Source organism: Xyrauchen texanus, chromosome 11, assembly GCF_025860055.1.
Source record: "Xyrauchen texanus isolate HMW12.3.18 chromosome 11, RBS_HiC_50CHRs, whole genome shotgun sequence".
Classification (NCBI taxonomy): domain Eukaryota; kingdom Metazoa; phylum Chordata; class Actinopteri; order Cypriniformes; family Catostomidae; genus Xyrauchen; species Xyrauchen texanus.
In genome coordinates this window covers 35669863-35741951 of record NC_068286.1, presented here as the reverse complement: position 1 = coordinate 35741951, position 72089 = coordinate 35669863, and the positions used below count along the sequence as shown (strand labels likewise).

Sequence of the window (72089 nt, the reverse complement as noted above, 5' to 3'; positions counted from 1 at the left end):
CTCCCAACAGACTCCACGCCGCACCTTTGCCCGCCCTCCGCGAGATGGCGGTCTAAGCTGGTGCTCCCGTCTAAGGCCTGCAGAACTACTTCCGCCTGTGTTGGCCGCGCCTATACCGCCGCCGGCCAAGCCGCATCTGCTCTGCATTCCATGGCCGTCTTACAGACAGAGGCTGTTTCAGATCTGACTAGCCGACTTGGGAGAAGCTGAACGCACTACGCGCCGCTCTCTCTGTCCGGTCTCTTCGGTTCCGCGGTGAGTGGCATTGTTGACCGTTTCTCGAAGCCCAAGCCATGAATCTCTTTCTGCCTTGTCGCGCTAGCTCCTCTGCAGGCCGCCCACGTGACCAGCCTCCTGCACGAGCCTCTTCACAGCGCCCAGCTCAACAAGCCAGACTTCTCAGCGTCGACAGGGCGGCCGCCCTCGATCGCGCTCAGACAGCCGCCGCAGACCGCCGCCCCCCTGCGGGCCTCGGCCTAAGATTGTACTGAAACCTGAGCAACCGAAGTCCTCCTAGCGTTGTTGAGAAAACGACGGCTCAGTCCCGCCACGGCCGGACCACCGTCAAAGCTTCGCCCCTGTCAGTCCCCTTCTCTCAGGCTACTGCAGTGGTGGATTCAGCAGCCAACAAGCCAGTGATACTACCCGTTTGCCTGCACTCAAACGCCGTTTTCACGGCGACCCAAAGAAATCTTGTAAAGAGTAAACATGCCTTATGTGTAGAAAATGTGCCCACAATCCAGTGCTCACCCCTACACACAAGCATTACACATCCCGTGTCCCTATCAGAGCACACTCACATAAGCGGTTACGACCCGCTCGAGTGTTAGAGTTAATAAACGCGCCCACGAGCCCGTGCGCGCGCCCCTCCTCTGCCCGCTCTGTCACACGGCCAGCTGTATGTAAGTCCCGTACGCCCCCTGTCAGTCCCCTTCTCTCAGGCTACTGCAGTGGTGGATTCAGCAGCCAACAAGCCGGTGATATTACCCGCTTGCCTGCACTCAAACGCCGTTTCCACGGCGACCCAAAATAAAGCCTTATGTGTAGAAAATGTGCCCACAATTCAGTGTTCACCCCTACACACAAGCATTACACGTCCCGTGTCCCTATCAGAGCACACTCACATAAAGCGGTTACGACCCGCTCGAGTGTTAGGGTTAATAAACGCACCCACGAATCCGTGCGCGCGCCCATTCTCTGACCGCTCTGTCACACGACCAGCCCTATGTGTAGAAAATGTGCCCACAATCTAGTGTTCACCTCTACACACAAGCATTACACGTTCCGTGTCCCCATCAGAGCACACTCAAAAGCGGTTACGAACCACTCGAGTGTTAGAGTCAATAAATGCGCTCACGAATACGTGCGCGCGCCCATTCTCTGCCCGCTCTGTCACACGGCCAGCAAACACTTCTCTGTATGTAAGTCCCGTGCCCGTGGCTATGCTTGCGCATCACTTAACAGACGTGACTCTTTCCCCATTCACCTCAATCGGGAAGTCACTCACAGAACAGCCTGTCCATGCTGTCTGCGAGCAGTCCAGCATAAGCACAGTAAGCGCGCTCACACATTCTGTTCAGCGCGCTGTGTGCGGCAATCAGAGCGATTTGGCCATTCACCCTCTAACATTACGCTTCAAAGCGTGGGAAGATATTCCAGGGATATCCGAATGGGTGTTAAGCACAATAAAACAGGGCTATTTGCTACAGTTCGATCGCCGTCCTCCTCGCTTCAGAGCGCGGCTCGAAACTACTTTGAACACGGAAGCAGCGTGCATGCTTCGTTCAGAAATGGCAAACCTTCTGTGCAAAAGGGCCATAGAGAGAGTGCCGCCTCCCCTGAGCGAGTCGGGGTTTTACAGCCGTTATTTTCTTGTCCCCAAGAAAGACGGTGGCCTCAGACCAATATTAGATCTCAGGGTTTTGAACAAAGCGCTTGCAAAAAGACCGTTCAAAATGCTTACAACCAGCAAACTCCTCGCGCATGTGCGCCAGGGAGACTGGTTTATTTCTCTCGATCTGAAAAACGCTGCGGAGTCAGGGTTTGCGAATTCTGAACTATTTGGACGATTGGCTGATTTTGGCACAATCACATACGGAGCTTCTGTCTCACAGGACAGTTCTCCTCAGTCATCTGAACAGTTTGGGCCTTGCAGTCAATTGGACCAAGAGCTCACTACAGCCCAGTCAGGCAATTTCCTTCCTTGGAATAGAACTAGACTCAGTGGCAATGACGGCTCGCTTATCTACACAGCGCGCGCGCCGTGTGCAGCGACTAGCCGCGTCATTTCAGATGAACAGCCTCACACCTCTGAAGAAATTTCAGAGAGTGCTAGGCTACATGGCCTCAGCCGCAGCAGTACTTCAGCTGGGTTTACTGCACATGCGCCCGCTTCAGCATTGGCTAAACACCCGCGCGTCTCGCCGGGCTTGGGCCACAGGCCGCCAGCCCATCAAGGTGACTCAGACCTGTATTTTAGCTCTGCAGCCCTGGACAGTGGCCGAATGGTATCAGCGGGGAGTGACAATGGGAGCTGTATCTCGCCGAAAAGTCATCTCGACAGACGCGTCCAACACGGGTTGGGGCGCGGTCTGCGAGGGCTCTCCGGTTTTCGGCCTATGGTCAGTTCAGGAAAAGCTCCTTCACATAAATTGTCTGGAAATGATAGCGGTCGAGTACGCGCTCGTGCGCTTTCTCCCGGTCATTCAGGGTCACCACGTCCTGGTCCGTTCGGACAACAGATCTGTGGTATCCTACCTAAACCGTCAGGGCGGTGTCAGATCCAGGAACCTCTTCCATCTGACGAAACGCATACTGAGTTGGTCCCAGTGCCACCTGCGCTCGCTGAGGGCGACGCACGTGCCAGGCCACCTGAACGACGGCCCGGACAGAGTGTCCAGAGACAATATTCCCCCAGGGGAATGGTCCCTGCACGCTCAAACAGTCCAGACGTTATGGCACCTATTCGGCAGAGCGGAGATAGACCTCTTTGCGTCCAAAGAGAACTCTCACTGCCCAATATTTTTCTCGAAAGCGAGGACGCGCTGGCCCAGGACTGGCCCAGACGCCCGCTTTACGCCTTCCCTCCCGTCTCGCTATTGCCACAGGTAATGCAGAGGATCAGGGAAACGCGTCACTCGGTGCTCCTCATAGCCCCGCGTTGGGAGAATCAGACATGGTTCCCGGAGCTTATGCAGCTGTCACTGACAGCGCCGTGGCCCATCCCAGTGAGAGCAGATTTCCTCTCTCAAGCTCGCGGCACAATCTGGCATCCCCACCCAGAGCGCTGGGCGCTGCATGCGTGGGTGATCAACGACTACCCGTCGCTCTGCCAGAAGGAGTAATAAACACCATCATACACGCTAGAGCCCCTTCCACGAGAAGACTCTATGCATCAAAATGGTCTGTGTTCTCAAAATGGTGCACCGACCGAGACCTGGACCCGCGGACATGTGGGGTGTCGTCGCTGCTCGTATTTCTACAAGAGCTGCTGGATAAGGGCAGATCCCCATCCACGCTCAAAGTGTATGTGGCGGCCGTTGCGGCGTTCGCTGAACCCCTGCACGGCCAGTCATGGGGTAAAAACGAGCTGGTCATCCGCTTCCTCAGGGGAGCTAGAAGGATGAACCCCCCGCGCCCCCATCGGTTCCTATCTGGGATCTTTCTATAGTTCTCGAAACTATGAAAGCCCCCTTTCGAACCACTTCAATCCGTGGATTTGAAATACCTTTCACTCAAAACCGTTTTTCTGACTGCCCTGTCATCAGTCAAACGTGTGGGAGACCTTCACGCGCTGTCTGTCAGCGCTGCGTGTCTTGAGTTTGGACCAAGTGACTCCAAGGTCATTTTAAAGCCTAGACACGGCTATGTTCCCAAGGTGATCGGTACTCCTTTCAGAGCACAGGTCATTTCCCTATCGGCGCTGCCAGCACCCGATAGCGAACGTGACGCCAATCTCCTTTGCCCGATCAGAGCACTGAGATTGTATACTGCACGCTCCGCCGCTTTCAGACGCTCTGAGCAGCTTTTCGTTTCGTTCGGAGGGCACACCAAAGGTCTCGCCGCCTCGAAACAGACACTATCTAGATGGATAGTGGACGCTATTGCTGCTGCATATGCGTCAAAAGACCTGCCATGCCCGTTGGGCATTAGGGCTCACTCCACTAGAGGCATGGCATCCTCGTGGGCATGGTCCAGCGGGATTTCCATTCACGACATATGTGTGGCAGCGGGATGGACTTCCCCCTCCACCTTTGTCAGATTTTACAATATGGAAGTGCCCGCTCTGCAGGCAAAACTACTAGCGGTTTAATACGCTACAGCTCCCCTGGTGAGCTGCACTGATGGGACACATTCCACACAGACCGGCACCGCCGCTCTGTCATTCCCTTCCCACTATGTGCTTATGTATTACACAATCAATGACCCGCATTCTTGCCGGCCAAATATTATTTCCCCACTCATAAGGGCTCCCCCGGGTCCCCCCCTTAATTCCCTGGGGCTCATACAGTGGATGCTTGGCGCACATGGCGTTGACAATGGGTTCCCGTAGCGTAAGCTAGCTTACGCAATACGAGAGAACCTCTCGTAAGAGAACGTATCGGTTACCTAACGTCGGTGCATGTTGATATTGCATGCTGATGCTGTTTAGATTCCTCATCGACTTGCTCTCAGCTGGACCTCACAGTGATGGCAGCTCCTCCCACCAGCCCTTAATTAAAGCAGAATACATTACTCCTAATGTGTCAGAGCACCAGTGTGTTTATATTCTGTAGGACAGCCTATGATAGGCATCTGAGCCAGTGCAAGAGTGTAGATTCAAAGTTTGCATGAGTGTTTGACTGTCTAAAAGGATGATGTCACAAAGTACAATCATGACAGTGTAACTATTTCCATAGTTGGAAATGCTACAGCAGAGGTAGAATTGTGTTTGTGCACAGGAGAGTTTTGAATGTTTTGGCATCGTGTGTACATTATATTTACTGAAGGATATGAATGCTTACTGTAATTCGGCTTTTGTGTAAACCTCAACTGTTATTACAAGCTAATGGTTTTTGTTACTGCATTTGCTGTCGGTTTTTGTCAGTTTTGCAATTAGTTTTTTTTCGTGCTGATTTTGGAAATCTGTGGAATTCAGTGGGATGGATTTAAACATGTTAAAAATGTGTTACACTACTCTGCACTCTGATTGGTAGTGGAAAGTGGAAAAATTTGTATTTAATAATGATGTAGAATTAATAATGTGTAGAATTGTGTAGAATTCTTGGTAAAATGTGTTCAATTCTAATAATATACAGTCTGATTACACAGGAAACTCAGCGACATGAGTTTTAATGTTTTGTCTGCTGAAATTTGTTTATGCTTTGCAAATTTATGAACTTCCCACCTTTGCACCTTTTTCTTTCACTAACTTTAAAGCTGCGTGACTACAAAGAGCTGAACCTAGTGTGAGTGAACTGATTTACTCAAATGCATCACATATGTGAGATTAATCAGTTATATCCTTGATGTGAACATACTATTACTACTTACATCTGCACAGACAATGAAGCGAATGCACAGCGGAACTTGAACTAAGTTACATGCTATACAGAATGTGTAACTTGCACTTTGAATGCACTGTTTCTATAAAAATGCATTACACATAATGCAATATCTTTAACTATGTAAAACATGGAAAATTAAAGCATTAAACTAAAATAATTTACAAAACAGCAACTTCTAAAACATAACTAATACATATGAGTAGCATTATAATAATACTTACAGTATATGTTATTCTTTCAGGAGTTTTCACATGTTCACATTTTCATATCTTTCATATGTGTGATATATGTTTAAATAAAATGAATATTGAATATTTAAAATAATAAAAGGTTAAAAAGAATTAAGTTTCAATATTTGGTTAAAGTCAAAAGGCTTAAACTATGACTAAAATGAAAAACTGTATAAAAATGAACACTTAATAGATATGACCTGAAAGGCTTAGCATGGGCAATATTCGGGGCTTGAACATTTGCTGCATAGTGGTGCTTGTCAGGAATTTAGCATATCCAACAAAATCACACAGGAAGTCGGCATGTTGTTTCCGATAGTTCCAGTATGCTAGAATTGCCAACATTATGCTGACTCAGTGACAAGCTCATTTTGTACCAGGCATTTTTGCATCGGCTCCAGCAAGTTTACCTTCTATTGTGGTGTGTCCGGAAGCACGTTGCATAAGCAGGGTGAGAGATCTGGGTTGAGATCCTGTGTTGAAACCAGGAAGTATTCGCATTATATAATCGGAAGGTTGAATTTTTTTCCACTAACATTACATTTTGAATCCACTGATGGTTAGGTTTTGGTTTGGGGTTTGGGTTGGGTGGTACAGTTTAAAAAATGTGCATTCCTCTTTACTGTACTGCCTGTACAGCTAAAAACAACTTGCGTCACAACTCATTTTTGGTGCACCTCCATGGACATTGCACCCTGAAAATGGAACTCACACATGTCCATACGCACAACAACGCTTAACACTTTGGCCACTGGGGGCAGTTTTTCGAATTTTGGTAAGCACAGACCGAATTTAGCTTAAGAAAAGTCAACCTACTGTTTCTGATTTCATTGTGAGATCAGTCTGGCACATCGAGTCAGAATAAGGGTCAAAAAAATTCTAAACCAACACAGATTTCCTGTGTGATCATGTTAGAATATATCACACCTCACATCTATTCTTTAAATATATGTATTTACGTATTTTTACACCACTTCCCTGAAGTTACTGATTTCATCCTCTCTAAAATTAAAAGTATGTATATGGGTTACTGTTGCTTATACTGAGGGTTAAGGATTATTACGGATATTAACCTTAAGTTTTAAACTTTGGTGCGTAGCTTGTCCTGCACCACTTGTGATACAGAGATAATTATGTCAAAATATTTGCCTTATTGAGGGAAGATGTGCTATTACTTTTCTTTAGCAATCAGACTAATGATTTTGAAATGGAGGACAATAAAATGGATGAAACAATTCTGTAGACTTACAATGAAGGAAGGACCTGATCCATATCTAGGTACCAGAATATACTGAGACTTGGAGGTGGGCTTTTAGGACTTTTTAGGACCAGTAACCAACCACTAAGAACAACCTAGAATTTGGACCTGCATCATCTTGACAAGTGTTGCATGGGAAATTAAAACACATATTCTTCAGAAAATGTAATACTCTACTTCTTATTTTAACTACAAGATATATTATCAACAAGCATTTCCATAAAGATGGAAGGACGTCCAAGTTATTTTCGCAGGAATGGCCCATTATTCTCAGCTGCCTAGTTAGTCCATTCATAAGTATTGTGTGCACTATGCTTTATGAAACCACTGTGAAATATTGCTATTAGGAACAAGGACCAAACATGGATAAAAAGGATACAACTTCAAGGTTTAAGAACTACTCTAACACCCTCTTTTCAATTACACACTTCCATCCTCTTTTTTTTACTCAAATGCATACATCTAAAGCACATGAGAGGACAGAATTGTTCTTAATATAGATACATTTTGCCATTAAACCTGCAAACTAAAATATTTAATTTATGAACCCTGTGCAAGGAATGTAAATACCAGCTCAAGACACAGACCCCCCAACACCCCCCTCCCCTCCTTCTCTGGGGCCTACAGTACTCTTAACACCTGGTCCTCATCCCACTCCATTTAGCTGTTCAGCATCAGCAGCCAGATGAAAATGTGGATTAGAGATAAAGATGGTAACTGAGAAGATGAAAGGATGTGCAGAGGGGAATTAGAGAACAGATGAGTTTTTTTTTTTTTATTATCAATAATTCAGGGTGCCCTTACACTCTTAGTGCTCTTCATTTTGTTTCTCTCCCGTGCTACAATTTTACAGGTTAAAAGGTTTTTTCAATATTTTTTTTGATCCAGAATTTCAGTTGAGATAAATTATTATTATTATTATTATTATTATTTTTTAAATGAAGAGTTCACAAAATAAATAATTACCACGATTCACAAGGGCCTAATATATATATTTTTATAAAATAATAATTAATAAATAATATAATTATTAAAATAAATTATTATGTATTTAATTTCATTAGATAACAAAAGATATAAGCAAGTTGCATTTGTTTTGAAGAAAGATTGTACAAGCACACTTCACAAAAATATGTTTGTTAGGTTTTAAATGATACATAAAATTTTATAAGAAATATAATGTTCAAATTCTATATTTTATAATTGTATTATGTGTAATTTACATAAGTTTTTTTTTATAAATGTAATAATTTATATTTAAATAATAAATATATATGATCATTTACATAAATGTTACTGATTAAATTGAGTTTAAAGTATTTGGACACTTTCTGGTTGTTGTTGTTGTGGTGTGTAGACTTATGGGTAGTGGCAAATTCTCAGGGCCAGAAAAGCCTTCTGTGTTGGCCTAAAATGCCAAATAAATAAATATTTTTCATCCTTTCATTCTCAATCACATTTTTGATGTGTTTTTAATCGATTTCCTCTTTTAATTTTTCTACAAACAAACAGAGAAAAACTAAAAGTTTATCAAGTCAGAATGTATTCCTTGATACTTACAAGTGCAGTTTGACAACTGTTTCACAAATTGCATGCCCGTTTGCGGCGTGTGAGTCTGAGCTCCACCCCCTCAGGCCTTCAGAATTTCCACAGAATCCCTCAACAGTGCAAATTAATGTGTATCTAATGTCAGATTGTCCAATTCATCAGCTAATCAGATTGATTTATTTGTTATTGGTGGGTGTGATCTTTAGGGTATGTCCCTGTCAAGGCCTTCTAGCTGGCCTTGAGTGACACAATCACAAGCAACATTTAAATTGCGAATATTATTAGATTTATTTTTCCAGGTATTATAGACCTCCTTGGTAGATTCAAATGAAAAAATTATGATTTTTTAATGTCTGTTCAGGAGATGTTCACAAAACAGTCATGCTGGAGTTAGAATTAGGCTTGCTTGAGCATTAAGTCTCGTTTCAAGTTCTGGCTTTCGTGCGTGGACGTGTTTTTCAAATGCCAGTTGGTATCATTAGTTAGCTGTGACATAATGAATGATCCCCAAAGGAATAGGGTGTCATTTTCATTGTGAAACTGTGTTTTCTTAATGGCATGAATCACACTGAAGGCCTAGATTTAAATACACGGCCCGCCACTGCTTATGGGAAATAATTTGTTTGCATATGCCTCTTGGCTTGATATTTTGTTGTCTAATGCAATGACATTCATACAAGTGTGACTTGCAGTAAGTATCCAAATACGTTTTTGGGGCCATTGAATATTACATCAAAATACCATGGCATTAACATCTGATACCATTATTGTACTGCCACAGTACTTTTTAATTGCGATAAAATTTTCCCTGTGCACTTTATTTATTATTAACTCATTTAACTTTGTTCTTCTTAACACTCGCTTGAACTTGCTGTGACAGCTTGACAGCCTGAGAAGAGTAAATGCCTTTTTTTAAGCCATTGGGAGGAGATAATTACAGCAAATTCAACAGAAAAGGCATTAGTTTAATAAATCAGTAGAGGATACATTCCACTAAGCAGTGCTCAAGTCCTCCATACAGCAGCACAATATGAGAGTAGCATTCATCACCTGTTTTTCTGTTGGGAAAGCTACTGAAGCTGGGAACAAGCTAGCTTTAATCTGCTTCCTATGCAGGTACTCTACTCTTTGACCATGCCTCCAGGTCTTACACCTCAGATCTTTCTCACTACCAATCAACAAGCACGTCTGAATATTTAAAAAATATTTGCAACAACAACAACAACTCACGTCTCTAAGGAATTGCATATGTTGAGTGTGTGGCAAATACTAACCCAGTCGGCTAAGAATTAAAGTCAAGTTCTGAGGCTAGACCTCAAGTGCAGAGAAGAATGCTACAGCATAAATACATAAACACTGAAAGAGTTGCACACACAGAGCCAAATCCATTAGAGTTTAAGAAACAAGGATGGATGGATAGACTATAAGGCTGGAACTATAGTGCTGATAACATGAGAGCTAGTGAAGAAAGAAGGGTGTTAGTTATGTAAGTAGCAATGGTCAGAGATGAGGCTGATTATCCCAGTGGATGTGAAATGTAGTGGTGGTGTGGCATGGTGGCTAAAATGCAGGTCCAAAAAGAGGAAGGTTGCTGGTTTGGACACCACAAGAAATAATCCATGAGCTGGCACCATTGTGGTGTGCCTTTGAGAAAGGCACCTAACCCATTGGGTGGCCTGGGATTTGTTGATGGATGTTCATCACCTGTATTGTGGGCCAGACAAAGTGTCTTGAATTTGATTCTAGCAGCACTAATTGTTAGAGTAGATAATCATATTCAATAATTTGATGCAGCATCAATTAAATGACAGAGCGCAGCCAATGGTCTGGACAAAGTTATTTCCATTACATATAACTATCTATCAGGCATTGAAGGTATTGATGTCTTTGAGCATATTTACATCCGATGATGCTTAAAAGCCCACGTTAAAGTCATGTGAACTTAGGGTGACCCGTTTTTTGGGGACAGTCCTGGATTTTGATGGTCTGGTCTGACTGGATCTGTCCCTGGAATGTCCACGTTTTTACTGCACGTTCAAAACAGTCCACAAAGTGCAAATACATGGCAAAAAAGCCACGTTACTAGCTATGTTATAACGAAGTTATATTGGTATATATTATATAAAATTAATGCATTTAAATTAAGAATACGACATTAATACCATGTATAATAGAGTATCTGTAAAGAACAACAATAAATATAAGTCAGCACACTACAGCATAGATTAAATTGTGCTTTGCTGGGAAAGAAGTGACTGAAAAGAAGCATACTGTAAGTGATAGAAACAGTATATAATAATTATAATAATAATTATTATTATTATTATACAATAATTAATATCTTTGTGTCATGACATAAAAGTGGAATAAAAATCTAATATAAGGGCATCTAAGAGGAGCCCTTCAGAAATGTATTTCAGGCCCTGATATAATAGTGTAAGTGTTTCATGTTATTTCAGTTGTAATACTGAGAGAAATGGTAGTCAAGTAAGCTCATTTCTTTTGAAATTCCTCTGCCAGTTTGCCAGCAAGCAAGTTGGTAGCCCACCATCTTACTTTTAGGAAAGTGCCAGGTAAAGGTGAAGGGCAAGATGAGAAGAGAAGGAACATTAGAAGAGAGTAAGAAGAGTGATGCAAAGAGTAAGACCAAGGGCAGGACCCCTGTGCAGTGGTGTCAGCTGCAACAGTTCCTATATTCAATCATTGTTTATATATGCTTATTTAGTTCACTTTTATGCCACAATGGCATCTACTGTATACAGTGTAGAAAAGAATGAATGTATCAGAATTTCATTGAGACATATTCAACAGAGTTTGATAGTTCACGACATTACTACATTCACTACTGTCAAAATACACAACGTGCAAATTGTCCCCCTTTTTAATTAATTGATAAGCAACATGTGAAATTCATGACATATTTACCACTGAACTACAAATGTCCCTGGTTTTCATTTCAGAAATCTGGTCACCTTATGTAAATGCCTTAAACAGATGTCGTTTATCAGGGTATGTCATAAATTATTTATTGATTGGTACCCTTTGATTTCTGCCAATTACCCAGATTTTGTGTTACATATAAACACCTTTACCATCACTCTTATGATACTTAACATTTCTATTGGCGTGTAAAAATAATAATTATTATTATTTAATTTTTTTAATAAGCTGATTTTTGATAGTTATCACTCTGTGGCTAATTTGTGAATTATGAGGTCCTGGAACAAGGAGTGTTGACAGATTAGTGGGGTTGGGGCACATATGCCACATCAAGATACCTTGGGCATCAATGGAACCAAAAGCCATTGATTCAGGCATGTCTCATAACCAAACATGACTAACTAAATTTTAATGTGTTATAATGTGAATGAAATGTAAGAGACTTTCAATGACTAAGGACTTTTGGCCTGTAAAAAGAATTTTGGTCTGTTTCTCACAAAAAAGTTATTGTAGGGCTTCATTGGGACATTATATATAACAAACAAGTTGTATGGACTACTTATATGATGCACTTTTTTATTTTTTGAGCTTGGCAGTCACTGGTTTCTAAATGGATTTCATTATATAGTAAAGAGCACTGTGAACATTATAAAAAATATCTTCTTTAGTGTTCCACGGAATTACATGGGTTTGGACATTTTTTTAATGAATCCCTTTAAGCCCTGCATTCGATGAAGTGGATGTATTTTTTCCCTGGATTTGGATGAGTTTTTTGGGACAGAGCTTAAGGAAACTGTAAAACCTCATCTATCACAAACCTCAACTATCACAAACTGCAATTATTTATTTTGCACAGTTGCATAATGTCTAGTAACCCTAAGTAACCAGCAGCCATTGTACAAGACCTATTGTATCCCATGGTGCTAACACTGTTCCCCCATGACCTCAATGTTTAACAAGAGCTTTTGATGGAGTGGGTTTACTTTTGAAGGGAAATAACTGACAGCCACACTGTACACCCCTTGACGGAGGTGAATAAATCCTTGCTAGGTTTCTATTAGCTGTGTTAAGGAGGGATTATGTTGCCTTGGGGGATTCAAAGCTTTGTAAGCGAACAAATTCCAAACCTCTAAATCCTATCAGCTGCATATGGAGGTGTGGGAACACAGAGAGCCATGGCTTAAAGACTGGCAGACATAATTATATTATTTCATCTATTTGTCTCTATTTCAGCACAACACAAACACACCCAAACTCTTATAATCCAAATTAATAATATAAAGAGTAAGGCTCTGAGGTCTCTAGTAACCTGATATGTATTTGTTATGCTACCTGAGTTTTTCGCTTCCCAGCTACCTTATAAAAAAATACTATGGTATCACCATGTTGTTGTGTTTTTTGTTTTTGTTTGTTTGTTTTGGACAATACCATGGTGGTAATACAATGGTATTCTCTAAATAAACTTGGAATACTATGTCCATTTGCATTAGGGTTACTGGCATGAAATACTTCTAGAAATACTAAGTTGACATGTCCTGCGGTGTGATATACTCTGTCTAAAACTATTTTAAACAGGATTTTGCTAATTATTTAAAAAGTATTATGCATGGAGCATTTATATTAATTGGTAACACTTTATAATAAGGTTCCACTGATAAACATTAGTTATTGCATTCTGTATCATGAACAATTAATGAACAATATATGTTTTACAGAATTTCTGTATTAATGTTTGTTAATAAAAAAATGTATTGTTCATTGTTAGTTCATGTTAGATCAGATTGCATTAACATAAGTTAACAAATAAAACTTTTGATTTTAAAAACGTATAAGTATATGGTAACATTCACATTAACTGGGGGCCTAAGTAACTCAGCATATATTGGGCATGCTGAGTGACTCCAGCCAGGTCTCCTAAGCAACCAAATTGGCCAGGTTGAGGGTTGAGTCACATGGGGTAAACTCATTGTGGTCGTTATTATGTATGGTTCTCGCTCTCGGTGGGGCATGTGGTGAGTTGTGCATGGATGCCTCGGAGAATAGCGTGGGCCTCCACGCGCGCTACGTCTCCACTGTAACGCACTCAACAAGCTGGAATAGATAATTGTAATCTATAATCTTCATTTAAAAAAAAAAAAGTCCAGGGGCACAACGTGTGTCAACTACCCATTAACATCTGAGAGCATCACTGTACCATGGTATTGCCATGTAAGGCATATCTGTATTACCCCAAATATTAATCATATTTCTCTGAATCATTCAATTCCATATTACCAGCAACCTTTTTAATCTTACCATTAATGTTCTTTCATAGATTTCCAGTTTATAATTATTTATAAGGATAAACATCCTTCATAATCAATACTGAATATAGGTTAGACAGTCTTGTAAACAACACACACACACACACCAAAAAAATTAAAAATAAGAAACATAAATATTTCTCTCTTGCTGTCCATTTTCTTACCCAGCCGCAAAATAGATCTGCTGCTCTGTCAGAAAAACAATAAATAAATAAATAAATTCAGACATGGCAGAAAGAGAAACAGGCTGGTTGGAGGAGAGAGGAATGGATAAAGATATGCATTAGAGGAGCGATAGTGCAGGAGAAAGCCCATGAATCTCAATCTAGCTTTTTTCAGCTGGGACCAGGAAAGAGCAAGCCAGCAAGGTCATTTGAGATGGAGTGAAGTAACAATTACACCAGCTTGCCAGGACGATTGTGATTGGTCATCTCGCTCTTTTATCAAATAACACCAGCTTGGCGGGGTGATTATGATTGGTCACCTTGCTCCTTGATCAATGTGTCAAATCTATGAAATTGTTTTGAGCATGTCAAATCTGATTACAGATATTTGCTTTACTTGAAAGGAGCAAGTATGACTTCCAATATAATCTACAATGTGCGTGTCAACACTCTTTTAGATTACAGTTTAGAGCTTGGTGATAACTTCACAAATTGTCAATAATTAAATAAATGGGTTTGATTAAAGACAACTTTAATCAGACAACTTTTAATCCCCATATATATATATATATATATATATATATATATATATATATATATATATATATAGCCTTGAAAAGGCTGCTCATATATATATAGCCTTTTCAAGGCTATATATATATATATATATATATATATATATATATATATATATATATATATATATATTTTTTTTTTTTTTTTACTTTATTCACTTAATTGAAACTCATTATTTAAATTTAAAATTAATTATTCATGAAATAATTAATAATATTACAGAACTAACTACATGTCTTTTATAGCACTATTGTTTCCACACTACTAAAAAACGAAATGCTTAATACCACTGTACCATGTTCCAAAAACCAGCTTGACCACCTTGTACTGGTATGACAAGCTGGTAGCTGGTCTAAGCTAGTCTCCCAACTTGGACCAGCTTAGACCCGCTCATGACCAGCTATCATGTTCCAGAACACAGCTCCTAGCTTGAGCTGGATTTTCCATTAGAGATATGCTACTGTAAACACACTATCCCCTCGCAAAATAAGAATGAAAAGTAAATATGGGAAACATTACATTTCTTTCAGTTTACACAGAGCCAAGGCTTTTTGACATACAATTTTTCATCACACAAGAAATGTAATGTCTTTTTGCCTACCCTTATCTTTTGATTTTCAAACTTTTTTTTATGTCTGGCTTGTCAGCAATAGTGCTGCGTTCCATTCAATTCGGATGTGGGATATTCCTACTTGAATTCTCTGATCTCCAGCCTTAAAGGAATCGGTGCCGACATGTTTGTGTGATGTCACACACCTACATCTCAGCAACAATAAATACGGACACATTGCAAATCCATTAAGATGTACAATGGACAAAGTGGTACCCAGAGGAAGAATTTTCCATGGTTCGAGATAATGGACAGTGTGCTGGGACATTGTCACACTGTTAAAGTCAATGAGTTGTCAATGGTTACTTATCTTGCTAGCTAGCTAATGTTTACATACATCATAAACGTATATTCTAGATAACTAGATAGCATGCGTATTTGGTTTGGCTTGTGAAATGGGTGGAGTGTGTGATGTTTGCACCAGGTGGCGTATTAAGGGAAGGCTGGGTTGTAGCAGGGAATCCTGGGCCATCTGACTATATATTGCTCTGGGCCCCTTTCCTATTAAAATAATACTGCTTTGAATTTGTTGTAGGCCCTCCTGGAACTTTGGGCCCGTAGAAATGCTTTTTTCACTTGTTTTGACAATAAAAACTCTGCCAGTACAGTAAGACCTAAATATATTTTTCAGTGTTTCTAAAACAAGATCAATCAAATTGATCAATCAAATTGATCTTGTTGTAAGGATTTTTTATATCTTTTACAGGAAATCAATACACAAATTATTATCAAGTAGATATAGAATATCAAAGGTCTTACTATAAAAAAAATATGATCTAACGTCAATTTTCTTGATGAAAAAATATGATCATGTTTATTTCTATTACTTCTGCTCCAGACTTACTTCAAACACATTTATCTGTCTGCTCATTCAGATGTAAAAATGTTTTTCATCTGAAAGGACTAAATATTAAATGAAACAAATGACAATAAAATGCAAAGTAATCTCTTCAGAAGTCAAAATACTTTTTGAATATAACTGTACTCTAATTACCAATTATTTAAATTGTAACTGTTGTGGAATACAGTTACTTATATTTCGTATTTTTAATACGTAATCCCGTTACATGTATTCTCGCATAACTGTATGCTATATATATATATATATATATATATATATATATATATATATATATATATATATATATATATATTAAAGCACAATCTACAATAAAATTGTTATCTTATAGCACAATGATGAATAAGACATTACAACTTTTTGTTTTAGCATAATTTCCCATTCAGCTGATTTGAAACAACGTTTGTTGTGAAAAGTGCTATACAAATAAAAATGTCTTGACTATATCAAACACGGTGTAGCGGAGGTTTCAGCTAAATTTACTTAAAAAGTATAAAGAATAAAAATTATTCTGGGGATGCTTTTAAATGTGTCAGAATTTTGAACAAATTTATGCGTAAACAAATTAAATTATTGGCAAGTTGTATTCAAGTGAATGAATATTTAGGTGGGGCTAAACATATTTTTTCAACAGTTTATAATCTGTTTTTGTACTATCCCTGAAACTTTTTACAACTCTTTGTACTGTTCGCTTGATTTCCTACAGCAGAATAGACTAATGCTAGGCAGCTTTTCAAATGTTATCTAAAACAATCTCCAGTGCTGTACAAATTAGTTGTAGAGGACAATATATTACAGCAAAGTGTTTGAAAAATCATGTGTTGCAGAATGTGCCAGAATGTGTCAGACCATTCTGTACTGAGTTAAAGAACGAAACATCATCCAGAGGTACAGAAGGATACTATGAGTACAGACATTTGGCCTTGACCTTGGAGTCAGCTGTCATTAAAGCGAAACTAAGAGAGATTACAGTTGACCCTTTTGCCTTGGCCCTCAATTGACCCTTCGCTGAGCTCTGCCCCCATTGGTTACTGTTGCTTGCACAGACATGCTTTAGAACATCCCATAATGAATTGGAGATTTTCAGGAAAAATTGCTCATTAAATGGTAAAATCATGCTTTCATGAGGTTTTTTTCTTGGTCAGTAACATTTTAAAGACAGCTTAGCAAAGTGTCAATTGCTCAACACTATCATGTCTTGTGTTTGTATTTAAAAGCATTTTTCTGTATGTTTTTAATTTTGCAGATAACAAAACCATTATCAACAAAATTTGTTTATGATGGAAGAATCTGTGTGTGTTTGTGTATATTCTTTTATGATGGAAGAAGAACAGATAGTAGATTATAAAAATATATTTTACTTTGCCCAGAATATTGCTCATCAGCAACAAATGAGATTGCAACAGAATAACAAGCATCTCTTTTGCACCCCTTTTCCATGTTCATTGTATTATTCCATTGGCCATCATTTATCAAACATGTCCACCATCCTTAGACCATTACTGGACTTGCATGTGTGTGAGTGCCTACCAGAGCAGCAGCTGCAGAGATCTGATTGGTGCTCCTGGGTCCTCAAGTGTCCAATTAGAGGTCCTTTCAGAAAATCTGTAAACACACAGATAAGAACTGAAATAAGTTTGAAAGCAATTCATAGTAATGTTCATTCTATGAGACTAAGTTGCAGCCTTACAATAAAGCCTTTATAGTATAGCATACAGTATGTCTTACAATATAACATTACATTTTTAATGGTACTTGCTAAGGGAAAAATAGAGGTCCCAACTTTGTTGCACTACTTGTCTTGCACTGTTTGTTAAATATGAAAGATAGCATAAAATGTGTGGCTTGTTGAGAATGTGCTATTATTTTTCTAAAAAAAAAAAAATAAATTACTTAAAAGGAATATACTGTTCAGATGCTCTAGTGGTCCAAGGCACTCACAGTATTGTTTACATTTTTAAAAATCCTTTATTAAGTCATGGCTATTGGATTAAACAATACCACAAACCGATGTATTGCGGCTTACAAAGGCTTTGGACAACTAGAGCATTTGAATAGAATATCCCTTATCCAAAGAGCACCAGTGGGAATTATTATACACCCAATTAGCACTCCTCCTTGCATGCTGTTTTTGACTGTTAACCCTTTCCTGCCTGAGCCCAAAATTCTGAAAATTCCATTATGTGCCAGAATATGACATTCATATCCAAATTCATATTATATACATATAACATCACACACCTGAACAGTATATACCATATACCAAAGAGTAGAACTAGGGCTTTCAAATGATATAAATATATGTATGATTATTTAAGGCTAATCATCCTTTATCAATAAGATTTCACAATGCAATTTTTACAAAATCTTCTCTGGCCACTATACTTCATCAGACAACTGCATTTTCAACCATTTTACTTACAAGCTAGAGGAAAATTTAGAGTGTATGAAATATACATAATTGTGTGGGCAATGTAGAATAGCAGACTTTAAAAGTTATGACCATTCTAGTGATTAGCGGAAAATGGAATAAAACAAACATTTAGAATGTTAAGATGCATTTCACATGACCACTCCTCAAATACTACTTTTGAGCATCTGTAATAATAAATTGAGATTGCATCAAAAATTGAAGGACACAAACACTGAAATGTGCATTTAATGTGTTCAATAAAACACACAATTTAATTTGTACATTAGATTTACACACAAATTACACAGCAAAAAATACAAAAACAAACTTTCGAACTATCAACAGTAAATGCATTTTTAATAAAGAGTGCAGGAACAGAATATTTATAAATTCATAAAATCTCAACAACTGCAATACCTGTGGAGAGAAGAGAGGGACAAAAGAAAGTAGGAGGAGAATAACACCAGTAAACACAGCCCAACCTAGGCCTCTTCACGAAACTGGTCACACTAAGCTGAGTGCCAATACTGAAAACAGTTCCTATCGTGAACCAAGCATTTCTTTTGCCATTACATTGCGTGCAACAAGCTACTTTAGTTATTTTCAGTTCTACATTTCCAATAGCATAGCCAACATCTCTTAGAGGACTCTTCAAATTTAGGGACAGGCTGTGTGCAGTGATGACAAAGGAGGGACTACAGGCTAGTGTATGCAAAGGGAAACTTGCGTGAATATTGATACCTCCCTGCTGACGAGTGAGGTTTTCTCTGAAATCTATATGGGTTAAGTTCAATGGTCTACGCTCATCGCCTGGTGCCGCATAAATGTGTTGCCATTCCTTAAACAATATGAAACTATTGATGACACAATGTCTATGAAGCAGAAAAAAAAGAGTCTTCCACCACTTCTGAGTTTTTTGTAAAGATTTTATAATTTGGTCTGACTTATCAACACCGCCCATGTTTTTGTTATAATTACTGATGACAGTGGGCTGGAGGGCTACTTCTTTTGTCCAGTCGCCATCTCAATAGTAATTTCTACAAGTAGGGTCTACAACATATAGAGCTGCTAAAAGAACCTTGTAGCTGTCCCGTGACATAAATCCCCTTGCCTACGAGCCCTGAAGTGACTTGGTTCCCCAATGACGATGGGAATCATGGAGAAATGAAAACCCAATGCAATGAGCAACCCAAGAAATTTGTCAAATTCATCGCAGGTCACCTCCATCCAAGCTCCATGGTAGCTGGAATATAATGGACAGTTTAGGACAAGCTCCCAACCCTGACGGTTTGTAAAGCTGCATATCTTAAAAGTAAGTAAAAAAACAGTAAAAAAACAGCATGAAAAGTTAATTTCTCACAACATTATATTGGAGTTTGACCACACAGCCTGACGCACGCTACCTAAGTCAATACCAAATGGACAGCTAGGCTTAAATGGGAGAGGTTTTGGTGCCTGTGAATCGATGTCAGAGTATGAGGGATAAGAAACAGAATCAGTGAAGCGTTTCCACTTTCTAGCTGACTAGAAACAAGGAAAATCAACAAGCTAGATAACTTATCTAACTAGCAGGCCAGTTTTCATGCAGGTCTGAATAGAATAAAAAAATAATAATAAATAAATAAAAAAAATTCTGAACAGCATAAAAGAAAAAAGTCTGCTCTCTGCCTTATTAGTTTAGGTGGATTTTAAGCAACACAATTGGCAAAAAAGTTATTGATATTTAGTTCAAAATGTACATAGTATTGCTAGCAAATGTTTATTTAGCAAGTTTCACAGCAAATGCCAAAAAAAAAACAAACGCTTATATAAAAAGCATAGGCTTCCAGGAAAAAACTAGTTAGCAGTGCTAGTACAAATAAATGCATCATAACTAAAAAGGTTTGACTCTCTTCCACAAACAACAAAATTGGCCAAAAGAATGATTGATATTTAGCTAATAATGTACACAGTATTATTAGCTAATGTTTATCAATGTGACAACACATGATAAATAACTTGTCTTACCTTGAAATATCACCTCAGTTTTCAATTTGAAGCAGAAAAGCAAACACTGGAGTAAATCTCCCAGGATATCCCCTCTGGCTCCGCCCATACAAATGAAGAATGACGTGGATGACGATACATTTATTATTCAAATCGAGGAATTGGATGGCGAAGATATTGAGACAGGAACCATGGGACTAATTTTTCCCAAATTTGAACGCTCCGGCTGGTAAGGGTTAAAGGAGTATTATTTTTGTGGTAATCAACTTAATGCAACAAATGCTGTCGATTAAGCTTAATTTGTATTGAATCTGGAATATTCCTTAAAGCCCCATTCACACCACCAGCGTGGACAATTTCTCATTCATTTTCAATGAGAGTAGAGCGACTTCCGGCATCACAAGCAACATAAACAGTTGTCGACAAGATGTGGTCGTGGCGAGGGACACGACAAAGTTGAGAAAAGTTTAACTTTATACAAATGAGCGACGTTCGGGAGTGACTACCAATGAGATTTCTGAGTGAATTTGATTAATGATTCAATGTTCATGAAATTATGCATTGCTGCAGATAAAATAAATCACTTTTTGGAGGCAAGAGAACTGATTTCTTATCAAATTAGAATAATATTTTAGTTTTACTGGCAGTATCAACTGTAAGTGGCATTTCAATTGCTACTATGAGCAGACATGCATTCTACCTGTGGGAGGACTGGCCATCGGGAACACCGGGCATTTTCCCGGTAGACCCCTGGGTAATTTGGGCCAGCATGCTGCTGTGTAATATTGCTCCGTCTTACAGGCGATTTATGAGGTCGTCCTAGGCTCTAATATGCCTCCGCAGACCTTATTACAGAGCGAATAATAAATAAACTCTGTAAAGCAAATACTATGGCTTTTATTTTGAAATTACTTACACATCAGAACACAGATCTGTATGTATCTACTGACTTACCTCATGTGGATCAGATTATTTGACACAGAAATCATAATAATGGTGACAACTGAAAACAACATATTAAATATAAGATGAGCTTTGAATAATCACAAAATGGCAAATAACTGCAAGTTACAACAAATATAATAACAGCAGTGTAAATATAATCAGCAAAGAGTAAAGCTATGAGCAGTACATAGTATTTTGAATAATGTCTTCATACCGCAAAGAATTACTGGGAGCAGAAGTGCAGCTTGCTGAATAATGCTCATGCCTGATAAAAAATACAGAAAATAAGTCATGAACAATATTACTTTGAGGCTTTTTGAGATTTTGAGGCTTACTTTGTTTAAAGAATAGCAGATACAGTGCTTGTCAAAGCATAGGGATTTTCACTTTCTCTCAAGAATAATCTGTGGAAGGAATTAAACCACTGCAGATATAAAGATGCAACAAACTCACACAGTGAAAATATGTGCAATTCATCTGCAAAATATCTGCAAAGATCTACACTTTAAGAGGTATGTTTGTGTGGAGCGGAGGGGGGCGGGGCCGGGTCGGAATATCGCGCGCCCGGTCCCCAATCGGCCTGATGAGGCGTGCGAGGGATAAAGGCGGCCAGTGACGATTGTTCGAGAGAGAGAGAATTACGGGCATGTCCGCATGTGTGTTTGTTTATGTTTTGTTTTAAGTTTCTTATTAAATTATTATTTATGTTGACAAGCCGGTTCTCGCCTCCTCCTTGCCCATCCTTCAACTGTTTTACATTGGTGCCTAAACCTGGGAAAGAGGAGGGATGCCCATCGCAGAGTCCTCGACATTGCCGTCCACCCAGGGGAGCGCCGCTGCCATCTGCCGGGTGACGGAGTAGCCCGACCACCCGGATGTGGGGTACGGCCGTCGTCCGCGGGGCAAGTGGGGACTGGATACCCCGACCGCCTGGAGCGAGGGAGACGCTGCCAGGGGCAGAGGAGTGCCCTGCCGTCCCCAGAGACACGGAGGGGTCGAGGGAAGACCGCCGTCCGCGAGGGGAGGAGGGAAGAAACTCTCCGACCACCTGGAGCGGTAGAGCCGCTGCCAGGGGCAGAGGAATGTCCCCATTTGCCGCCAGAAAAGCGGAGGCGCGTTCTACCCGCTGGGGGTCGGCGGTTTCACTCCGGTTCACCCGGGGTTGGAGCGGCTGTCGTCCGCCTGAGTGTGGAGGAGTGTTCGAGGACCACGCGACGGTACATCAGAGAACCGGTGAGTGAGCTTTTTCTCTCTCTCCTCTCTCTCCCTTTCTCACCGTGTTGGCCTTTTCCCTCGCCTATTTTGTTGTTTTTTTGTTTTTTTCCCCTCCTGTCTCCTCTCAGGGCGAGGAAGGCGGGGATGACCACGTGGGACACAAGATACACCCCGCCCCTGGGATGGGGGGGGTGTACGTCATGCCTGTGGCACCCCGGCCTGAGATAACGCCGGGAGGAGTGTGGAGCGGAGGGAGGCGGGGCGGGGCCGGGGCGGAATATCGTGCGCCCGGTCCCCAATCGGCCTGATGAGGGGCGCGAGGGATAAAAGCGGCCGGTGACGATGGTTCGAGAGAGAGAGAATTACGGGCATGTCCATGTGTGTGTTTGTTTATGTTGTGTTTTAAGTTTCTTATTAAATTATTATTTATGTTGACAAGCCAGTTCTCGCCTCCTCCTTGCCCATTCTTTAACTGTTTTACATATATATATATATATATATATATATATATATATATATATATATATAATATTTTCTAAACAGAAGAGAAAAGAGAACAACGTTCACTGCACACTGCCTAACCGATTCTAACTCCTAACAGAGGAAAGAAAGTTTTGACAGGGTTTGTGAAACACACAGAAACAGAATCGCTCTGAAAAAAGAGTTTCTGACGACACCTGGTGACGTATCCATTTATAGCCTGGCCGCAGGTGCATCTAATTATTACATCAGCCGAGACTATAAATTCCGGTCAATGTTCATTGACGTGTTACACACACTATTTCAGCTCGGTTCACAGCTAGAGTTGTTCCCCTAGCGCTTAGCAGCGCAGCATCGTAGTGAAGCTTTTTGTAAAGGGAACACCCTATAGCAACACCTTAGATACCACCAAGAGTACCTTAGCAACAGCATAGCAACATGCTAAAACACTCTAAAACACATGCAAAGCACCGTAGCAACCACCCTAGCATTGTGACAGGGAGTTTCTTGTAATCTGACAAATTGATATGCAGGTTTGTGTGAAGGTACTGTATTACAACAATTAAGGTAATGTTTTGCTATTCAGCACCAAACTGTCTCTCAATTTTTAAAGTGGTTGTCATTAAAATGTTTGGCATTCCAAATGTCTACTCTAGAAAAGAAATTTTATAACTGCTACTGTTTAAATAGAATGATTCAATTCTGAATATAATTGGAGGAAGCCTGGCACATAATGTATAAATGTAATGGATGTACTTTATTTATTTATACATACTGAACAGATGGGCTTGAGTTGAGGGAGTGTCCAAAGCACTTAAAACCACAATGTAAAGTATATTACCAGCAATTTACCCACACAGTAGATGGTTAGTGATATGGGCAGTCTGTAGTATGACTTTCCCAAGAAATTGTGTCCAGATCCCCATATCTTAAGAGTGTGTACTGCATTTGATGAAGAAGAGCTTACATCTTGAGTGTTAATAAAGTAATTTTTTCTAGGTGTATAGTATAAATACAATCCCTGACATCCTTCATACTGGAACGTGGGCATTGTCCTGTGACTCAAATATATGAGGTACTAACAATATCCATTATAATAATTTACTCTAGTGTTGTTAATAATACAATTCAACTACGAGGAACAACTTTTTTGGTACCTACTGTATAGCACATCAAATTGTAAAAAGCTGCCCAACTTGCAGTTTTTCTCCTTTAATTTGTTTTAATACAGTGTTGTGTATCTGACGACACTTCGTCTCCTGTGAACTCATGGGATAGAAAGGTGTCAAGTGGTTGCACACTTCAGAATCTCAGCCAAAGCAGTCATACAGATATTTTTTATCTGCCATTTAATCAATTCTGCAGATTCAGACATCATAATTATTTGGCATACTGCTTTTGGCATAGGCCAACTACAGTATACTGTAATTGGTCGTGATTCTACACACCCAGTCCCTTATCAGGCTAATCAAGCCTCCGAGAGGGATAAAGGCCGACTGCGGAGGATGGTGTGAGAGAGAGAGATAATTTACAGACATGTCCGTCATGTGTGTGTGTTCGTCTTTTGTTTAAGTTTATAATTAAAATATAATTTATATTGCCAAGCTGGTTCTCGCCTCCTCCTTTCCATTGAACTACGTTACATAGGCATATTCAAATACGGGGTGTGGCGTGGGGACGTTGTCATGTGTCGGTCTGCGGGAGAGAGAGAGAGCAGTAAGGCTTGTCACCTGACCACGTCCCCATGCCACACGGGGCTTCTGTTTTTTTTTTCTTGAACATCCTTGCAATGCTCCATCACCACTGAAATCAATGTATCTGCAGTGTAAACTATACTGTCTATGTGCCATAAGGCACATTGTATTGCCATTGTACACTGTCAAAAAAATTAAAATCTTGTTTCAACTTAAAAAAAGTAAGTGTTAATAATGCTGCCTTAAAAATTGTAGTTGTTTCAACTTTAAAACACATTTAGCAGAATGAGCTTTATTGCCAAGTATACTTACACATACAAGGAATTTGTCTTGGTGACAGAAGCTTCCAGTGCACAAAAAAATACAACAACACAATACAAGAAGATTATATATATATATGCCAATGTATGTGTTTCTTTGCCTACTCTAATCTTTTCTTTTTTCAATTTTTCCCATAAGGACTGCACCCCTGAGTCTTCTCTTTACTGTTGTACATGAAACTGGTGTTGAGTGGGTAGAATTCAAGGAAGCTGTCAGCTGTCTATTTCTCAAATTAGAGACTCTGATGTACTTATCCTCTTGTTTATTTGTACTTCTGGCCTTCCACATCTCTTTCTGTCCTTGTTAGAGCCAGTTGTCCTTTGTCTTTGAAGACAGGAGTGTACAACTTTGTATGAAATCTTCAGTTTTTCAACAATGATTGACTGATGAGTTTCTAGAGAAAGCTGTTTCTTTTTTGCCATTTTTGACCTAATGTTGATCTTAAGACATGCAAGTCTATTGCATACTGTGGCAACTCAAAAACAAACACAAAGACAATGTTAAGCTTCATTTAACAAACCAAATAGCTTTCAACTGTGTTTGATTTAATGGCAAGTGATTTTCTAGTACCAAATTAGCAATTTAGCATGGCTGCTGGAAATGGGGCCTGTCTAGATTTTATCAAAAATGACTTTTTTCAAATAGTGATGGTGCTGTTTATAATTTGTAAACAGTTGAATGCCACTTTGGTGAATTAAAATACCAATTTCCTTCTGAAACATCAAAATCTGTACATTATTCCTGTCACGATTCCCCGTTGTCTGCTCAGTGTTTCTCCCCTGTCACCGTCCCGAACTACACTTCCCATAATCCCCTGCCCACATCACTGCCAGTGTCATTGTTTCCACCTGTGTTTAATTTACTCATCATCATCAACCTGTTGTTTGTTCATTCGGTGTCGTTCGTCAAATGTAGGCTATGTTATGGTTGTCCTTGATTGTGTTCCTGCCCGTGCCCTCCGTGGATGTTTTTCATGTTCATACTTTGTTTTCCCCTCGTGGATGTTTTGTTTGTTCCCTGTGTTCAGTTATTTTGAGTTACCCTGTTCACCCTTTTGTTCCTTCATTAAAGAACTGCATTTAGATCCTCACTCCTCGTCTGACTCGTCTGAATCATAACAATTCCAATCTTTTAGCCGCCAAAAGTTTATATATACGTATATACAAATCTGTTATATACAGATGCAAGGAAATGTATGGCAGAAGAGGTAGGGTATGTTGGATAAATATATGCATATGTGTATAAATATATGACAATGATGTTGTTTAAACAGAACATAAAGTTGACTTTAAACAATATATGTATTGTTTAAAGTCAGTAAATTAATATCTTTTCAGTAAACCGGACTTTCTTAATTCAATCAACTTAAATATAATTCAATTCAAATTAAATATATAAGATTAATTCATTCACGTTTAAAATTGTTGATCATTACAGAACTACTTAGGGCCACCCCCTCATCAGCATTATAATTAAATGACTCTTGGTTGTAAAGACAAGGTAATGACCAAAGACCAACATCTGATCCCTTTGTTAATTCAGAGTAATGCTTGTGAAGGAGACACAAATGGGCCCCAACACTTTGCATGCAAATCACAATGATGGTGACAATAATTCTCAATAAGATCAATCCAGGGCAGTTATTCTTACTCTATATTTTACAGTGTACAAGAGCTTTTGCATACTGTGGTGCAAACACTTCCCTCATGATGCCTACATATTACAGTATGATAATATTAAATACACAAGGTGATACAAATTAAAATGTGGTAAAACAAACACCAAGTTGGAGTCACTTTCACCAGATCTAAACATTACCGAACCTTTGCAGGATGTTCAGGCAGAAAAAGTGCCAAGAATCTTTTCACTCCATTTATCTAAGTTCTGGAAGCATTCCATCCCGAATAATATTCCATTATCCTATTACATGCAGTAAAGAACTTGTATGGCAGCATTCCAAGGACTGAGGCAATTCAAATATCCCTGTTGCTTTAAAGCTGATGTGTGTAATTTAATCTATTTGTTTTTTTATTTTATTAAACACTGGCTCAACCAATGGTGTGAGTTTGGGGCTGGATTATCTGTTTGTACAACCAATGGACAATGAGTTATCTGGAATCTTTTTGAAAACTTGTATTTTTTTTTGTGATAATGCCGCTGGTGGTGCACAAATTACACATTTAAAGTAATGAAGAAGTTCTAATTTTCTATAATTTTTTATCATTTTCCCAAAAATTATAATTCTCTCATTTGTTACTCATCCTTATGCCATCTCCATCTTGTATGACTTTCTTTCTTCAGCAGAACACACATGAAGATATTTCAATGGAGATATTGTATGTGCTCTGCTCATGTACACACTGCCAATATGTACAAGGAAGTGTCAAGCTACAAATCATGATCACGCCTAGGAGACTACAGATGGCAAGTTTTTGTGAAAAGGGAGTTACTGTATACTAAGGTCTCTTTTTCACCCAAAAGCGACGGCTTTAAATGACACGGATTAAACTATACAAGTCGTATGAATTACCTTTAAGCTGCCTTTATGTCCTTTTTGGAGCTTAGATCTCCATCAAAATATCATAGTTTGTGTTCCACAGAAGAGTTTGGGATGGCATAAAGGTGAGTAAATATTGAGAGAATTATCATTTTTTACGTGAACTATTTCTTTAAGCTTTAATTACTGTTAAATACAGTATAAATGGGCAATTATCACAGGTAATGTAAAAATAGTGATTGGCAATAATTTCTTTATTTTTGTAAAACTTAATTGCTCCCATTCACCAATCTGTCTACCCCACATACAAAACACATTGTTCAAGAAATCTGTTTTTTACACAGTCACACTGACCCAATATTGAGAGCCCTCCGAGGAATATCCCCTATGGTAATCTCTCTCTCTCTCTCTCTCTCTCTCTCTCCAATAGACATGCACACAGAGTATAATATGCACACACACAACAGGCATCACTATGATGTATAACACATCTGTAATAGCAACTATGTCAAGCAGACAGTGCTATTGAAATGTTGTATAGAGTCAGACAGCAGTGTAGGTTAGACAGCAGTGTAGGTTGATGAAAAACAATAGCTTCTTTCTTCCTATATATATATATTTTTATACAATATTTATTCCTTCTTTCCATCAGCCTATATTATAAAATAAATAGAGATTATTGAGGTGTCAGATTCAAATCAGTCAAAGATTTGGTATTATCTGTAACGAACCTCGCCCCCTCGGCTCAACCCATTCCCTCTAGTTCCCATACTCGTTCTGTTTCCCCGAACTTTCATGCTCGCTCGCATTCTCCCCCCTCGGGCACTCATGCCCGCTCCCTATCGCCAGAGTATTAGACACTTCCGCACTCGCCTCTTTCAGCCTCTCATTGCACACACCTGCCTTAGTCCCAATCACCTGTCATTTGTTTCACCTGCACCGCTGTTTGTTTCACTATATCTACCTCGACACATTCATTTCTCACTTGTTGGTTATCGTATAGTTTACCCCTGCACTTTGCCAGCACCTAGTGATCCCCTAGTTCCCCTGTCTTTTCTACTAGTTAGATTTACTCCTCTTGCTATTCTGATTCCCCGACTTTTGACCCCTTGCTTCCCTTGACCACTCTATTTGTAGATTTGCCCATTTTGCTATATCCGATTTCCCCGGCTCTCGACCCTACGCTTACCTCGACCATTCTCCCTCTGGATGTTCCTTATTGTAACGTTGCCTGCTACTTATACTAATAAAAGCAGTTTGGATTTACATTGTGACTGTCTCATCTTGTGTGAGTGAGTGCGGGTTACATTATCATGAGTCTCTCTCTCTCTCTCTCTCTCTCTCTCTCTCTCAATACTTTGCTTATACTTTGGTATCTGTTAATATTGCCATTCATTTTAAAGGCAGTTGCTCTAATGGTGTGTACACCCACAGAAGTATGTGACCTGCATGCTGCCAACTTTGCTCACTCAGCCTGTTTTGTTTTTTTTTCCCTAGCCAATCACCTCAACCATAAATTCCGTATGACTAATAACTTTTGAGCCGCAGAAAAATGTTGTCATAACCGGGGCGATTCTAGGGTGAGTAGATATTTGGAGCTTAGCCCAGATTGGTTTGCTCCGATACCAACATTTTGGCTTCGGTACGATACCAGTCCTGTCACATCAGTATATATACTAAGTCGATACTACAATCAAAAAATAAAAAGCCTCAGATTTATTAGGAAATTACACAGAAATTACTTGATTAAAAGAACTGCATAAAGTCTCATAGATACAAATTATACGTTTTCCATTGAAATGTTTCTGTATTCCATGTTAAATGTTTTAATGAAATGTTATGATCAAATGGTATTTAATCAAATTGATACAAACTGTACAGCTTTTATCAAATAAAAATATAATAACATACATATATATATATATATATATATATATATATATATATATATATATATATATATATACACACACACACCACAGTTAGTTCCGGTCCTCGAATCTGATTGGACGAGAGATGTTCCATGAGCACTGATGGTCTAACACCATCAGCACTCTGACGCTTGACTGTGTGTATCACTCCACTTGTGTTTGTGCCATTCTAAACTAAAGAGTAAGAGCAGTGCAGATCTGTTAAGAGCTTTGGTTTGTATATTATTATATTTACATTACATAATTTTTGTGTGTAATATGAGCCAGTTAGGTGACGTGAAGTGAATCATGTCAGCTAGTGTTTACATAAAACAGCTCTTCGTGATCACTTCTATTACTACTACTAAAGCTAGGAAATGGCTTTAAATGGCTTTAAATGATCAACTTAAGCATTACAGCTCATCACAGTTGAGAGACACAAGAGACTGATTAATTACACAATGGGTGCTGCTTAAAATGGCGGAGGACATTGTGGTTTCTATAGTGATCGACTCTTGCACTCCGGCTACCGTGAAATAGGGAGAAATACCCCCGCTTGGACACCTTTTTTTCCACTGAGAAAGCTGATCTTCCAAAAGCTGACAGCATCTCTGCTTGGGAGTGGCAACAGGTGATTGCACATGTCTCTCTCTCTCTCTCTCTCTCTCTCTCTCTCTCTCTGTGCGCATGTGCGGAGTGAGTGTGGAAGGAGCCGGTTGTTGGGAGTGGAAGTGTCTCTTTGTTTTGAGTGAGATTTCTTTCTTTATTTATTTTTTTATTTATTCTCTTTTTTTTTTTTTTCCTATATAGTTATTAGGTTTAGTTTTTTCCCCTGAATTCGGTCGGGGAGGGAGGTTCATGCGGTCGTAAATGGCGGATCTCTCACGGTTAACAATCAATCATGGTTGTAAGTGTATGCCTGAGGCCGCGGTGTCAGTGGAGGATTGCCTGATAGCTGTGAGTGCGGCGATCGGTGGTGCAAATATCAAATCCGCCTCCCGTATGAACAAAGCAATTGTGTTCTTTCTTAGTGAAAGCCAAATGGTGAATGAATTAATTGAAACTGGGTTGATAATCAAAGACATTTTTGTGCCTGTTTTGCCTTTATCAAGCCCAGCCAAGAAAGTCATTTTATCCAACATACCGCCGTATGTTAGAAATGAAAACCTAGAGCAAATACTCCAGAGGTATGGTAAAATAGTGAGTCCTATTAAAATGATTCCTCTTGGATGTAAAAATCCTGAGATTAGACACGTGATGTATTTTCGGCGTCAGGCTTTAATGATTCTGAACTCTCAGAGTGATCCATTAAATCTGTCCGTGAAGTTGAGTATCGAGGGAAAGGATTACACTGTTTTTATAAGTTCAGAGTCAATGAAATGCTTTGTATGTGGGGAGTTTGGACATGTTAGACAAACTTGCCCGAGGCGAGATAGGCCAGCTCCGGCTGCAGGTGCGGAGAACAGCGAGAGGGCGGCCGGCGCGGATGTTGCTGCGACCGCTGTGGCGTCAGAACCGCAGCCGGACGGAGCGCTCTCTGCGCCCGGTGATTTGCCCGAGGGGAGACCGGTGCTGGAGGCCTCTGGAGACGGCCTGGCGGAGGCTGTTGAGGAGGAAGCAGGCCCGAGTCATGCTCCCGCTGTAATGCAGCCGGAGACGTGCCCGGGACAAGTGTGGTTGCAGCCCATGTCTGAAACTGAGTTGAGGTGCGATGAAGGACAGGCGCAGCCTGATAAAATTGAGAGTGATACTACTACTGAGGAAACGTTTAAACAGAGTAAAGATGAAATTTTATCTCAAAACCCTGTGTATTTAATGGATGACTCTGACATTGAGCATGATGATTCGGAGTTAATGAGGGATTACTCAGCGGATTCGGAGCTCATCTCTGGAGGTAAGACCAAACTTTACTCGCTTCAGCAGATCAATCACTTTTTGGATACGACTAAAGGACATCGTAAACCAAGAATAGATTTTTATTTTCCGGATGTAAAATTGTTTTTACTGTCCGGCACCATGGCTATGAGAAAAGCTTCCTTTGAAGAGCTTGATAAACCAAAAAGGTACCGTCTCAAGAAACTTCTGAGTAATGTTAGAAGTTCTTTGAATTTGCAAAATAAAAAATGAGTATAGTTTTTTTTTGTGTGTGTAGTTATCTTTTATTTTTTTTCATGGCACCTTTGAGATTTAGTTCATTGAATATTAATGGGTGTCGTGAGGCTTTGAAAAGGACTAGTCTTTTTGATTATATTTGTATAAAAAAAGTAGTGTTGTTTTTCTACAGGAAACTCACACGGATGTTAATAATCAAATTCAGTGGCAAAGTGAATGGGATGGACAGGTTGTTATGAGTCATGGTTCTAGTAACAGTGCAGGAGTGGCTATTCTTCTTGGAGTTGAGTTTAAGGAACAGAATGTGAGCGTTTTCGATGTTCTACCAGGTAGAATGCAAAGAGTAGATGTTGTTTTACATGGGCTCAATTTTTCACTCTTCAATGTGTATGCCCCTAATATTGGGACTGAACGTACACTATTCTTTGGAAAATTTCATACAGCATTAAGCAGTGTCCCACATGGTAGGATTATTGCTTTGGCTGGAGATTTTAACTGCACTTTAGATCACACAGTGGACAGGAATCATGAAGAACCTCATAGTCCGTCAGCACATGTTTTTAGAAAATTGATAGTTTATCATGATCTTGTGGATGTTTGGAGAGAAGCTTTTCCTGATGTAAAACAATATACGTGGATGAAAGTAAGTTCGAATAGGGTTTCTGCAGCAAGACTTGACAGAATTTATGTACAAAGAAGTGTTTGTGAAAAGTTTTTTGATAGTTGTATTATTCCTACTCCTTTCTCAGACCACCATTATATTTCTGTCAATGTCACATCTGCACAGAGCACATGTAAATGTCCCTACTGGCGCTTTAACAATAAGCTTTTGCAGGATCACAATTTTGTGCACTCTTTTACACTTTTCTGGGAGATGTGGAGAGAGAGTAAATCTCAGTACAAGTCCCTGAGTCAGTGGTGGGACATTAGTAAAGTTCAAGTCAAGATGTTTTGTCAGAAGTATACTGCTTACAACAAGAATACTCTTGAAAACAAAATGAGACAGCTTGAACAAGATATTTTGCAGCTGAACATTGAACAATATGATGGAAGTACTGTTGAAGCGTTGGAAACAAGGAAAATTCTTCTCCACAATCTCCTGGAAGAGAAAGCCAAAGAGACACTGATTCGGTCAAGGTTTACATCTTTTAATTGCCTGGATGCGCCAACATCTTTTTTTTTCAATTTGGAGAAGAAAGTTGTTGATAGAAAAATTTTAAGTCGTCTGAAACTTCCAGAAGGAAGTGAAACAACTGATGAGCATGAAATAATTACTCAAGCACTGCTTTTTTATGAAATTCTTTATAGAGCACAACCATGTGATAAGCGAAGAGCACTTATCACTTTGCTACCCAAGAAGGGGGATCTTGCGGATATAAGAAACTGGCATCCAGTGTCTTTGCTTGGGGTGGATTATAAGATACTGTCCAAAGCGTTAACTAATAGATTAAAACTCTACATATCAACAATAATTCACGCAGACCAGTCATACTGTATTCCAAAACGTACAATATTGTTTCTGCTTCGTGATTTGATTTCATTTGCCAGAGACAATAATGTTAAAATGGGTTTTTTATCTTTGGATCAGGAAAAAGCGTTTGATCGTGTGGATCATGAGTTTCTTTTTAAATGTTTTGAAGCATTCGGTTTTGGTTCTTCATTTAGTTCTTATGTTAAATTACTGTACACTGATATCTATAGTTTCTTAAAAATAAGTGGCTCACTCACAAGACCTTTTTTAGTTGGCAGAGGCATATGGCAAGGATGTAGTATGTCAGGTATTTTATATGCCATGGCCATTGAACCGTTGCTAACGGCTCTGAGGCGTCAACTTTGTGGAATTTCAACGGCGGGCCATTTTACATCAGAGATGGTAACTGTAAAACTCAGCGCGTATGCTGACGATGTCACTGTAATAATAAGATCAAATGAAGATGTGTGCAATTTGGAAGCGGCTCTTGAGATGTATCAAAAAGCCTCCTCAGCTCGAGTCAACTGGGAAAAAAGTGCTTCCTTGTTATTAGGCCGATGGGAGGAAGAAGGTAGGCCTATTCCAAAACTTCCTCAGCACTGCCCCTGGAGTTCAGAGGGGTTTAAAGTGCTGGGGGTTTTCCTTGGAACAGAGCTATACATGCAGAAAAATTGGGAAGGCTTTTATGAAAAAGTGGCCGGTCGCTTACAGAAATGGAGGTGGATTCTCCCCTAAATGTCGTATAGAGGGAGGGTTCTTGTTGTAAACAACTTAGCAGCATCTATGCTGTGGCATCGTTTGACTGTTATGGACCCCCCAAAAGAACTACTACAAAAACTACAGAAGGACTTTGTTGATTTTGTTTGGGGTGGTTTCCACTGGCTTCCTTCTGGAATCCTATATTTGCTAGTAAATGAAGGAGGACAAGGTCTGATTGAACTGTCAGCTAAAGTCAGCGCCATGAGACTAAAATCTGCCCAGAGACTGCTTTTTTCCACAGAATTTATCCCTTGGGTGTCTTTTGGACTAACTTTACTAAGATACCTTTGTGGTAGTGCTCTTGATAAGCAATTGTTTTTGATGTCACCTTTTATTGAAAATGTTACATTTGGTGCTAATTTTTATGCATCGGTTTTGAAATCTTGGGAAGTGTTTAGGTTGAAGCGGTCTGAAAATGATCATTATGGCTTGAATGAACCACTGTTTTTTAATCCTTTTTTAGGCAATGTTTGTGTATCTAATAGTATAGTTAAGTTATGTATGAAGAAAGGTTTTACTAAAGTAGGACACTTGATTAATTTAGACTTAAAAGAGTGGAGATCAGCAGAAGATGTTGCCAGGCAGGTTGATTTGAGGTCTGTGAGGGTGGTTGAGCAGTTGATTTCAGGCTTGAAAGCTGCTTTCCCTTCTCCTCTTTTTCAGTTTGTAGAGCTTGCTTTAGAGGGTGGGCCTACACATCTCACTTTTCCTAATTTAGGTGTGTGCCCTGGAGTTTGCCCTGAAACCAGTCAGGTTGGGATGTTGCTAAAGTTTGAGAGATTAAAAGGGCTACTTTTTCATACAGTGGGAAAAAAAAATATGTATCACGTCTGTGTATAAACAGCTTATTTTAAGGATCTTCATGACAGATATGAAACAAAATGGAGAGAAAAACTTACAGTTGCAGATGATATTAATCCTTCTTGGAGGCTTTTTTATAAAAGTCCCCTCCCAAAATGCTCAGGTGATCTACAATGGAGAGTATTACATTGTGTGCTAGCCACTAATGTTTTTGTGTCCAAATTCACTTTGAATGTTCTGCCCTTATGTCATGCCTGTAATAGTCATGAAAAGTCATGTTTTTCATGTTTTCATTGAATGTCCAAGGTTGGTGCCACTTTTTGCATTGCTGGGAAGAATTATTGATGGGTTGGGTTTTGATTTTAACAAAGTACTCTTTATTTATGGCTGTAGGTATTCTAAAGTGAACAAGGATCGCTGTACTGTTGCTAATTTTATACTTGGGCAAGCGAAACTAGCTATTTGGAAGACTTGTAGACTTGCTATTGAAGGACGAATTGTTAAAGTTCTAAGTCTGTTTACAGCACTTGTTGAATCAAGAATAAGGGCAGAATATATATTCTTTAAAACCACAGGAAATATGGTTGAATTTATGTACAAATGGTGTGTAAATAGTGGTTTGTTTGTGTTGTGTGAAGATGACTCTTTATCTTTTGTTTGGTGAATACTTTTGAAAAATTCTTGTTTTATTGTTAAGTGTGTAATGTAATTTTTGATTGAGTAAAGAATTTTAAACGCTCTCTCTCTCTCTCTCTCTCTCTCTCTCAAACACACATTGTGCTATACAGGTGAAACTCGAAAAATTAGAATATCGTGCAAAAGTTCATTAATTTCAGTAATTCAACTTAAAAGGTGAAACTAATATATTATATAGACTCATTACAAGCAAAGTAAGATATTTCAAGCCTTTATTTGATATAATTTTGATGATTATGGCTTACAGCTTATGAAAACCCCAAATTCAGAATCTCAGAAAATTAGAATATTACATGAAATCAATAAAAAAAAGGATTTTAAATACAGAAATGTCGGCCCTCTGAAAAGTATAATCATGCATATGTACTCAGTACTTGGTTTGGGCCCCTTTTGCATTAATTACTGCCTCAATGCGGCGTGGCATGGATGCTATCAGCCTGTGGCACTGCTGAGGTGTTATGGAAGACCAAGATGCTTCAATAGCGGCCTTCAGCTCTTCTGCATTGTTTGGTCTCATGTCTCTCATCTTTCTCTTAGCAATGCCCCATAGATTCTCTATGGGGTTCAGGTCAGGCGAGTTTGCTGGCCAATCTAGCACAGTAATACCATGGTCATTGAACCAGGTTTTGGTACTTTTGGCAGTGTGGGCAGGTGCCAAGTCCTGCTGGAAAATGAAGTCAGCATCTCCATAAAGCTTGTCTGCTGAAGGAAGCATGAAGTGCTCTAAAATGTCCCGGTAGACGGCTGCGTTGACTCTGGACTTAATAAAGCACAGTGGACCAACACCAGCAGATGACACGGCTCCCCAAACCAACACAGACTGTGGAAACTTCACACTGGACTTCAAGCATCTTGGATTGTGTGCCTCTCCATTCTTCCTCCAGACTCTGGGACCTTGGTTTCCAAATGAGATGCAAAATTTGCTCTCATCAGAAAAGAGGACTTTGGACCACTGAGCAACAGACCAGTTCTTTTTTTCTTTAGCCTAGGTAAGACGTTTGACATTTGAAGCCCATGTCCAGGACCCGTCTGTGTGTGGTGGCTCTTGATGCAGTAACTCCAGCCTCAGTCCACTCCTTGTGAAGCTCCCCACACATTTGAATGGCCTTTTCCTGACAATCCTCTCCAGGCTACGGTCATCCCTGCTGCTTGTGCACCTTTTTCTTCCACACTTTTCCCTTCCACTTAACTTTCTATTAATGTGCTTTGATACAGCACTTTGAGAACATCCAACTTCTTTTGCAATTACCTTTTGAGGCTTTCCCTCCTTGTGGAGGGTGTCAATGATGGTTTTCTGCACAACTGTCAGGTCAGCAGTCTTCCCCATGATTGTGAATTCAACTGAACCAGACTGAGAGACCATTTAAAGGCTCAGGAACCCTTTGCAGGTGTTTAGCTGATTAGAGTGTGACACTTTGAGCCTACAATACTGAACCTTTTCACAATATTCTAATTTTCTGAATTAGGGGTTTTCATAAGCTGTAAGCCATAATCATCAAAATTATATCAAATAAAGGCTTGAAATATCTTACTTTGCTTGTAATGAGTCTATATAATATATTAGTTTCACCTTTTAAGTTGAATTACTGAAATTAATGAACTTTTGCACGATATTCAAATTTTTCGAGTTTCACCTGTATGTTCCTAAATCAGCACTGCTGTGATTACCTGCGGCCGAATCACAGCAGTGTTGATGTAGGGCCATATCGCATTTGCTTGTGTGATATTGCTTAAATATATATATATATATATATATATATATATATATATATATATATATATATATATATATATATAATAATTAATAATAAAACAACAACCATTTAATATTATAGAATTGTTATTATGAGTATTATTGCTACTTTTTAAAGATAAAAATATTATACAGTAGCTATATTTTTCTGTCTTCAATTTCACGCATCCAGTTGAACAAATCTTTCATCTAAGCAGAAGTTTTATCTTGACAGACCTTTGAGTTCTTCCTGTTTTTGAAACTACACAACCCTAGGCCAGACCACTGTGGATGCATATGGGGCCATCCTTTCATGAAATATCGAAATATAATACACTTTCTAATAAAATTATGAATGTTATATCTGTGAGATGTTGTTTAAATAGTTAATCTTGAAATACTGAAACTAAAATTAAAAGGTCCCACTGACTTTTTTCACAGCATCATATACACTTGAATATTAGAAATTGTATGCTTTTAACACTAAAATGTGATTTAAAAAAATACTACATTTCAGCTTTCCATAGTTCGATGCACATTGTGTACAACTGACAGTTTTATATAATTCACTTGTCAGGTGTTTTAAGTTAGTTTAGAAAATAGCAGGCTGTAAATAGGCTGAAATAGATAATTATGAAAAAAAAATGCATGTCAGTGTTTGCGAGGTTTTCTGCATTGTGTGTTAAAGAGTTTGCAAAAAAAGCAAATATCCTGCTCTGGACTTTAAGTTTCCTCGAGTACATCTGTATATATTACTCTCTGTTTTCAGAGTTATATATCTAAATTTGGGTTGTCGATTTATTCCATAAATGTAGTGCGATTATGTAAAAAAATAACGCATGGAAAAAATGTGCGCAGTTAATCATTCCCCCCGACACTTACGTAAATTCCATAATAAAAGTACAGATTTTCCTAACACAGGAGCAATTCAAGCTTGATGTACATCTGTTTTTACAAACCTCACAAGCAGTGTAGCCACAGAATGAGAAATGCTCACTTTTAGGAAGAAGCACATCAGAATACAGGAATCTTGTGACACAATTTTCAAAGTTTCCAGTTCTTCATTGTTCGACCACAACAAATAGTTCAGTCCCAAACTCAAGCCATTGGGTGAGGATGTAAGAGAGGTGAGCCCAATTTTTCTGATTGACTAACTCATGTGGGCTGTGCAGTCAAATTCTTTTTTACTGTTTAAAGAGCCTAGGATTTCTCAGGAACTTATTTTAGGGATATCTGTCGGGTAGTATGGACATTTTAAGTGTGGTATTAAAAAAAGGATGATACAATGAACCTACAGTACATTTACACCCAAAGCAGTACAGCATGTCAGAATCAATGTATAAATGTGCATGCATAGGTGTTCACTGTCCACATACAGTACTGTGCAAAAGTTTTAGGCACTTGTGAAAATTGTTGCATAGTGTAGATGTCTTCAAAAATAATGCCATAAATAGTTTTCATATATCAATTAACTTCATACAAGGTGCAGAAAACATAAAACAAGCTAAATCAATATTTGTATATTCCATACTGTATTCTTGCTCTTACTTTATAACTCACAACCTCATAAGTATTCTCCCCCTGGCCATTCCAATGTAGTGACCCAGAAAAACATAAATGGATCTGTACAGTCCGAAAACTTCAAATTCAGTTTCAAACACCTAATAGAATATTGATAGATCAGGTTTATTTGGAAGAACAAGTGGTATAATTGTGCCTATAGTGTGTGTATGTGTGCTAGTGTTCTACAATTTTATTCAAGGACCACCTGGTTGCGTCACTTGTTTCAAAAATTAATGGTTGAGTAAACAAATGTTTGTTTTTATGCACGTATTTGTATTCTTGTCACAGCAGCATGAAGCAGGTAATCGGCACAGTGAGCATAACCCTTTGGGTAAAGGGAGAGGAAATACCATAACCCGGATTGTTATTTAGCAGCATAATTCTAGCAAACCTTCTTTATATTTTCATAATTTATTTATATATTATTTATTTTGTGTTATACTGTTATATAGTATTTACTCTGCCATTCATTTAATAAAACCTAGTCAACACTGCTGTGATGGGGATTCAAATACAGCTGATGAGTGAGTGACATTAAATTTGGACTCTTTCTCTCATCTTACCATAGTAATCCATCTCTCTCTCTCTTTTTTTTAGTTTTTTTTTTTGTTCTTCCCACAGTATTTTGGAAAGTCACATAAACGTAATAGTGAATTGTTTCTTTGCTGTTGAAGCAAATAGGAACACAAAATAATGTTTGCTGTGGCTTTCCATTAACCGCTAAGGAGGTTTATACCAGAATAGTTTTGAGCTCCGTACTGGAGCAACATGATCACAAGGGAAGTCGGCAAGTTGTTTCTTAGAGTTCCATTACCCTAGGATTGACCATGTTGTGCCAACTCACTGACAAGCACCATCTTCAATCAGACTTTATTTAATTGCTCCATGGGAGACCGGGGATACCGCGTTGAAACCAGAATGTAATTGCGTTTGCATAATCAGTGACGAGTGCGATTCAGAGGTTGCATTTTTTACACTAACATTACATTTTTACTCCATTGATGGTTATGCTTACGTTTGGAGTTTGGGTTGGGTGGCACAGTTTATAAAGAATTGCATTCCTTTTCACTGTATTTCAGCCTGTACTGCTGAAAACAACTCGCTTCACAAGTTGCTTTTGGCACCTCTCCGTTGACATTGCACCTGGAAAATGGAGCTCATTTACCGCGTTGGCCACTGGGGGCAGTGTTTCGAAATTCGATAAACAGACAAATTTTATCTATAAAAAGTTCAAACAACTATTTCCGACTTCACCGTGACATCAATCTGATGTTAAAACCTTTTCTATTAATTTCAGAGTCAAGTGCTGTGTTGTGCACAGAGATTCATTAACTTCAAGTATCCATTCAGAAGCAGATTTAGAGTAGGTCAAAAGAAGGCTATCCAAGCCAATCTGGTTATGGGTAATAAAGTTTTAGAGTAATCTAATTTGAAATGGCATTATATGTACTGTGTGGTCCAAAAGTCTGAGACTATTCTGATAGCCTTTTTTTTTTTACCTAAAAAAAAAAACAAGTTTTATGATTTAAAAAAAATATATATATAATTTTATGACATAAAATATTTAAAAGATCCTGTGCTATTTATTTCTAGGTCACAAATCAAATTTAGCAATTTTGTGAAATTGATCACAACATGACAGATTTCCTTGCTTCCACTAGACTCTAGAGCACAAATGATGCTCTTTAGAACATACTAGGATGACATGGATCATCAGGTTTAGGACATATTTGTGTCCAAATTTTGTGTTATTAAAGCAAAAGAGTTGCATTTCCAAATACATACAAACAACAACAATACATACAGTGCATATAACTGCTTTGCAAGTCAAGAAACACAAGATATCTAATAATTACAAGATATCTTGGTTTTTCATTCTCAGATGTTGTAGGTATGTGTAGTATGTTGTAGGTATTCATCTACATTAACATTTATGTGAAACCAGCCCCCTAATTCTGACTGGCACGAAAAACAGAACGATTCATGATAAAAGTGTTCAAGTGAATAGCACATGCAGAAGCATCTGATCTGTGGAATACACAAATGAAGCATCAACCAGCCGCCCCCAACCAATTTTCTGCCGCTTGAAACCCTCCACACATCAGCAGAATAGTAATCAACAGAGGTTACTGCAGATCATGCTGTTTTAATTGATAGCTAGGGATGCCAGCTGAATTTCAAGCTTATTAGGTGATCGTATCACATAACCAGAAATGAGTGATACCTCATTATTTCAAGATATTAGGAAGAGAAAGGACAGAAACAAAATTAACTGGAAATGCAAAATTAATAAAAGTACACAGAAGCTTCACCCAAAGTGAATTACTTTAATAATTATGCAAGATATTTCAGGCTTCAATATATTCACACAATTAGGCGTATTAAGGTGAGATGTGAGATTCTGTTTCTACCTATGCTGTGGGTGACCCACTTTGTGGCATTTCTTGCTAAAACTATTAAGTATTTAAAAGCAAAGTCATATGTTTGAACTTTTACTTTATCCTGTGAGATGGAAATACAATGTAAACTACTGCAGTTCAGCTAACTGTCACTCAAAGTCAAGATTTTTTCAAGTTAAGTAATTTTTATTTGTATAGCACTTTTCACAACATGCATAATTTCAAAGCAACTTTACAGAAAATTATGCTGTAACAGAAAATGCAGCTGTAATGTCTGTAATGTCTTAAAGTCTACATACTGCGATCTTGATTACTATGATTTAAAATGAACAATTACAGACCACCATCAGCAGACTATAAGATGTTACAATAGGGCTATAGCTCACAGATAGAATCAATAGCAGTCAATCGTTGATGAGCTTAACTAATATTAAAAAATAAATTGGAATAAGACTACATTAAAGGTGAAGGGCTCTATGTTTGTAGAGCTTATCATGCACCGTGTCTTTTCCAATGTTCGTGAGAGCGCTAATTAAGTTCAATTTGTGTGCAAGCACAAAGCGCAAGTGGGCATAAGATAGTTTTTGTGCGTTCTGTGGATGCATGCGCACAAATTGTGAGTGTATTGCATACAAATGAAGTGGTGCAAAGTGCAATTTGTTACTGAAGTTAAAAATACATAAATACAAGTTTTTTTGTGTTTCAATAAATTAATTTAGTTTTTTAAAGGAAAATCGACCGCTAAAAAAAGGTCCCTCCATCCACACCCTAACCTGGAAGGCCGATTCAATCACAGCTAATACTAGCCATGATACGTGTGTCACTTGTGAATATGATTAATAATAATTACATTCTCTCTAATTTAATGGAGCCTACATCCAAATCCTGAACCACATTTCCCATGTGTATAAAAGGAGAGTGTCAGTGTCATAGAAATATGCCTGACATACAACAAGGATGCAGTTTATGCACAAGAACGTAAGACCATATTTCTATTCTTCTAATTCATTGCATACAGCCAATTCACTCCACCAATATTTTTATGAATGGGCTGTCTTTGTTTATGTCACTGGTGCTTGAGGTAATGGACTATATAATATGTAACAGACAATGCAATAACCGGAGAAGATCCTCAGAATTAAATTGCACTTGACCCAGCCCACTTGTACTTTGCATGCAAAATTTTGCCAAACACACTTGTTCCTAGACTTAGTGCATGCTTACACGAAATTCCATGGCCATGCCCATTGACTATGTGCATATGATTTAAAGTATAGCGCTACCCTTAAATTAGGGCCAGAAATGTACATTTTTGCAAAACACTGTTTTCGATGAGGTTAAGACATTAATACCATTAGTGATCGAATCAGAGGCCACTGGAGAATGATGATTATAAAGGAAGCATTTTAATATTTAGCCCAGTCTAACAAAAAAACAAACACATTTTTTTTTTTATTTCACAGACGAAATGTTTTTCAAGTAATCATTAATAATAATCAAGGTATTGCTCTTGACAGTTTATACTTTTAAGACATTAGTAAATCGGTGACATGCAGCAGGTTGACAAAATGAAGAAAACAAAATGTGTCAAACAAGTTTAAATTGAAATAACAAAATCAAAATGACAAATACAGCGCAAACGTGACTCACATTAGGATGATTGCCAATTAATACTATGTCTGACAGTTAGGACATTGAAATATGTGAGTTTTTAACGTTACATACAGCAACCAATAAAACTACTGTTCCAAAGGACTCAGGAGGCAAAATAGTCAGTGCCACAATTTAAAAGCATCTGTCACCAAAATTGCTAAACATTTTTCATGTGTCATGAGGCACAGTTTAAAAAATAATGACAACAGCATAAGGAAAACTTGAATAAACTGGTTCAGCAAAGTGGTGTAGAGGTCACATGTCAAAGCTCACTCACAGAAAGACAGATACTTTATGTGATAGTTGGAGAATGGCAGAAAAATAAACAGTAATGTAATAAAGCCTCAAAATATTTCATTACTGAAATAGTTCAGCTTTTATGTTTCTTACACTATGCATTCTCCAATCCTTTGTGTGTTACACTGTGGTGTGCTAAACCCTCTCTTTAATGTTTTTTTCTAGTTATTCACATGCTGTTCTTCAAACTCTTTATTTAAATTGGTAATTTGTTTTTTAATATATTACAAAAAAAATTCTAAATGGTATATTTAATAACATTTGGTCACTTTTCTAAGAAATTAAATGCTCAATACATTCATATGAACTTACAGTAATGTTAACATAACCAGCTGTACTGTATAATGTTGGCAAGCAAATTTGATGTTTTCTCTTCAGATAAAGATAATGTTTCATTCAGAGACATGATCAATGATATGCATGAAAATAATGAAATAAATAGGTTAGATAATACATACAGTACATACATGCATAAGTGAAAAACTTACAAATACTTAATGGTCAGTACTGCTGTTCAGAGTCAGACCCACCCATTTATATAACCATATCCTGTGTGGTTGTCATATTACGAAACAAATCCAACAGGGGTGTTGCCGCAGGCATTTTCTCACTCAAAAAAAAAAAAAGAAAGAAAGAAAGGAAAAATAATGTATACCACTTTAAGAGATAATGGTCACGCCATTGAAATAAGAAGCAAAGGTGATAGCCACCCTTAACAAACGAATGTTTTACTTGGTGGTTACCGCAGTGATAACGTTGTAAGTGAAAGTTGTGGACGCAGCTGTGAAGAATTCTTGTAAGAAGTTTACTTGTGGTCTTGCCTCTGGTGAGTTCTCTATCATTACGCACACACACAAGCACGCACGCACGCACGCGCGAATATACGCTATTTCTGGTCATAAAGAATATTGAAGGGAATTGATGGTTTGATGACTTTTCATGCTGTTATACGGTGAATTTTGTATACACGAGAGAGGTGAACAAGTGAAATAATGTCGAGCTATAACACCACAGCAGCCTGTTGCAAAAATGTCCCTTTTTTATTATTAAATTATTAAACTCAATGATACAGTATACTTACTATATAAACAGAGGAAACTGTGCGCAATAGCCTATCTAAGATTATTAAGTCTGGCTGAAAAACCGCACTGGTTTTCCAGTTGTTTATCGACGTAATCATGCGCTTGACCGACGTATATTGCACCGCGTCTCGCGCAGGTTCGCCGCAGGTTTTAGACGCGTTTCAGGTTAAAAAGAACTTGAACTGTTAATTAAAAACGTGAGACGTCTTTCTGTTCTATTCATTACGTTACGTCTTTGTTTAGCACAAGGGCGCGTTCAATGTGAACTGCCCCTTACAGTGTTCTTACAGTGTCGTTAATGACTGATATTTTTCATCAGTTCTTTATTATGCAAGTTTCTGATGTGGACGTGACTCACCAAATGCTACCGAGAGACGTCTGTCTTTACTACGACTTTAAATGTATTTACACAGCCACAATAACGGGATACAGTGTATAAGTTATGCACAGAAAAAAGCGCCATGCTTGATAAAGACAGGGGCGTTTCTAGAGACTGTGGGGGCCCCATGCTGAAGGGATGACCCCCCCACACACAAGGCACCTTAATCATTCATCCATGCACATAGATTATTATACAAACAAATATTTTATTTTCCACAAATTGTAAAACACTTCCTTTTCAATGGAAATAATATAATTAAAATACAAATAAATAAAGGGAAACTTTGCATAAATATTATAAATAACTCCAAATACACAAACAATAAAAAGAGAATTGCCGTAGTGCAAATTTTTTAGAACTGCTGCTTATGGGCCTTGGCTTCAGCAAATGCAACCACTATGTCTTCCATGGCTAAAGACTTTCGGATACCACAGTCGATTGATATAAGTGCCAGTCCTGTGAGCCTCTCCTGGCACATGGTTGACCTCAAGAAGGTTTTTTTTTATCAGCTTTAAAACAGAAAAGCTCCTCTCACCAGAGACAACAGAGGCAGGAAGTTTTCTCTCCCCACTTTTAAAAATTGAAGAGCATATGTAGTTATAAGAGCCCATTATTATCCCGTTTGTTACCTAATTTGAAACATAAACAGAACATACATATTACACAAGAGGAAAGACTCCTCATTACCGCTGTTAGGTCAGTGTAGCTAGTCTTAAATAATAGTAATAATAATAACAAATTAATAGTGTTTATAAAAAAATAAATACTAGCTGAAACACATCTTGAAACTTTAACATCTGCCACTGTTGATATAAAATGAGGTCTAATAGATTCTAACTTTAGATTATTTCATAAGTATCGAGGGAAGCCGGTTGTTGCACACGTGCATCAGAGAGCAGAGCAGATCATGATTGCGAGCTGGTTCTGTTATACTCGTGCGAAAGTTCTTATTTTTTCTCTCACGCAGTTCACAGTCTCTGTCTGGGTAACAGTGAGTGATAAGCAAGAAAAATAATGGTCAAATTAAATTGTTTAAATTAAAACAAAGTTAGAGCAAACAATACAGGCCTGAGTTTCCCGATAACGTTGTCTCTTAGCGCGCTACGAAGACTCTTAAGGTATAACTTAACTGAAGATATACCATTTCTAGGTGTGTTCCTCGAACCATGCCTTAGGAAGCCGCTTAAGATGTACCTTCTTACGTGCGACGTTACCCGGTGCTGTCCGTGGCGATGGTGCTGAATTTGTTGATATCGATGGCTCGAGAATCAATTATTCTCTCGTGCTGGGGCTGCTTCACTGCGTTATGTGAGAAAGCGGTGTTTTTTTAAAAGAAGCACTTCAGAAATAGTGGAAATTGCATTTATTTGGACTAATGGGATATTATAAAAAAAAAAAAATTACAAATTGCAAACTAAATTAAACCCTGGATATTTTATATAATTTCGGAAAGAGTGCGCGAATGCACAACCTCGTGCTCAAACGTGTCATGCGTCTAACCCACTACTGAATTGGCCCATACAAAGCTGTCGTGTGCGCTACCAGGCCACTTTGCCACCACGTCTGCAAACACCCCCTGTGGTCCACCACCACCTGGACATTGATGGCCGCGAAGCCCTTACGACAGATGAAGGCCTGGTTGAGCTGATGGGTTGGCTATGGGGATAAGTGTCACGTCGACAAGCCCTATTATTTGTGGTATACCGGCAATGGCATGGAAGCTTTGATGCGACTCCATCACTTCGTGCCTGGCGGAAGGCATGCGGATATAATCTGTGGCATGACGGAGCAGGATGTTTGTGCCTGAACGAACGCACCGCCACACCGAGGTCTTAGGCTACTCAGTCCATATCCATCCCCAACCACCTCCAGAAAACTCCCCACTGCATAAAAGCGGAGAGCCGCAAGCAGCTGAATTTCGGGGCTGAGGGGGTGGTTCCGTCGAGTTTGTCTTGACACATCCGGACTAATAAGATCTAAAAGCTGCTGAATTTGCTGTCGTGGCAGGCGAAATTTCTTTTGAATTGTATCTTCTGACATGGTAGCCAGGGGACTAAAGTTTTCGCGAATATAATAGTGCACATACACTAAATGGCTTCATGGACGGCGCCGTCTTTGATTTAGCACAACTATTCGCTGTATCGCTGCAATAGTTTGACCAAATTCCCCACCACAGTCATTCTCTTTAAATAGACGAATAAGCCTTTACTTTCGAATGGTTTGCCAGCTGATGTACCTTTGGATAATATAATTAAAAAGCTAACAACAATCAGTGTGATGACAATTTTATTATTTGCATGAAAACACTTGAATAGCCTAATTGAACACTGGGTGTATTCAATTTAAAATAATATTGGTATAGACTAAGATGTAAAGAAGCTTTTTGCAGTGGTGCCCACTAGCGGAGTGAACTGCCAACAGTGATAAGGTATAGCTAAGAGTGCTCCAGACCAACCTTCCGAACGTATGACTTACAGAAGGTATACTTAACTAAGAACGTTTCGGGAAACACGTATTAACGATAAGGTACAGCTTAAGGTGTAACTTAAGAACGACGTAGCGTTAAGAAGGTTTCGGGAAACTCAGCCCAGATTAGTGATTGGTCCTTGGCAACTCTGTTTGCACATGCGCAGCTCATTCACTTCTGTGTCAGCTGCCGTGCGGTCAACTGAATGTGCTGCTCCTCTCTAGCACTCACTGAATAGAGTAGATGCAGAGAGAGGTGTGCCTGTGGCAGAAAAGAAAGTCATTGGTCCAAAAAGTCGCTAGATTTGTCGCTAGGTGCTTTTAAGAAAAAAAGTCACTAAAGGGGTCTGAAATGTCGCAAAATCTAGCGACAAAGTTGGCAACACTGGTTGTACATACATTACGTGTTCTCTTGCATTGGTTTGGAGACCAATTTCCTTACGCATTCCATTCATTCAAAACAGCTGTCGAATAATCCATTAACTGATTACACAGCAAGTCAGCTGCCTGCCTACGTATTCGGATGCAGCCCAGATGTGGTAGATGAGTTGATACTTGAGAAGTGGGAAGAGACTTGGAGAAAAAACTAATTCGTTTGAATGGACTGGGGACAAAAATTCATACATATTTTTCAGAAAAGATTCACCTCAAATTGCTGCCTGAGTCCACCATGACAGTTGTTGATTGAAAGAAAAAAGCCCACTCTAGCACCCCTTGCGACAATGCTGAGAATGCAGTGCGTACTTGCGTTGTGTTATGAATTGAAAACTGACACATTGGTGCCGTGACTGTAGGTGTTTGGTGTCAGACCACCATGAGAACGGCGTGTGTGGACACCGGTTAGGTGAATCAAGGAGTGAGGAAACTGCATTTTTGGGTACCACAGCCCGATCGGGTGTGGCAGAAGGTTTCCCTGACGGTACTCTACCGGGGGATGGAGTGGCGTGGCTGTAAGCGGTGCCCTGACCTGAGGAACCAATCGTCTAGCCGTGAGGGCTGAGGGGGGGATGGGGAGTTCCGGTCCAGCCCAATGCTCACGGTGGCGTTGGCAAGCATGCCAGACATCTACGCGTCAGACTTAGACTGGGCGAGCAGACCCGAAGGTGGCTGCCCAGTCGAGTCCTCAGCATCAGACGCCACAACGCTCTCCGATGCAGCAGCGATATTCTCATCTAGCTTGGGGGGTCTGAAGGAGACAAAAGACAGGCCGTGGGGTAAGCCAGTCTCGCATCGGACCCGGACAGGGGCAGACGAGCATGCTGGAGGTGGGTGGTTCGTGGGTCTTCACCCGGCGCTCTCCACTATTGGTGCTTTTCAAAAGCGGGAAAATGCAGATGTTAATTTTCAATGGAAAAAAGAGCACTTAAATCGAATACATTATGTATTACCTGTAGTGGTGCTAAGAAAGCAGTTAAACTATCAAACTACTATTAAACAGTAAACTTATAACAAAAATAAATAACCAACTCTAAACTAAATGTGATAAGATTGGAACCAGTGAGGTTTGATTTTATTGATGTGTCCTTATTATTGTTCGAATAATGGTCTGTATATCATACAAAGTGATCGTATACTTTGATATGATGCACAAGTTGCATACACTACTTATATGACACTTTTAAATGCTTTTTTAAGCTTTAAAGTGAGTCACTACTGATATTGTGTTGAAATCAACCAAGAGAGCATCCTTTGAAATATATCCTTTTATGTTCCACAGTAGAAAGATATTTGTATGTTTGGAACAGAATAAGGGTAGAACAATAAATCATTTTCATTTAGGGTTGAACTATCCCTTTTACTGAAATGAACCATATGCACACCTGCTTCCAGCCAGATCAGAAAAGGAACTTAAAAATTAGGAATATGAGAAGTGCTACACAAAGTTCCAAAATGGCTTAAATAAGGATGAACTAGGGCAGAGCTGCAGTGTAGGTGAACCAAAAATAAAATGAAAGAGTTTAGTAGCACAGTCTTTTAAAAGAATAAGGTTTGAGTAATTTGCTTGTGAAAAGTTGAGTATTTGTGTGTTTTTTGCAGATAGAATGTCTCAGCTGCTTTTTAACAAGGTTTAAAACATTGTTGTTGTTTTTTCAAAGGTTTTATTTTATTCATTGTATTGCAGTGAGGCCATAAACATACTAAACGCAAAATACACAAGTGCAGACCTGAGTGCAAGGCCAATGCATTGCCAATATGCAGTTAAACAAACTGATGTGCATTCTTGTGTTACTGTGGCAGTAACAAACCTCTGCTTTTAAGGGGGTGAGCTTGAATCTGCCTTTGCAGTCACGTACTTGCATAGAGTATGTTTCAGACTTAAGAGTAATTTACTAACACCAAAGTAAGCCTACTCACTTAATTTTGTAAGCTGAGTGACTTGGATCTATGCAGTCCTGCTATAGTCACTGTCGCCAACAGGATATTTATTTGCTCTCAGATTAGAGAATCTATTGCACAATTCACTGAACTCATGAACAATAAAGTTGATTTATGCTACTGCATCTCAATCATATACTTGCCACTTGGAAATCACTTTTAAGTCATTTTGAAAGCACATGACAATTCTGCATTGTTTTATTTCTTCTGTATATTTAGTAGAAATAATTTTACTGGACAGTGCTGGGGTGAAGACACAACATGTTGATAGAGTTATAAGATTGTACCATAGCTGCAATTGCGAAAGGTAGCATATTAACTAGACCTCTGCAGATAATTGCTCCATGCCCCTTTAAATACTGTTAAATGAACCTTCACTCAGATTCTATAGTATAAGTGTCTCTTCATGCACATTGAGGCTGAAGCAGGGAATACTGTTCTCGTTCTTCTTGAACTCACCATACACTCAACAAAGGCTGACCTTGCAATGATTTTGCAATCTACATCATTGGTAAGAATATGTTTTTCAGTAAGAACATTGTATAGATAATCAAATATACCAGACACATGATTGTCGGCAATCTTTTCTTGTTAGTTTAAATGCAGTGAATTAACAGTACTGAAATGTGGGAACTTTTGCTGCTGCTTACTAGAATGAGATTGGTTCTCTTCATTGAACTTTGTCTTTTAGCCTATTCATTGATTACTGACTGATTTCACTCATCCTCAACTGAGACAATCCTTTCAGTTAATGCTGTGATAAAAAAAAAAATTGTAGTAGATAAAATATTCTACTGTGGTACTAAATTGTAGTAATTGCCTAAAATGGTCTTGTTTACAATGATGTAGATGATTAACATTCACAAACAATTTTACACAGTTTCTCAGTACATCAATCTTGCTCCCTTGCTTTATCACAGGTGCCATGAACGGACAGATTTCAAGCATGTGTTTTCAAGCATGTGTCCAAATCTTGATAGCTCTTCTGATGACAACTGTTCCAGTTGTTCAGAGTGGGAAGGTTCTTGTCTTTCCTGTGGATGGCAGCCACTGGGTCCACATGACCATCTTGATTGAGGCGCTTCATGCCAAAGGTCACAATATTACTGTCATCCGGATGGTGGACAGTTGGTACATTAAAGAATTTTCACCTCACTACACATCGATCACTCTGAAGTCTCCAGGGGGGTTTGATGAAGAATTCTTTGAGAAATTTGCATCCAGACTTATGCAAATTCAGAGGGATGGTTCCACCTGGGCTCGTCTGAAACTAGAGATAGAAATGTGGGAAAGTACATCTGAGATGACTAAAACAGAAAGTAACATGATAAGCAGTATGATGGAAGACCAGCAGCTAATGCAGTTCCTCAAAGAGGCCAAATATAATTTGATCCTCACAGATCCACTCTTTTTTGGAGGTATTATTTTGGGGCACTATCTGAAACTGCCAATTGTCTACAATGTCCGCTGGACAATGTATAGTGAAGCTCATTTTGCGATAGCTCCTTCGCCACTTTCTTATGTTCCTTTTCCAATGGTAGAGTTGTCTGACCGCATGAGTTTCTTTGAAAGACTGAAAAATGTTGTGATGTACACTGTAGCTGAAGCAATGGGTGCTTTTCTGTTTGCACCATATTATAATGCACTTTGCGAACGGTTCATTGGCCCAGGAGTATCATTCCTCACCTTAGTTCAGAGTGCTGATCTGTGGCTCCATAGAGTTGACTTTATTTTTGAATTCCCACGTCCCACTATGCCAAACATTGTCTACATGGGAGGTTTCCAGTGCAAACCGTCAAAGCCTCTTTCACAAGATCTTGAAGACTTTGTGCAGAGCTCTGGTGACCATGGAGTCATCCTCATGTCTCTGGGCACTCTCATTGGTCAGCTTCCTGATGATGTGGCTGAGGCAATTGCTGAAGCTTTTGCAGAACTTCCACAGAAGGTCATCTGGAGGTACAAAGGAAAAAGACCATCTGCACTTGGGAACAACACCTTAATGATGGACTGGATACCTCAGAATGATCTTATGGGTCATCCTAAGACCAGAGCATTTGTGGCACATGGTGGAACAAATGGAGTTCAAGAAGCCATCTACCATGGAGTACCAATCATTGGATTTGGGTTGATCTTTGATCAGCCAGACAATCTTGCAAAGATGAGAGTAAAGGGAGTAGCAAAAATTGTAGACTTTGCCACAGTGGATAAGGACTCTTTCCTTAAAACTGTTAAAGATGTCCTTTATGAGCCCTCTTATCGAGAGAACATGCAGAGACTCTCAAGGCTTCACAAGGATGTTCCAGTGAAGCCTTTGGACAATGCCATCTTCTGGATTGAATTTGTTATGAGGCACAAAGGTGCAGCTCACCTTCAAACAGAGTCGTACAAAATGCCCTGGTACACTTATCACTCTGTCGACGTGATACTGTTCCTACTTTCTGCTCTATCACTCATAGTCCTGACCACATATGAAGTTATTAGGTATTTGTGCTGCAGAATGTGTGTGAGAAAACAAAAAACAAGCTAGAATGATTTTATTTTTATTAAATAAATGCAATATTTGTATTTACTTCAGTCCATTTCAGTCTGTGGTGCATTGTGGAGCATTTTCTGTTTACGGTAAGCATAGGATTATACTGTCTTTTCTGTTTCATGCTCATGGAGAGAATAGATGTAATTTACATATGACATTATTCATACATGTTTGCCTGTTAACTGAAATTCAAGTCCGTCACATTATGTGTTCATATGGTAATCAATAAAATGTGATTATTATTATGTGATAAATTTTTTTTTATAACATATACTCTTAGACACAGTTATTTAAGTACTATTTAGGTACAAATAATGTACTTTCAATTAGATATGTGTTGCTACTTAAATGGTAAATGGTCAGCACCTTTTTAACCTTAACGGTATTCAAAATGCTTTACACTGTGACACATTCTTCCATTCATACACCAATGGCGGCAGAGCTGCCATGCAAGACGCTAGCCTGCCATTTGGAGCAACTTGGGGTTCAGTGTCTTGCCCAAGGACACTTCGGCATGTGGAGTCGTGTGGGCCGGGACACGACCCGGCCCCCAATTGGCTAATCAGCCAAGAATAGGGATAAAGGCAGTCAGGTGCGGCAATACGTTAGAGACAGAGCCACACGCCCTCCTCCTCATAACAATCTCTTTTACAGAAAGTACATTTTTTACTATATGATGCTGAGCTCATATGAAGTGAACAGACACGATGAGTTATGGTTCTTATCATTCAGCTTATTTAACTCTAACTTAAAGGTGCTGTAAGCATTGACGTTCTGGAAATTCCAGCAAACTTAAGACACTGAATTAGACATGCCCCCATTTTCAAAAACCCTGCCCTTGATAGACTTGATCGCTTGCACACACGCTTTGATGTCGGCAAGACAGAAGTATGTGTAATACTTAAATTTTTTTAATAACTTATACTCTTAGACAAAGTTATTTAAGGGTACAAATAATGTACTTTCAATTAGATATGTGTTGCTACTTAAGAGGGTACAACATTTATATCACCACTCCTGTATCTCTGTGATGAGGAGGAGGGCGGGGCCGGGCCATGACTGTGCACGCCCTTGTCCAGGTCCCTGATGTCTAAAGCAATGGTAGCAAAATACTGACTGACACTCTCAGCATTCTACTGCCGATATATGGGCTTCCCTGTGAACAACCAAAAGATTGACAGGCAGAAAGAATCCTGAAGACTTTTGACTAGCTAAACAAAGAATCTGACCGTGGCTTGCATCGTTTTTATTTATTTATTTTTTACAGAGAATATTGCTGTCTAGACAGATGCGATATATCATGCCACATTTTTCAGTGATATCTGACAGGTGGATATTTCTGCATGTCATTTAATAAAAAAAATAATCACTAACGGAACCTTTTATAACAGGTTCTATTGAAGAAGACTTAGTGTAACTTTTTTGTTTTATCCTCACAAATGGTGAACTGATGTCATCACTCACACATTATAGATTGCATGCTCTACCAAGCTTCTGGTCTAAAAGTTTTCGCCAATTTTAGATTATTACATTTTTAGGAAAATAAATTTATGTATTCTGGGCACAACATCTAACAGTTATGAGGATTCTAATTTTGTACCATATCAGTAATGTTGAAAGGTAACTCATTAACTAGATCTTTGAAAGTAAATGCACCTTGACCTTTAAAGATTGTTGAATGAACCTTCACTCACATTTTATTATATAAATATGACAAAGGAGTTTAAGCTGTGCTTGTACAGTAGTTCTTTAGGCTATAATCAACAGAAGTTGACTTGGTAACAATTGTGCATGCCACATATTCATGGGTAAGAATATTTGTTAAGGTTAGAACAGAAACTATGTCTGAAATTTTATTAACTCCTAATAAAATATTGTTTGTCTAGTAACATTATCACTCAGTGAAAGAAAATAATTTTAAGTCTCTTTAGAATTGTGATTATTGAATTAGTAAAGGGTGCATTGTAATACATGTTTATAGTGCTGTTATATTTGCATATCAAAATAATTTCACGGTGTCTAAAAATGAAATTTAAAGATTTAAAATTATGATTTTCTGGAAAATAATTTGCACATCAAAGCTTAACTGAATTAAGCCTAAGCCATTATGTGTCTTGTCATATCTTGTAGGATTGGGGTTTATTTTCAAATTAAGTTAAAAATCCTCCATATTCTTTATTCTTCCTTTCTGTAACAGGTGAAACTTCAAATAGTTGCCCTGATTTCCTATGTCACTGTACTCTACACACCAATTTTGTGGCTGAGTTTTGTGAAGCAGTAACAGAATTTCCATTAGCTCCAACAAATTCTAAAAGAGATGTGTCAGATGGTAACATTTTAGATGCAGTGTAATAAGCAATTGCAAAAGCAATTTAGAGTTCACCAATTTTGACAGTTCTAACATTACAAGCTCTGAAAAATAAATTGTAGGAAATAAAATATTACTTAGATCGTCTCTTCTCTGTGTTACATCTCTTACGTGATTTAAAAATGTTCTTGTTCTCTTGCTTTGCAACAGGTACTATGAGCCAACAGAATTTTCAGGTGTGTCAAACTATTTTACTAGCCCTCGTGGTGTTGGCAATCCCAGTTGTTCAGAATGGAAAGATTCTTGTGTTTCCTGTGGATGGCAGCCATTGGGTCCACATGAAAACCTTGATTGAGGCACTTCATGCCAAAGGCCACAATATTACAGTCATGAGGATGGCAGACAGCTGGTACATCAAAGAATTCTCACCTCACTACACATCAATCACTCTGAAGTCTGAAGGAGGATTTGGTGAAGAATTCCTTGAGATGTTCACATTCAGACTTATGGAAATTCAGAGGGGTGGTTCCACCTGGGCGCATATGAAGCTGGAGATAGAGATGTGGAAAAGTATTTATGAGATGATTAAAACAGAAGGTGAGTTGATAATCAGCATGTTGGAGAACCAGCAGCTAACGCAGTCCTTAAAAGAGGCCAAATATGATTTGGTTCTTACAGACCCTGCCATGTTTGGAGGTATCATATTGGGTCATTATCTGAAACTGCCCATGGTCTTCAATGTGCGTTGGACATTGTATAGTGAAGCTCATTTTATGATAGCTCCTTCACCACTTTCGTATGTTCCTTTTCTATTCCTGGAGTTTTCCGACCGCATGAGCTTCTTTGAAAGAGTGAAGAACATAGTGATGTACATAATAGCTGAAGCACAGGGTGCTCTCCTTTTTGCTCCAACTTATAATGCACTTTGCGAACGGTTCCTTGGCCCAGAAGCGTCCTCCTACCTTGCCTTAGTTCGGAGTGCTGACTTGTGGCTCCACAGGGTAGATTTCATTTTTGAATTCCCACGTCCCACTATGCCAAACATTGTCTACATGGGAGGTTTCCATTGCAAGCCATCAAAGCCTCTTCCACTAGATCTTGAGGACTTTGTGCAGAGCTCTGGTGAACATGGTGTCATCGTCATGTCGCTGGGCACTCTCATTGGTCAGCTCCCTGTTGATGTGGCTGAGGCAATTGCTGAAGCTTTTGCAGAACTTCCACAGAAGGTCATCTGGAGGTACAAAGGAAAAAGACCATCTGCACTAGGGAACAACACCTTAATGATGGACTGGATACCTCAGAATGATCTTCTGGGTCATCCTAAGACCAGAGCATTTGTGGCACATGGCGGAACAAATGGAGTTCAAGAAGCCATATACCATGGAGTACCAATCATTGGATTTGGGTTGATCTTTGATCAGCCAGATAATCTTGCAAAGATGAGAGTAAGGGGAGTAGCAAAAATTGTAGACTTTGCCACAGTGGATAAGGACTCCTTCCTTAAAACTGTTAAAGAGGTCCTTTATGAGCCCTCTTATCGAGAGAACATGCAGAGACTCTCAAGGCTTCACAAGGATGTTCCCGTGAAGCCTCTGGACAATGCCATCTTCTGGATAGAGTTTGTTATGAGGCACAAAGGTGCCGGTCACCTTCGCACAGAGTCGTACAAAATGCCATGGTACTCTTATCACTCTGTTGATGTGATACTTTTCCTGCTTTCTGCTCTATCACTTATAGTCCTGACCACATATGCAGTCATCAGATATTTGTGCTGCAGAAAATGTATGAGAAAAACCAAAAAGAAGATACAATGATTATTTTTATTGAACTGATACAGTGTTAGTTTTTTTTTTTTTTTTTTTTTGCATGCGGGATTAAAATGGTCATTTACTTAAGCATTTCAAGTTTTGTATAGGACTATTCTGTCATTTTTGTCACAAGTTCAGGCATAATTAATGAATTATAATTAATTAAAATATACATTTATTTGCATATTGACATTATTATTTTATAATTTTTTGGCACAGAATGTATTTCTAAATTATATTCTAGACATTTAAAATTATTTTGTCAATATTAATCGTACGGGTCTGTTAGAACAACATGTTTATCCATTTTATGTGAACACATTATATTATATTATTTGGTTTCGTATTGATTACCCTCAAATGTATATCTATAGATGTGTCCCTGAATTACTGCATTATACAATGAACTTGCACTATCCACCATGCACTCAGCTATGCAATTTATGCATTTTCAAAGTGTAATACTGTCCCAAATTAAATACTAATGCTTTTTGTTTGTTTGTTTGTTTGTTTTTTCAGCATGGAAGCATTTGCTGTTTTCCAGCTAACAGAAGTAATGTTTCAAACACAAGCGATGCATTGCTGCTAGCTTAAGCATGTTAGCCGAACTCTGTTTAAAACTTGTATCTCAAATAATGTATACATATTCACACAGGTTAATGGTAAATGAGGCAATGGTAACTCACATTTGTAAGTTGTACTTACAAAAATTTCACTAGTTTCCCTATTCACCATGCATAAAAATTGATTTTACAGGCCAGCATCATTGCCCCGTAACTACGCTACGTAGGGCATGCCATGACGCATCCAACACACTTCCGTTTTCTCAGTTGAAGATGTACATCATCTGGGTAATCGTACTACACTTCTTGTTGCATTTTTGGTGTAAACATACTGTACCACTTGCACTACTTACACGATAAAATGGTGTTGAATAGTGCAGAAGTCTGATTTGAGATTTACCTTATACAGTATCTTAATATACTCCAATTATAATATATTGTACCTAACAACAAAAGACTGTTTGGGAAAAATAGAGTTAGCCAAGGTTTGCTGTACCATCTTTACCTACATTTTGACAACCTGCTCAAAAAACTACATTATTTGATTTGTATTTTTTTACAATGTGTTATAAATACAGTAATTTATGTAAAATGAATTAATTAGCTTCTTTAAAGCTAATTTGAACAACATAAACTGTAGCAATCTGACCCACTAGGTCAATCTGTGATTATGTGTATTGCTTAAGAGCAAAATGGAGATAGATCTCAGTACCTTTGTAGCTTATAATTCACACCTGCCGGGGGTGAAAACCTTTGTGCTAACAACCCAGATGAGAAGCAAAAAAACAAAAAGGGTATAATCTTAGATCTCCTTAAGGAAAATGCTGGGAACATTACTTTAAATCTGTAATTTGTTATATGGGTGATACAGTACATGCAATACTATTGAAAAGTTGTTAAGTCTTGTGGTGTGACATGCAATACTCCATCTAAAACTATTTCAAACAGCCTTTCATTTTGAATTCTTAAATAATACAATTCTTTAATTATTTTAGATTTTCAGGCATGCAACGTTTATGATCTATATTGAGAGGCTACATTGAAAAAAACAAAAAAAAAAACAGTTTGCTAATGTTAGACAAAGGTAGATGGTTTGGCTATCACTTACCTTCTGTATTTAATAAACAGGTTTACTGATGCACAGTAGTTTTACCTAGACTGCCTTACTCATCACACCAACCACTGAGGTGAACATGCATTTTTGCTGCAACATACAGCTCTGGAAAAAATTAAGAGGCCACTCTATATTTTCTGTTTCTCTGGACTTACTATTTATAGGTACTGTATGAGTATGAGTAAAATTACATTTTTTGTTTTATTATATAAACTACTGACAACATTTCTCTGAAATTCCAAATAAAAATATAGTAATTTAGAGAATTTATTTGTTTTTCAGACCTGGAATAATGCAAAAAAAACAAAACAAAAACAAGTTCATATTAATTTATAAACAACACAATATTAATGTTTTAACTTGGAAAGAGTTCAGAAATCAATATATGGTGGAACAACACTGATTTTCAATCACAGCTTTCATGTGTCTTTGCACGCTTTCCACCAGTCTTTCACGTGTGTTTGGTGACTTAATGCCACTCCTGGCTCAAAAATCCAAGCAAGAATTCAACAGACAATGGAATGGAATGGCTGCCATACATGTAGAGATGCTTATTAAAGAAACATTTGGAGTGCTCTCTTAATTGTTTTTCAGAGCTGTATCTGTGAACCCCCTCTCTCTCTCGTTCTCTCTCGCTCGTTCTCTCTCTCTCTCTCTCTCTCTCTCTCTCTCACACACACACACACACACACACACATACACGCTCTTTCTTTTGCACACAAATGCACACATTCTGGAACACACATTATCTATATGCGTGTTTGAATATGTCCTGGCTTCATGCTTTACAAAACACACAGCAGAACTTTGTGCTGCTTTTGTACTTCAGTATGCTGCCTAGCTGCTAAAAATACAGCTGTAATTCAAAGCTTTTATCTGAGCAGAAAAAGAAAGCATTTCTTCTGGGGTTATTTGACGTCATCATATCATTTATATTGTATAAGGTTTTGAATAATATTCATCTATACTGTATATAATCAAGTAGGAGTTTTCACAAGCATATTTGTGTGTGTGTGTCATTTGTTTTATTTATTTTTAGGATAGTTTGGCATCATCCCCATTATCCTTCACCTTGACAACATTAGAAAACATTAGCAGTCTTGGTAGTATATGTTTAGCCATTATAACTGTGATGTTCACACATTTTTATTATGCTCCCTTAAATAGACTTATACTGTATACAGTATGTGTTAGAGGTCAACCGATAGTGGATTTTGCATATACTGACATCTAAGGTGGTATAAAAGGCTGAGAACCATTTAATCAGATGATAGTTTTTCAAAATTGATTTATAGAATGTAAAACAAAAAATGTGTAGTCTCTCCTTACTATAACAGACACAGAGGCTACAAGATTCCAAATTAATAAAATCCCAGATGCAATTTATTGTTCAACCAAAATCCCAATGATAACAAGAAAAAAATTATTTGGTGCATAACGCAGGACTTTTAACTATAACAAGCCCCAAAACACACCATGGATATTAAAAAAATGATGGATACTTGTTTCTGTTACAATGCTATATATTTAAGTATTTATTATCAGCAGAGATTTTTGCTGATAACCAATAGATCCAAAAAGCGACTAAAATTTAGAGGACAAAGTAGAAGTTTTCCTCAAAGTTTGCACTAGCAGGCCATTACTGACCACAGCCAAACTAAAAAACACATTTCTTTGGCCAGATTAAGTTCGAAATGACCTCATACCTATTCATTCTTCAATTTTGCTAAATATATGGGTTCCTTAAAGGGATAGTTCACCCAAAAATGAAACTTCTCTCATCAATTACCCTCATGCCATCTCAGATGTGTACGAGTTTCTTTCTTCTGTTAAACTCAAACAAAGATTTATAGAAGAATGTCTCAGCTCTGTAGATCCATACAATGCAAGTGAATGGTGACCAAAATCTTTAACCTCCAAAAAGCACATAAAGGTAGCATAAAAGTTATCAAAGTTATCCTTGACTCTAGTGGTAAATCCATATCTTCAGAAGCAATATGATAGGCAATATGAGAAACAGATCAATAGGTATGTCTTTTCAGAATAATAGAATGTGAAAGTTGAGATTCATACTTAAATATTGATCTGTTTCTCACTTTATCATATCACTTCTGAAGTTATGGATAACCACTGGAGTCTTATGGGTTACTTTAATGCTGCCTTTATGTTATTTTGTTAGCTTCGAAGGCCTGATCACCATTCACTTGCATTGTAAGAACCAACAGAGCTGAGATTTTCTAAAAATCTTCATTTATTTTCAGCAGAAGAAAAGAGGATTAGTAAATGATGAGAGAATTTTCATTTTTGGGTGAACTATCCCTTTTACATGGCTTCTTGGACATGGTACCATGGTAATTGGTATTCTTTGTAGTATCTTGGGGTTCCATTGCAACGTAATGACAGAAAATGACAATTATAGGGAGAAATAATCAGCTGGATATTTTGAAGCAAAATTTCAATATGTGCAATATTCAGCATGGAAATTTCATGTTAATTTGCCCCTAAAAACTGAACCACTTCACAGCCCAATAAAGCAAGATAACGAAAACCTTTTCATCATTTATCCAGGTTACCATGACAGCCAGAGGGTAGCAGCTCCTTTAGTGTGTATATGTGTGTTGTGCGGCTATCTCAATGTCCTTCAAAGGGTGCTTAATTGAACAAACTAACCTTCTCTCTCACCCTCTCTCTTTCCTTGAGGGGCAACACTTTCACCCCTTTACTCATTTAAAAAAATAGGATGTTAGATATGTGAAAACTGGACTAAAATATCTGTGCACATAAAACTTTCTCTTTTGCTTGTATGTGTGTGTATGTGTGCACACACATCTATCTTCATAAACAAGGCTGCTGCACTGTGTAAAATTCTGCCCCCCATAGGACGACATGCATTTATTTGTATTTCAGTCAGAGCTGGTTTTGTATATGCTTGCATGCTTTTTAAAGTGCATTGTTTTACCTAAATAATAATGTTGGCCAGAATATGGATATGCAGAATAATATAGTTCTGGGTCTTTGATGAGTTTTAAAGTACATTGAACCAAGTAGTTACAACTGTGCTCCATCTCCCTCAGATTTAAACCATGACACAAACACACACACACACACACACACACACACACACACACACACGCACACAATGTTGGTGCGGTTATCCTTATGAGGACTCTCCAAAGACGTAATGATTTTTATACTGTACAAAATATATATTCTATCCCCTAACCCTACCCCTAAATCTAACCCTCACAAAAAACTTTCTGCATTTTTAAATTTTCAATAATTTCTATTTGAATTATGGGGACACTAGAAATGTCCTCATAAACCACATTTATTGCATAACATCCTTGTAATTACTAGTTTGTAACCTAAAAAAAAAATCCTTGTAAACCACACACACAAACACACTCATATATGTGCACTGTGTCATGCTTTTCTGACAAACTAAAACACATTCAGAAAGGGACCAATGACCACATGAGTAAACATTCAAAATGGGATGAAAAACAAGCTTGAATTTAATCAAATTGAATATTTTAAGGTACATTAACTGCACCCATTCAGATTACTAAAGCAATACTCTTCAGTAGATTTATTATAATTGTTATGACCAATATGTCTAGGGGTTTAAGGCCAAAAGACAAACAAATATGTTCTTCTGTTTTATATTGTCTTTTTAATTTTCAAAGAGAGCAAGATGAAAAGTAAAGTAATCAACAAAACTGTCAAATCTCGTTTAAATACCAACTAAACTAATCATTAGAAACAATAATTAAAATTCTTAAAGGGTTATTTCACATCAAAATGAATAACGGCCATGTCTCGAGCCCCTATATTTTAATTTGTTGTGAATGTAAATGAGATTTGAATGCTATTAAGTTGATTCTCAATAAACCTTTGCATATAAAAAATTGTATAATTAATGCACAATAAACTAACATGAACTCACACTGAACAATTGTATTTTTATTAACTTACATTAATAAATATTAATAAATGCTGTAAAAAATACACTCACCGAGTACTTTTTAGGAACACCTGTTCTAATACTTGTGACTTATTCATGCAATTATCTAATCAACCAATCATGTGGCAGTAGTTCAGTGCATAAAATCATTCAGATATAGGTTAGGAACTACAGTTAATGTTCACATCAACCATCAGAATGGGGAAAAAGTTATCTCAGTGATTTCGACCATAGCATGATTTTTGATGCAAGAATGGCTGGTTTGAGTATTTCTATAACTGTCGATCTCCTGGAATGTTCACTCTCAACAGTCTTTTATTCAGAATGGTGCCAAAAACAAAAAACATCCAGTGAGTGCCTTGTTGATGAGAATGACAGAGAATGGTCAGACTGGTTATCCCTATAATCCCTCTGATCAATAGTAGTGAGCAGAATACCATCACAGAATGCACCTTAATGTGGATGGGCTACAACAGCAGAAGACCATGTCGGGTTCCACTTCTGTCAGCCAAGGACAGAACTTTTATTAATAAAAAATGTAATGCATTACAGTACTTTTTGCTAAAAGATAATTATATTACAGTTACTAAATATATTGTTATCAGATTAAACCCAACACTGGTCATAATGCTAAATAAAAATAACAAAATTTTAATAATAATTAATAGCCCTAAATTTAGGCTTTATTTTCTTTAAACAAAATGTATATAAAAAGTTATATAAACTGTAATTATAAAGTGAGGGCAAGAAACTTACATGTCGGTCAATTCCTCAATTGTGTTATGTCTTCAGCTGACTTGGAATATAGTGCACAATACTTCTGGACAAATTGTTTGTTACCGTATGTTTTTTTTTTTTTTTTTGTCTTTTTAGTGCTTGAAAGTACAAATCATCATCCACTTTAAGTGCATGGAAAAGAGCAGCTTTGACATTGACTGCAAAACTTCTCCTTTTGTATTCCATAGAACAGAGAATACGTGTCATTATTCTTTTATTTCCCTGACTACATCAACCATGAAAAAAATATTTATTTTCTGAAAAACAAATACAGTGGTGGAGTTTTTCCCTTTTCTGGCATTAGAACTATTTACAGAACATAAATGCAAATAATTGTTGGTCAGGAAAACACATTATATTAACAGGTCACATTATACTGTATATTTATCTTTATGAGTTGAAATGGAGGATGAATGAGTTTGTGTGCTGTGTGTGTGTGTGTGTGCGTGTGTGTGTGTGTGTGTGTGTGTGTGTGTGTGTGTGTGTGTGTGTGTGTGTGTGTGTGTGTGTGTGTAAGAAAGAAAGAAAGAATGTAAGACAGCTCTCACAGTGTGGAGGAGATAGACATCAGATGTCTCTTGATCTTGTCGTTTGTTCATGGATTTGATGGCTTGCTGGCACACACACTCACACACACATAGATATTACTCATTTTTCTGGCCCCAGCATTAAAGGAATAATTCACTCAAAAATGAATATTCTTTCATCATATACTCACCCTCTTGCCATCCAAGATGTGTATGAACGCACATTGGAGAGTGACCAGAAGTAAACAATAATTGTGAAAAGGATTTAAAAATGGATCTGTTTCTCACCCAAGACATTAATTTAACCTCTGGAATCGAATACTTACTTTTACTATGACAGTTTGTGCTTATTGGAGCTTTAAAGTGCTGATCACCATCCATTTGCATAGTATGGGCCTACAGAGCCGAAATATTCTTCTAAATATCTTAATTTGTGTTCTGCTGAAGAAAGAAATCCATACACATCGGGGATGGCATGAGAGTGGTTACATTTTGAGATAATTTTTCTTTTTCGGTGAGCTATTCCTTTATATTCAGCACATTTGCATATAATTAATTATTTGTAAAAGCTGTATTAATATGCAAACACATTTCTTACTCTAACTCATTTGGTTAATGCCAATATTCACACACAATGAGGCAGACAGGTATCCTCCTGTATCGAATGAAAAAATTAACATACAAGAACACAACCACACATAGAGTTGCTGATCAAGCTGAATAGAGGACCACCAAGATCAAGCTGTCTTTACCATCATTCCCATAATCTCTCTCTCTCTCTCTCTCTCTCTCTCTCTCTCTCTCTCTCTCTCTCTCTCTCTCTCTTCTCTGTCTTGTTATCTTTCCTTTATTATACATCCTTTTGTCCTCTTACATATGCATGGAGAGTTCTGGAGTCTTTCTCTTACTGCCCCCTACCACCATCATGTCTACCTTTCTATGACTTCATCATAGTATAATGTCATACTCCTTACTATTTCTGCAGTATACAATATAGGGCACAACTACCCATTTATTCAATATCAACACAGGTGCACCCTTGAACGTTTCGCCATTCAACCAGGGAGGGGAGGGGGGGTCACACTTTAACGGCCAACCATGTGGGGTCCCACTTTAATTATTCATCATCCAGCCGGCCCCATTGGGGTTGATTTGGAGCCACCTTTGTGTAGTGCCTCTAAATGCATTGCATATATTGCATATTATTTTGTCATTCAGCGCATAAACAAAACCTATGTGAAAAGTGTTTAAGAAAGTAACTTAAAAGTAATTATTAATGATTACTTTTTTGATGAGTTTTTCAGTGAGCATGTTTGCATGCACAGCAATACGCTGATAACTACCAAAACAAGGAAAATGAAATCATCAAGCTACTCTTTGCTTCTGATGTTAAAACAAAACAGGGTGTGACAGGGAGCCCACAACAGTCCACCAAAAGAAACCATACAAATTACTGCGGGCACGAGGGGTGATGAAAAATGACTTCTTTGCACTGGGGCCCGCAAGATCCAAGTTACACCACTGCCACAAATTACTGGTTTATTAAGCATATTCAGGTTTAGAAACATTCATGTAAATGCTCTCACTATGTAATATATATTTTCAGAAAAAATCATTTCAGAGAATTAGTAATTTGAGTAACTTACTCAAAACTGGTTGCAAATGTACACAAAATTGTAAATGCAAAGTAACCATTTTTATTTCCAATGATATCAGGACACCTCTTGCTGAATTGAACATGCATTATAAGGAGGTTTTATGAAAACAATGTAGTACAAAACTGTTTAAAAGGTTTATCCTTGGAATACTGTATCCCACAATGCAATATTTCCGACTTAACCTTCCATTTCTGGGCAATTTTGAGTCACATACTTCAAAATACTAGGCAATGTACAGGTGCATCCCACTCAGGATGCAATAAACAGTATGCTAAAATTCAATTTCTCTCTCTCTCTCTCTCTCTCTCTCTCTCTATTCACACTCTCATTCTATCTGTGACTACACTGTGCCACATGTGTCTGTGTATAGTGGGATAGAATAATCCTTAAACTAGTTTTTTATATGTCCTGAAGAAAACATAAGTCGTGCTTTCCGATGCAAAACTCTTCCCCCGTAAGCCGAAAATGACCAAGGGGGACCAACACATGCTTTGCACTGGGGCCCGTGAGACTGGCCAATAGGGTGCTTTTATGTTGATTGTTTACTGGCCTAAGTTCAAAGAGCCCTTCCCAAAGTCTCCATGAAATTCTGGTCTCTAGATATGGCTCTGAGGGACCAGAATATCTTAGAGACTTGGAGCTGGGCTTTTTTGATGTGGCCATAAGCAACCACCTAGCCAAGTCCAAAACAATCTAGCAACCACACAGTAACAAGCTAAACCTCACAGAATACTTCAGCAACCACCTATGCAATATCCAAAAAACAGTATGTCATATGAGAAGGATGTTCGAATATGCAGTATTCGTGAGTAGGTGAACAATACCCATAATGAAAATCAGATGAAATGACAAAGGTAAAAGACTTTCCCGGTGGGCCGACGCACTTTGGGGCCGATCAGGGGCGGATTGGCCTTGACTGGAAGAACTGAGCAGGCCGGTTGGTCAGCCGCAAAACCAGCTGAATGGGCCGCGATAAACTAAAACGGACCACAAAGCAGCGTCGCGATATGCAGAAAAGGACAGCGAAATTGTTGTCCTACCTGCAGTGCATAAATGTCATTTTCAGGTGGCACCTGTTACTTTCCTCATTGCTTTTTAGGATGCACCAGTCTTTTATTGAATATGGCTAATATTTTTATTGAAACTAAATAAGGCTATATTTTTATTATGATGAGGCAGAGAAATAATAAATTAAACTTGTTATATGAGGAAATTTTGCATATATTACCAGACTGACTTTCTTGCATTTTCTTAATACCAACATTTTGAATATTATCCTGTTTGCAATATGTACGTAATAACTTTTAAACCAAACCTACGTCCTTGGTTATTGCACCCTAATATATTAGGGAACGCAAAATTCAAACACACAATTTCTTCACACACACACACACACACTGATTTTGGATTTTAATTAGGTCATAATGGAATGAGATATGTAATTAAGCAGCACTATTCTATGACCTTTAGCCAGTTCTGTGCCTGCCAATAAGAGCACTGTCTTCAGCTCAGAGACAACAGATGGAAAACAAGTGCATGTGTGTGTGTGTGTGTGTGTGTGTGTGTGTGTGTGTGTGTGTGTGTGCGTGCATGTTCATGTGTGTGTGTGTGTGTGGTTCGCCTGTGGAGCCAAGAAAACATTTACGTGTGTGTGAAACAGAGAGAATTGGGCAAGAGGTAAAGAGACAGGTGTTCAGTTAGACAGAGGGCATGTCAGATGCTGTGTACAAACGCCAGGTTTTGTAAAAGCTGTGTGTGTTTGTGCATACAATCATGACCGGTGTAGTCTAATTCCCACACGAATTACTCTCATGAAATGGTCCTTTTGAATCTACAGCACAAAAAATACAGCTTGACCCATGTAGTCAGATTCCTGAACGAATGACTCTTTCACCCTGTTCTTTTGAATCTACAGGGTAAAACATACAGCATGACCAGTTTAGTCTGATTCCCAAATGAATTATTATTTTAATATGTAGCTTAAATTATTAATAAAGTTTTTTGCACAAACAAAAAGTCATATATTTTCAAAACTTGATCCTTTTCCACCTGCTTCTCCTTTAATACTTGACAGTAAACGCCCACTGTTATGATTGGCTCTCTGCTCTTGACTGACCTGCTCTCTCCTTGCCATCTGATGCTGCCAAGAGTCAGATTTTCCAATTTACTACCAGGAAAAGGGCAATGGAATGCCACTTGAAGTTGAAATTCCAACTTGGAAACTCCGAGATGCAGGTGCATGATGTCACACAAACATGTCAGCACCCTGGGAGATATACAAATTAAGTGAAAGCATTCACTTATATTAAGTAATATCGATAAATGAGTCAAAGTACCTACATTACATTAAAGCTTGTTTAACAAATGCCTGCAAAAACTGGTGTATAAAACATGATAAAATACTCACTCTTTTGATAATCGTACACCTGTAGCACAAATACTAATGTTGCAGCATTGTTTGTAAGTTGGGTTGCTAGGAGAAGTTTCTCCTTGGCGTTCACATAAACAATGATGGGTGTGATTCAGAGGCAGCATTTTCACCAAATAAAATCTTTTTACTCAGCAGAAATCAGTAGAAAAACATTAAACTCACTGTTGCTCAGTATTCAAAGTGTGATCAGTCTGAAAGATCATGCAGTCTGTAACCACATTACTCCCAGACTGGCTGTAATGTTCAAAAACATACAGTTTATTTCAAAGTATGTCAATAGCCCTATTCAGACGGGACTCCAAGCCTTTTCTTTTACTTTTTTTAAACTCACACACACATACACACACAGGTAGGTGTCACAGCAAATAGAGTCTAAAGTGTAGGTCTAACACCCCTGAATATGCCTTCAGCTACAGTTTCATTATATGATAATGTTTTTCTATTTTTCTATCTTTCTCTATTTCTCTCTCTATCTCTATCTCTCTCTTTTCTTTTCTCCCAGTTTATTTTTTAAATTTAGCAGGAAAAAGATTATTCCCAACCCAGTAATATGAAAAGACTTTTTCTAGCTTTTTCTCTACATTTCCACTCCCTAACCTATCCTCTTCACTGAAAGAGGACACTTTCCAGGAATGAGGTTCATCATGGTGAGTTCTCCATCTCTAGAGTATTGGGGCCCAGGGCAGGCAGAAAAAGTGAGAGAGAGCTCATACCGATAGAATTCACATGCTTTTTGTGTAATGAAAAATGGCAAAACTTCCATTCACTCACATCACCATAATGCTTTGATTCAAGATTTAAATACTGTAGGAATATGTAAATATGGTGCTAATGGCAGTAACAAAGCCTAAGGCTTGAATTAATATGCTCACATGCTCAAATTTGAGCACAAGCATACACAGCACATACTTGCACATGCACACACACACACACACACACACACACAGAGACTAAGTAGGGTGTGAATTAAAGTGCTTGAGTAAGCTTATACAGTATGTAAGCTTTTCTAAATTCAAATATAAAGGAGTGTGTGTGTGTGTGTGTGTGCGTGCGTGCATGCGTGCGTGCATGCGTGCGTGCATGCGTGTGTGTGTGTCCAGGTATTCCCTGGTCCACAAGGATAGTAAAACCTGAAATGTTTGATGTTGTGGGGACAATCAGTCGGTCCCCATAAGGAAAACAGCTTATAAATCATACTAAATTATGTTTTCTGAAAATATTCAAATGCAGAATGTTTTCTGTGAGGGTTAGATTTAGGGGATAGAATGTAAAGTGTGTACAGTATATGTCTATGTAGAGTCCTTATAAATCATGAAAACCCAACATCGTGTGGCAACAGTGCAATGCATAAAATCATGCTGATACAGCTCAGTAGCTTAAGTTTCTGTAATGTTTCATGCACAGGTAGACCTGTTCGCCTCCCCGGAATCCTCCCATTGCCCTCTCTGGTATGCCCTGAACAAGGCCCCCATCGGCATAGATGCGCTGGCACACAGCTGGCCGCCTGGACTACGCAAGTATGCCTTCCCCCAGTGAGCCTACTTGCACAGACCTCTAAATCCGCTGAGCGGTGTACATGAACTGCTGATACAGGAGCGGGCAGGTATTCTTACGTGCAAAGGCGACCAGCTGTATCAGGTTGCATGTACCCTTCCCCAATGCCCTATTAAAGCCATCAGAATCCTTCTGGTTACCCTGGAGAGGGGAATAAGGTGATGCTTGCCAACCTGGGAATGGGCCAAGCCTGGCTGGGCCTCTTTTCTCTCTATGTTTCTCGCATAGAGCAACTACGGCCGGGGCCCTTACATGCATTAAGGGAAGGGGGTCTTACCCTGTTTCCTATTCTTTCAGGGGGAGAAGACCCTGCGGAGACCACACCTACCCTGCAGGGGAGGCAAAGAGTGGCGAATACATCACATGGCCGCTTAGGACCTATGTGGGAAAGTTGGCGCGGTGGTAGATCCAGCCTCGTAGAGGGGGGAAGCTTACAGCACGGCGACCGAGGCAGCTGGGACTGCCTAAGGGAGACACGGAAGTCAGCTCGTGAGGGGACAGTACCGCGGAATTACACACAGGGGGAGTCCGAACAGGAGGCCTTAACCTGTGGAGCACCTATTCCAGTACAGGGTAGATTGAGTACACGTAGTGGCTTGGGTCGGCGAGTTCCTCTGCTGAACTGCAGACCCAAAAGGGCTAGGGAGGAATCAACCAGGGATCCGAAGATGGGGTCTCCTGGGAACAATGGCACACTATTTTTGCTGAGGGAAAGGGCACTAGGCACAAGCAATTCACCCAGCCATATCGTCGGCGTGTTACCGAGTTCTACGGGCTCGGACCTGAGAGAACACGGGACTGATACTGACTCAATTCGGAGATTGTAGACTCTCACAAAAATGTTAGGTGTTGCCCACCCTGCTGCTCTGCAGATGTCTGCTAGGGAGGTGCCCCTGGCCAGTGCCCATGAGGACGCAACACTCCTGGTTGAGTGAGCTCAGACCCGCAAGGGGGGGGGGGTATGGCCTGTGTGTGATAAGCCAGTGAAATGGCGTCGACAACCCAGTGGGCGAGCCTCTGTTTGGAGACAGCGTTCCCTTTCTGCTGTCCCCCGAAGCAGACAAAGAGCTGCTCAGAACGTCTAGAGCTCTGCGTGCGGTATAGATAGATATGCAAAGCCCGTACCAGACACAGCAACGAAAGGGCTGGGTCTGCCTCCTCAAGGGGCAGTGCTTGCAGGTTCACTACCTGATCTCTGAAGGGTGTGGTAGGAACCTTGGGCACGTAGCCCGGTCGTGGTCTTAGGATCACGTATGTGTCTGCCGGACCGAACTCCAGGCAAGTGTCACTGACAGAGAACGCTTGCAGGTCCCTGACCCTCTTGATGGAGGCGGAAAATTTCCCATTTTCAGAGAAAGGGCCCTGAGTCCAGCTGAATCTAGCGGCTCGAAGGGGGGGTCTCTGGAGGCCCGTGAGGACGATGGAGAGATCCCAGGAGGGAAACAGGTTTGGCCGGGAGGGAGTTAGCCTCCGGGCACCTTTTAGGAACCTGATAATTAAGTCGTGCTTACCTAGAGACTTGCCGTCTATCGTGTTGTGGTGAGCCGCGATGGCGGCAACATACACCTTGAGGGTGGAGGGGGACAGCCTCCTCTCCAGCCTCTCCTGTAGAAACAAGAGCACTGACCACTTTAGGGCATAAAGATGCCTGGTAGAGGGGGCTCTGGCTTGGTTGATAGTATCTATGACGGTCGATGGTAGACCGGCTAGATCTTCCACATCCCGTCCAAGGGCCAGACGTGGAGGTTCCAGAGGTCTGGGTGCGGGTGCCAGAGCATGCCCCGTCCTTGAGAAAGGAGGTCCTTCCTCAGGGGAATTCGCGAGAAGCGTGAGGTCCGAGAACCAAGTCCGGGTGGGCCAATAGGGGGCCACCAAAATGACTTGCTCTTCGTCCTCCCTGACCTTGCACAGCACCTGTGCAAGAAGGCTCACTGGGGGAAATGCGTACTTGCGCAGCCCCGCGGGCCAGCTGTGTGCCAAAGCGTCTGCCCCGAGGGGAGCCTCTGTCCGGGCATACCAGAGCGGGCAGTGGGAGGTTTCTTGGGAGGCAAACAGGTCTACCTGGGCCTTGCCGAACTGGTCCCAGATCAGCTGGACCGACTGGGGGTGGAGTCTCCACTCTCCGCTGGGCAAGAGTTGTCGTGGCGGGGCATGATGTGTGAGATGATCTGCTTCTTCATCGTGGAGAACTGCTGGGCTAAGTCCTCGACGGTGTCGCCAAAGAGGCCAAACTGGGAGACGGGCGTTGAGGAAGCGAGTCTTGTCAGCTTCACGCATCTCGACCAGGTTCAGCCATAGTTGACGTTCCTGGACCACGAGCGTGGCCATCACCTGCCCGAGCGCCTGTGCTGTGACCTTTGTCGCTCTCAGGGCGAGGTCGGTCGCTGAGCGCAGTTCCTGCAGCATGTCGGGATCAGGGCCACCCCCGTGCATGTTTCTGAGTACCTTGGCTTGGTGGACCTGCAGGAGAGCCATGGCATGCAGGACGGAAGCAGCACGTCCGTGAGGATGTTGCTCTACAGGGCCGGGAGGGGAGTACAGGGCAGCCCTGTCAGGTGGTAGGGTTTCCGGGGCGGGTGGTCCGAGGGGGCGTACCCAGTGGAGCAGCACCCACTGCCATCCCCAAATCGCCTCCATCACCAACCGCATCATCCTCAATCCCGTGGGAAGAAGGAGCAACACGGGGGGCGGCTGGAGTGGCTTGCTTTTGGTTGAAAGCGAGCCGCGACCACAACATTGCCATGGTCATGTTCTCGCAGTAAGAACATGAACCATCCACAAACGCAGCCTCTGTGTGATCGCTACCCAGACACACGAGACAATGCCTGTGGCTGTCTGAAGCGGGATCCAGGAACAACACAGGGGCGGAAAGGCATCTTTATAAAGACGCATCCTTAAAAGGACGTTCAACGCCACTGTGTTTTGCTCTTTTAGAGGAAATTACTCTTTTAATAAAATCACTCTTTTATGAAAAAAACTCGTGAGAGTTCTTTTATCTGCGCTGTCGAAGCGCCCAGGGGCAAGAATGCACAGCCATGCACGAAGGAGAAAGCCGCTGTTGTGCGCTGTAAAGTCCAACAGCATGCAGAGCGTCAGAGGAATAGCATGAACTTGGTGTGTAACTCGCAGCAACTGCAAACACGACCATCGGCTCCGAATAAATTTTCTGAATGAACTCCCGTATTCGCCCTGCTTAAATACCCGTATGTCCGGGGGCGGGATATGCAAATACCATCTGCCAACTTCTCATTGGCCTTTTTTCATAGAACAGATGTATATATCAGCGCTCGAGAGACCCCTAGTGTCGCTTCTCTGACACAACGTGGAGAGAGCGACAGAAGGGGAATTTGGATGTTTACATGGATTTATACAGTTAATCAAAAATAGCTACGATAGCTGCGCAGAGTTAATGTGTAAATACTGCTCCTGATATGTGGGGAAAGCGCACTGATATATTGCTGCAGATTTAAAACCGTAAACTTAAAAACTGATGTCATAAGAGCCCAGTTACAGAATCACCCTGAAAATGACCATCACATAACACAGAAAAATCTGCATTAGCATTAGA

General features: G+C 39.2%; 2 protein-coding genes across 2 annotated transcripts; both read left to right on the top strand.

Moving 5' to 3' along the window:
- The first annotated feature begins 43657 nt into the window (after window positions 1-43657).
- LOC127651580 (UDP-glucuronosyltransferase 2A3-like) lies at window positions 43658-56416 on the top strand. The gene is made up of 2 exons (XM_052137476.1): window positions 43658-43804; window positions 54336-56416. Exon 2 carries the CDS (start codon window positions 54341-54343, stop codon window positions 55937-55939), a length of 1599 nt encoding a protein of 532 aa, XP_051993436.1. The 5' UTR covers window positions 43658-43804; window positions 54336-54340; the 3' UTR covers window positions 55940-56416.
- On the top strand, window positions 43660-52032 carry LOC127651579 (UDP-glucuronosyltransferase 2C1-like). Its single transcript, XM_052137475.1, has 2 exons — window positions 43660-43804; window positions 50205-52032. The coding sequence occupies exon 2, from the start codon at window positions 50210-50212 to the stop codon at window positions 51809-51811; it is 1602 nt and encodes a 533-aa protein (XP_051993435.1). The 5' UTR covers window positions 43660-43804; window positions 50205-50209; the 3' UTR covers window positions 51812-52032.
- Window positions 56417-72089: the final 15673 nt, after the last annotated feature.

Excerpts from the sequence above, each read along its gene's own strand:
- LOC127651579 (XM_052137475.1), top strand. The coding sequence starts at position 50,210 with ATGAACGGACAGATTTCAAGCATGTGTTTTCAAGCATGTGTCCAAATC.
- LOC127651580 (XM_052137476.1), top strand. The coding sequence starts at position 54,341 with ATGAGCCAACAGAATTTTCAGGTGTGTCAAACTATTTTACTAGCCCTC.